This window comes from Nicotiana tabacum, chromosome 22 (assembly GCF_000715075.1).
Source record: "Nicotiana tabacum cultivar K326 chromosome 22, ASM71507v2, whole genome shotgun sequence".
Taxonomy (NCBI): domain Eukaryota; kingdom Viridiplantae; phylum Streptophyta; class Magnoliopsida; order Solanales; family Solanaceae; genus Nicotiana; species Nicotiana tabacum.
Genome location: NC_134101.1, coordinates 18813614 through 18885702, shown reverse-complemented (window position 1 = coordinate 18885702; position 72089 = coordinate 18813614). Strand labels below are relative to the sequence as shown.

Genomic DNA, 72089 nt, shown 5'->3' with positions numbered 1-72089 from the left:
TTATCCAATTTACTATACAATATGCCCAAGATTTTAACTCAATAAAATTTGCACATATAAGCCCGAGTATGTACTCGTCACCTCGCGTACACGGCTTTTCACATTTCACAAGTGGCACATAAGACTCGATACCTAAGGGGTAATTTCTCCACTCGAGGTTAGGCAAGACACTTACCTTTTTGAAGTTAGGCCGATATTCCAAAATAGCCTTCCTGGTTGAATTGACCTCTAGGCAGCTCAAATCTATCCAAATTAATTGTATAACTTCATTAAAATTCATCGGAAATAATTTCGGATAATAAAACGTCGACTTGAAAATTTATTCTAAAAAGTCAACAAAAGTCAATGCGGGGCCCGCCTCTCGGAACCCGGTGGAATTTTTATGAAATCCGAACACCCATTCCGATACGAATTCAACCATACCAATTTTATCAAATTCTGATAACGAATCGACCTCCAAATCTTCAATTTAAAGTCTATAAAATTTCTATCATTTTCAACCCAAAATACTAATTTAATGATAAAAATAACAATATATTCGGGTAATTTAACCAAATCTGAGTTAAGAACTCTTACCCCGATGTTTCCCTTGAAAATCTCCCGAAAATCGCCTCTCCCTGAGCTCCAAATCGTCAAAGATGGCCCATTTTCAGAACTTAAATTTGCTGCCCAGTCATTTCCTCTATGCGATCGCGAAGAACAAAAATTTTCCAGCCCTTTTTTACTCTATGCGATTGCGGCCATTCTCCCGCGATCGCGAAGAACAAATTCCCCAACAGCCTTGTCCAACTTCTTCCGGATAGCCTCTACTATAATGGTCATAACATTTTGTACAGAACTCCAAATAATTAATAATTTAACTTTCTGAAAACTACACACCAAGAGCTACAACTTTCGTGTTTTGGTGATCTCCCAATTCCTTATAGATATGGATATATAAGCTTCCAAAATCAGCCATATGCGACACAAATTTCTTCTTCGCGATTTCTAAACTCTTCCTGGATAGCCGGTAGTATATCAAACATAACTTTTGGTACACAAATCCAAATAATAATTGGTTTAATTTTCTAAAAGCTAGATACAAAGAGCTACAATTTTTATTTTTGGATCATCTCCAAATTGCTTATAGATTGCGAGATATAAGCTTCCAAAGTCGGGTTAGTGCAGCAGAAATTTCCTCTACGCGATCGCGAAAGGCCTTCCGCGATCGCGAATCATTGGCCATTTCCCCCCATTTTGTGCTTCGCGATCGTGGCCAATTCCACGCGATCATATAGCACACTGCTGTAACAAAAAACCAGTAGCTATAAATGGCCTAAAAATGGTCCGAAACCACCCCGAAACTCACCCGAGCCACTCTGGACCCCGTCCGAACATACCAACAAGTCTCAAAACATATTACTGACTTAGTCGAAACCTAGAATAACATCAAACAACGTTAAAACCACGAATCATACCCCAATTCAAGCTTAATGAACTTTGAAATTTTAAGTTTTCACAAACGACGCCGGGACCTATCAAATCAATCCGGAATGACTTCAAATTTTGCACACAAGTCATAAACAACATAACAAGGCTATTCAAATTTCTAGAATTGGATTCCGACCCCGATATCAAAAAGTCATCCCCCCCCCCGGTCAAACTTCGCAAAAATTCATCTTTCGCCATTTCAAGCCAAATTCCTCTACAGACCTCTAAATAATTTTCCGGACACGCTCCTAAGTCCATAATCACCACATAGAACTATTGACATCATCAAAATTCCATTCCGGAGTCGTTTGCTCAAAAGTCAAACTCTTCGGATAACTCTTTCCATTTAAGCTTCTAAATAAGTACGATTCTTTTAATTTAATTCTGAATCTTCAGTAAATCAAACTTCGCTACACCCGCGGGTCATAATATATATTGCGAAGTTGCTCGAGACCTTAAGTCACTGAACGAGGCGTTAATTCTTAAAACGACAAATCGGGTCATTACAGATCGGCTAGGCTCTCTCATTAGAGAATCAACCACAATCACTATCAATAACAATACCACCGTAATTTTAGCACGGAGTCCGATCACGACCCGATCGGCTAGGCTATCTCATTAGAGAATCAACCACAATCACTATCAATACCAATACCACCCTAATTTTAGCACGGAGTCTGATCACGACCCGATCGGCTAGGCTCTCTCATTAGAGAATCAATCACAATTACTATCAATATTAATACCACCATAATTTTAGCAAGGAGTCCGATCACGACCCGATCGGCTAGGCTGTCTTATTTGAAGACATCAACCAAAATTTGAAATTCAATTACAATTTTCAACACAATCACCACCATATGTGCGACATAGTGTCCGATCACGACTCGATCGGCTAGGTTGTCTTATTCGAGACATCAACCCTTTTATATCAATCAATCTTATCCCAATTAAGATGAATAATTTTATCACATAAATCTCATCTCAAATAAGGGAAATAATTCACAAAAATAACATAGGTGCAAATGTATTTACCTCATCATCTTTCATATTGTATAAATCTCTGTTAGTATTTTCAACCAATAACAACAATAATATTTCCTTAGCTCTTTTGGCCATTCACAAGATTTTTTATTCAAGGCACGGTAGCCATATTTTTTATTCCACACTTTTATTTCTTCCCTCTCATGTATCATCATCATAAATATCAATATACATATAATATTTCGAAAATCACAACTTTAAGTTCATTAGAATGAACAATTTAAGCACCATAGATTTCTTTCCGAAAAATGGAGTAAAATGATTGGCAATTGATGCGCAAGTTAAAATCATCAACAAATAATACACCATTTATTCTTGACATGTTTTTTCCCACAAAGGGAAATTCACAATTTCCACTCAAAAATATGCAAAGAACTCAAAACACATTGAAAATACTCACAAATCATAACGTTTGTTAAAACAGCCACATATGAGCATGACTTGATGTCACGACCCAGAATTTCCACCGTCGGGGCCGTGATGGTGCCTAATATTTCACTTGCTAGGCAAGCCAACATTAGAGAATCATTTAAACCAATTCTTATTCTATTCAGTAAATAACAGCAATTAGCTAAGATGAATTATAGTGAGTGCGAAATAATATAATGAAACTGCATTAATTACTACCACCCGAATCTGGAGTCACAATTCACGAGCATTCTAGAATTCACTACAAGAAATAGTCTGAAAGAAATACAACTATTTGGATGAAAGAAACAGTAAAACAGAAAGGATAGACGGGGACTTCAAGGTCTGTGAACGCGGACAGATCTACCTTGAGTCTTCGGATAGCGAATCCAACAGCTAAAATCCCGATCAACCCGAGCCGGTACCAAAATCTGCACAGGAAGTGCAGAGTGCAGTATCAATACAACCGACCCCGTGTACTAGTAAGTATCGAGCCTAACCTCGATAAAGTAGTGACGAGGCTAAGACAAGGCACCTACAAATCAACCTGTACAATTTAACAGTGTATATAGAAATAATAGTAATTAAGAGCTAAACAGGACATATCGGGAGGGGGAAACATGCTGGGGGAAATACGAGATAAAGAACGACAGCAAAATGATAACTGAAACAACCAATATACTATGAATCAACAGAAATAACGAATACAGTAAAGGAAAAATGCACGGTATCACCTTCGTGCTTTTACTCTTAATCTCACCATAAAATAATAGAAACGACACGGCATCACCCTTCGTGCATTAACTCTCATCTCATGGCACGACATCACCCTTTTACCCATTCACCCCGAGCCCAGATATATAATTGGTTTTGGAATCCGGCCTCAAATTGAGGTCTAAATCCCCAAATTTTTAAAATCCCTAGTTTCTACCCAAACCCCTAATTCTACCATGAAAACTCTAGATTTTAGGTTGAAAATTCATGAAATGTGATGGGTAATTGAAAGAAAATGGTTTAGAATCACTTACCAACACTTTGGGGAAGAAATTAACTCTTGAAAATCGCCTCTAGCCCGTTTGTTTTTATGGAAGTTGGGAAAATGGCTTATTCCCGTTCTTGATTCTATTTTATGCAGTGGGCGATAGTGTGCATCGCGTTCGCGAAGAGTATCGGGTGACAAGCCTTCACGTTCGCGATACCTTGCTCGCGTTTGCGATGGTAACTCCCCCTGGCCTTCTCATTCGCGAGACATGGCTCGTGTTCGCGATGAAGGAACGACCAACCCTCCCCCCAGGTCCCCAAGTGCTTCACGTTCGAAATGAGCCGGTTGCATTCACGAAGGGTAAATCCCCCATCACTTCGCATTCACGACCAGCCCTTCGCTTTCGCGAAGAAGAAATTTCAGCCTCACCAGTTTACTCTTCGCGTTCGCTAGAGTACCTTCACGAACGCGAAGAAGGACATGCCAGAACACCAGAATCTGCAGAAAACCAGATTTTTCTCAAGTCCAAAACATTCCGTGACCTATCCGAAACTCACCCGAGCCCTCGCGGCTCCAAACCACACATGCACATAAGTCTAAAAACATCATACGAAGTTGATTGCACGATCCAATCGCCAAAATAACACCTAGAACTATGAATTTAGCACCAAATCAAATGAAATTCTTAAAAATACCTTAAAATTTCTATTTTCTCAACTGGATGTCTGAATCACGTCAAACCAACTCCGTTTCTCACCAAATTTTACATATAAGTCATAAATATTATATTAGACCTATACCGAGCTCCGGAACCAAAATACGGACCTGGTATCAACAAGGCCAAACATCAACTAATTCTTAAAAATAATTAAATTTTCAGACTTTTAATTTTCATCAAAAATTCATAACTCGAGCTAGGGACCTCCGAATTCGATTCCAGGCATACTCCCAGGTCCCATAATTCGATACGGACACACTGGGATTGTCAAAATATAGATTTGGGCCCGTTTACCAAAAATATTGACCGAAGTCAACTAAAATCAACTTTTAAATCAAAAATTCTTATTTTCATCAATTTTCAACATAAAAGCTTTCCGGAAACACGCCCGGATTGCGCATGCAAATCTAGGAGGGTAAAAATGAGATTTTTAAGGCTTAAGAGCGCATAATCGAGTTCTAAAACATAAGATGACCTTTTGGGTCATCACATTCTCCATCTCTAAAATAACCGTTCGTCCTCGAACGAACATAGAAAAGTACCTGGGTTGGTGAAAATATGGGGATATCTACTCCTCATATCGGAATCGGACTCCCAAATAGCTGCCTCAACAGGCTGACCTCTCCACTGCACTCGAACTGAAGGGTAACTCTTTGATCTCAACTGGCAATCTTGTCGATCTATAATAGCTACCGGCTCATCCTCATAAGTCAAATCTTTGTACAATTGAACTGAGCTGAAATCTAACACATGGGACGGATCACCATGATATTTCCGAAGCATAGATACATGAAACACCCGATGAACCGCTGATAAACTAGGTGGTAATGCAAATATGTAGGCTACTTCCCCCGCCCTTTCAAGAATTTCAAAGGGTCCTATATACATAGGGCTCAACTTGCCCTTCTTTCTGAACCTCATTACACCTTTTATAGGTGAAACCTGAAGCAATACTCTTTCTCCAACCATGAATGCAATATCGCGAACTTTACGGTCGACATAACTTTTTTGCCTAGATTGAGCTGTGTGAAGTCGATCTTGAATAACCTTGACCTTATCCAAGGCATCCTGTATCAAATCGGTACCTAATAATCGAGCCTCTCCCGGTTCAAACCATCCAACTGGCGAACGCCATCGCCTTCCGTATAACGCCTCATATGGAGCCATCTGAATGCTCGACTGGTAGCTATTATCATAAGCAACCTCCTCAAGTGGCAAGAATTGATCCCAAGAACCTCCAAAGTCTGTAACACAAGCGTGAAACATATCTTCCAATATTTGAATAGTGCGTTCTGATTGTCCGTTTGTCTGTGGATGAAATGTTGTATTCAACTCAACCCGCATGTCCAACTCACGTTGTACGGTCCTCCAGAAGTGCAAAGTGAACTGCGTCCCTCGATCATAAATGATAGACATGGGCACACCGTGAAGGCGGACAATCTCACGAATGTAAATTTCAGCTAACCGCTCTGAAGAATAGGTAACTGCCGCTGGAATGAAATGTGATGACTTGGTCAACCTGTCCACAATGACCCAAACTGCGTCAAATTTTCTCTGAGACTGTGGGAGCCCAACAACAAAATTTATAGTGATACGCTCCCACTCCCATTCAGGAATTTCTATTTTCTGAAGCAAACCACCAAGTCTCTGATGCTCGTACTTAACTTGCTAACAATTCAGGCAACGAGCTACATATGCAACTATATCCTTCTTCATTCTCCTCCACCAATAATGTTGCCGTAAATCATGATACATTCTGGCGGTACCTGGATGAATAGAATACCTAGAACTGTGGGCCTCTTCCAGAATTAATTCATGAAGCTCATCCATATTAGGCACACAAATATGACCCTATATTTGCAGAACTCTATCCTCCCCCACAACAAATTGTTTGGCATCATCGTGTCGCATCATTTCCTTAAGGACAAGTAAATGAGGATCATCATACTGTCGCTCTCTAATGCGCTCATATAAAGAATACCGAGCGACTGTACAAGCTAGAACCCGACTGGGTTCTGAAACATCTAATCTCACAAACTGATTAGCCAAAGCCTGAACCTCTGCAGCTAACAGCCTCTCACCAACCAGATTATACGCATGGCTGCCTATACTCACAACCTTTCTACTCAAAGCATTGTCCCCCACATTGGCCTTTCCGGGGTGATACAAAAATGGTGATATTAAAGCCTTTCAACAACTCCAATCATCTTCTCTGCCTCAAATTGAGATCTTTTTATTTGAACAGATACTGTAGTCTACGATGATCAGTGAATACCTTACATGGCACACCGTAAAGATAGTGCCTCCAAATCTTTAGTACGTGAACAATGGCTGTCAGCTCTAGATCATGAACAAAGTAATTCTTCTCGTGAAACTTCAGCTGCCGTGAAGCATATGCAATAACCTTTCCACCCTGCATCAATACCGCACCCAAACCAATACGAGATGCGTCATAATATACTGTATTAGATTCTGAACCTGTGGGTAACACCAATACCGGTGCCGTAGTCAAAGCTGTCTTGAGCTTCTGGAAGTTCACCTCACACTCGTCTGACCACCTGAATGGGACACCCTTTTGGGTTAGTCTGGTCAATGGGCTTGCTATATATGAAAACCCTTACACGAACCGACGATATTAACCTGCTAAACCCAGGAAACTCCGGATCTCTGTAACTGAAGTAGGTCTAGGCCAATTTTGAACAACCTCAATCTTCTTAGGATCCACCTTTATGCTTTCTTCCAATACAACATGCCCCCAAAAGACAACTGAGCCTAACCAAAACTCACATTTTGAAAATTTGGCATATAACTGATTATTCTTCAAAGTCTGAAGCACACTCCGAAAATGTTGCCCATGCTCATCTCGACTGCTGAAGTAAATCAAGATATCATTAATGAATATAACCACAAAAGAACCCAAATAGGGCTTGAACTCCCGATTCATCAAATCCATAAGTGTTGCTGGGGCGTTGGTAAGCCTAATTGATATTACTAGGAATTTGTAATGCCCATACCGAGTCCGAAAAGCTGTTTTAGGGATATCAGATGCCCTAATCTTCAACTGACGGTAACCAGACCTCATAATTATTTACCCGAATTAACGAGTCACATTTAACACCACGTAGGAGGGAACCTATATCATAGGTTAAAACTTAATAATTACAACACGAATTTGGCAAGTATGCACAGAGAATTTCATACAAGAATTTTCAATTAGGCCTAACAAGCATGACTCCCTATTATTGCTATAGTACAACTTTAATTTCACAAGGGAGAACTTAAACACAAGAATTTTGCTCATAAGGATCTCGTCCTTATATAACTTCCACCGCAGCTCGTAGCCTGGTTTAAACATATCAATTTATATTAAAGTGTGAGGATCTCGTCCTCAGTTCCGAATCACAAGTAATATGCACATCGTTCCAAATAAAAATTTCCATTTTCTTCTTTAAAAAAAATTCGGTTACACCAAATCACAACGCATAATGAACCCCACACCAGTAGGGCACATAATTCACAATTTGTAATTAATTATCCGTAAATTACATCAAAACTTACCGAAATGGGTAACAGAAAGCCACATTTAGCCTCACAACTCTTATTAGTGACTAACATGGAATGATAGGCGTAGTTATCTTCATAGAACCTCCCAACAGGAGTAAATACATAAGTAGATTATAAAATCACGAAACTCACTCATAAGTGGAGCGCAATAGGAGGACTCGTTTTGGTACTCAGAACCGAATCAAGTTAAGGAAATTATTCCTTTATATTAAATCGAAATCGTACCTGTAACGACACCATCTGATGTAGCGACCTCCGCCATACCATAAAACAAATATAGCAACAGCTGGGTCTCCACCTCTAAGACGCCTTCTACCCGCCTGTCCTCCACCCTTAATTGATCGTGTGGGTGGTGTAGTAACTGCAATGGGGCACGTAGCCTAAGTGCTTTGATGAAATATATATCTCCCAAGTTTGGGATAATTTTCTCATGATGTGCCTGGTATCGCCGTATTCATAACAACCCCTTTGTGGGTTTGGCTTCTCATATTGAGTCAGTGCCAGATAACTAGAATAACCATTTGTAGGAACTCATGTCGGTGGTGCATTAAAAGAACTTACTGGAGCACCCCGGGTAATCCGATGTGCGGACTGGGCTGTCCGAGTCCCCGCCATAATGATTTATACCTGCATAATAGAAACCACTGAATCCCCCAGAACTTTGAGACATCTTGGTCCCATTATCTTGGCAATTTCTACCATTAGAAGAAATGAAGTATTAGCATGTAGCTCCCGAGTCGTACAAAATTTTACGATTATAATTGGGTCCTTCAATGAGTCTGTGGACTCGCTCTCTGGATGTAGGAAGCAAAGTAGGAATATGACGGGCTACCTTATTGAACTTGATGGCATATTATGACACCGTCATGGTGACCTGACGCAACCGTTCAAACACTATGCGCCACGCATTACGGAGAGTCCGGGAACAAACTTTTTCAAAAGCATTTATGAGAACTGAGCCAAGTGGGCGGTGTTGCATTGGCTGGTCTGCCCTCTTCATAGGCTTGCCACGGACACTTGTGGAGAATTATCTCTCCCAAGGCCAATTTCTTCTTTTGTTATGCTGACTTAACACTGTTGAGCTGACCCATTTCTTAACATACTCTTCGATTCTTCTTAGAGGTAACCCTTACCCCTATTTATACACAATGATCACAAAAGTAGAGATCCATACAGACAAATCTTGGCACAAACCACATAGTCCAGAATCTCGTCAACCATTGTACTTCCTCCGAAGCACCCCAAAATCCGCAACCATGGCGTCCATGCTGAGTAGACCTTCTGTGAATTTAAAGTTATTTCTCTAACTCCTTGGGTACTGAAGTATAGGATTATTAAGTAGGCGGACATATTGCAAATCCCAACCTTATCCTCTACAAAATTTCCGGCCTTAAACATGTGTAAATTTTTTGGGGAACCTTTCAGTACCTCATGTATACATTTCAGGCCAAAACTGATATAACACATGACCCCGCAATCATTCCATTGATAGTGGACTCCCCCACTCGACGCGAAGTTATAGTTCACCATGCCCGATGATCCATAATATTAACCTTCACAGCTTGTATAAATCAACCAGATGCCAAGGTCCGTTGTACCCCCCCTCCCCACATGATTCACTGGATGGTCTCTCAATGCGCCCGCATCTTCAGTGGAAAACACACGTTGAGGCAATGTTTGAGCATCTATGGCTTTCTCGTAGTCCATCTCCGGCATCACGAACCGTTGATGCACAACTGATACCGAGTGCGCAATGTCATATACGAGTGGATACAAAGGAATATGAGATATATGTTTCAAGCTAAATCAACGTCGCACGATAAGGAATGGAAAAAGTGATATTGTTCCTAAACTTCATAGCCTCTGAGAGATAAGTACAGATGTCTCCGTACCGATCCTTCAGACTCTACTAAGCTTTCTCGTGACTCGTGAGACCTATGTAACCTAGTGCTCTGATACCAACTTGTCACGACTCAGAATTCTCGCCGTCGGGACCGTGATGGTGCCTAACATTTCACTTGCTAGGCAAGCCAACGTTAGAGAATCATTTAAACCAATTCTTATTCTATTTAGTAAATAACAGCAATTAGCTAAGATAAATTATAGTGAGTGCGGGATAATATAAAGAAACTGTATTAATTAAGACCACCCGGATATGGAGTCACAATTCACGAGCATTCTAGAATTTACTACAAGAAATAGTCTGAAAGAAATACAACTATTTGGATAAAAAAAATAGTAAAACAGAAAGGATAGACGGGGACTTCAAGGTCTGTGAACACGGACAGATCTACCTTGAGTCTCTGGATAGCGAGTCCAATAGCTAAAATCCCGATCAACCTGAGCCGGTACTAAAATCTGCACAGGAAGTGCAGAGTACAGTATCAGTACAACTGACCCCATGTACTGGTAAGTATCGAGCCTAACCTTGATGAAGTAGTGACGAGGCTAAGGCAAGGCACCTACAAATCAACCTGTACAATTTAACAGTGTATATACAAATAACAGTAATGAAGAGCTAAACAGGACATATCGGGAGGGGGAAACATGCTGGGAAAATACGAGATAAAGAACTATAGTAGAATGATAACTGAAACAACCAATATACTATGACTCAACAGAAATAACGAATACAGTAAAGGAAAAATGCACGGCATCACCCTTCGTGCTTTTACTCTCAATCTCACCATAAAACAATAGAAACGACACGGCATCACCCTTCGTGAATTAACTCTCATCTTATGGCACGACATCACCCTTCGTGCATTAACACTCACAATATGGCATGGCATCACCCTTCATGCATTAACACTCACAATATGGCACGACATCACCCTTCGTGCATTAACACTCACAATATGGCACGGCATCACCCTTCGTGCATTAACACTCAGAATATGGCACGTCATCACCCTTCGTGTATTAACACTCTCCCTTACCATAATGCAATGCATAAATAATAACAGGGAGATAGAATAACAAGTACAAGCCTTACTTCAATATTTGGTTCCACAATATCAATCTCAACTTTGAAATAAATACTCAATTATCACCAGAGAATCTATAATCATGAAAGGAACGATAAATTTAACAACACCAGTCTAAACACGTAACAATTAGGCATATGAAAGAGACAATATAAGAAAAACGGGAGAAAATAGGGAAAACAGGTAAATTGGTGGTGCATAAGTACTCGTCACCTCACATATACGCCGCTCATATGAGTTTCACATAGCAAATAATCTGAGGTTCCTAATTCCCTTAAATCAGGGTTAGACACAACACTTACCTTGCTCCGAATGCTACTTAATTCTCAATCACAGCTTTTACTCTAGAATTCACCTCCAAACCACTCGTATCTATTCAAAATTGACTCAATAATATCAAATATTGCTAAAGGAATCAATTATATTGCATAAATTAAATTTTCCAAATTTACCTCCAAAAAGTCAAAAATCGATCCCGGGCCCGCTTGGTCAAAACCCGAGGTTCGGACAAAAATTCATTTACCCATTCACCCTCGAGCCCGGATATATAATTGGTTTTGGAATCCGACCTCAAATTGAGGTCTAAATCCCCAAATTTCCGAAATCCCTAGTTTCTACCCAAACCCCTAATTCTACCATGAAAACTCTAGATATTAGGTTGAAAATTCATGAAATGTAATGGGTAATTGAAAAAAAATGGTTTAGAATCACTTACCAACACTTTGGGGAAGAAATTAACTCTTGAAAATCGCCTCTAGCCCGTTTGTTTTTATGAAAGTTGCAAAAATGGCTTATTCCCGTTCTTGATTCTATTTTATGCACTGGGCGACATTGTGCATCGCGTTTGCAAGGCCACTATCGCGTTCGCAAAGAGTATCGGTTGACAAGCCTTCGCGTTCGCGATACCTTGCTCGCATTCGCGAAACATGGCTCGCGTTCGCGATGAGCCGGTCGCGTTCGCGAAGGGTAAATCCCCCATCACTTCGCGTTCACGACCAGGCCTTCGTATTCGCCGAAGAAGAAATTTCAGCCTCACCAGTTTACTCTTTGCGTTCGCGAGAGTACCTTCGCGAACACGAAGAAAGACATGCCAGAACACCAGAATCTGCAGAAAACTAGATTTTTCCCAAGTCCTAAACATCTCGTGGCCTATCCGAAACTCACCCGAGCCCTCGGGGCTTATAAACAAACATTCACATAAGTCTAAAAATATCATAAAAACTTGTTCGCGCGATCCAATCGCCAGAATAACACCTAGAACTATGAATTTAGCACCAAATCAAATGAAATTCTCAAAAATACTTTAAAATTTCTATTTTCTCAACTGGACGTCCGAATCACGTAAAACCAACTCTGTTTCTCACCAAATTTCACAAATAAGTCATAAATTTTATATTGGACCTATACCGGGCTCCGGAACCAAAATACGGTCCCAGTATCAATAAGGCCAAACATCAACCAATTCTCAAAAACAACTAAATTTACAGACTTAATTTTCATCAAAAATTCATTACTCGAGCTAGGGACCTCTGAATTCGATTCTGTGCATACGCCTAGGTCCCATAATTCGATACGGACACACCAAGATTGTCAAAATACAGATCCGGACCCGTTTATCAAAAATATTGATCGAAGTCAACTAAAATCAACTTTTAAGACAAAAAATCTTATTTTTATCAATTTTCAACATAAAAGCTTTCCAAAAATATGTCCGAACTGCGCACGCAAATCTAGGAGGGTAAAATGAGATTTTTAAGGCTTAAGAGCGCAGAATCGAGTTCTTAAATATAAGATGACTTTTGGGTCATCACACTTGAGTTTATAGGCTTTTAGGCAATTCTATTTTTGAAGTCAATTCGGAATAGTTGAATCAAGGCTCATTTCATAACCTTTTTCATATCATTTCATTTCATTGGCTCCATTGGCCACAAGTATAACTTTCACTTATATCAATCATTGCATTTCATACTTCTTTCGCATCTTTTAATTCCATTGGCACCATTGGCCGCAAGTATAACTTTCACTTATATCAATTATTGCATTTCATACTTCTTTCACATCTTTATAGGTTATCAACAGTAAGACATTTCCAATCAAGGCTTTAGGTACACATATGAGCAATTAAAAGTCTTAAGCATATTGAGTTTTCTCGCATAATTTGGAATCATAACCTTCAATTGAAACACAATTCAAATACATAGCATTTTAATACACATATTATTCTTGAACACATTCCCATAGGATAACATAATGTGTTAGGAACATTAGGAACATAGAATAAGGAACTTGAGACAACCATACTTGAAACTTATGAGAACATAATTGAATTCAATTCTAAGAGAGTAGTTTAGCCAACATACCTTGCTTTGAGCTTTCCTTAAATTACTACAACATTCCAGAAATTCTAGCAACCCCAAATCTATTTTGAGACATAACAAAATTGAACCATTATTAGGAAGATATTCATGATCTCAGCTCATCTGAGCATTTTATCAAATACTAGGTGTGCAAATTTGGCTACAAGATTCTTCTACAAGATTTTCTTCATTCCATAACCCAATCCTTACTTATTTGAGCTCAACAATCTTCCCACAAACCTTATTGGTACATATATGTATACATAATACTCTCACACCTAAGAATCATACTTCTCATGACCTACGTTTAATCAAAATCCCAAAATTTAGGGCTAGGGAGTAGAATCTTACCTATTAGATGAAGATCTTATGAAATCTTCAAGCCTTGAGCAAGAATTGATGAACAAAATAGCTAGGTCTTCTCTTTCTCTCTCTAAGATAGCTATCTCTTCTCTATACAAAATCACATTTTACCTTCTAAAATGACCCCTAAGGCCTTATATCAAAATTGGATCGGATATGAAAATTTCCAAAAATAACCCCCGAAATCAATTATGTGGTGCAATTATGCTATAGCATAATCATTTTGTGGGCAGCAGAATTGCAGCATAATCAATTATGTGATAGAATAATTGCAGCATAATTGTTTGTCCGTCTCTACTCCACTTTGCGATGCTTATGCGGTCCGCGAAACCGTTTTGCGGTCGCGAAATTGATCGCAGATCCAGCCTTTGGTAATTTGGTCATAACTTCTTGTAAGAGTGTCCAAATAATGAACAGTTTGAAGCGTTGGAAACTAGACACATAGACCTTTCTTTTGATAGGTAATACACAATATTACGCTTCATATCAAGATAGTTATGCTCGTTTGTAGTTAGGTCTTGTGCGAACTCACTCGAAACTTTATCCCATCATAAAATTTTCAACTTGCCTTAGCCTTGGGGCTCTTCTTAGATCATAAACCATTCTTAATGCACCTCATACTTATATTATCATGATCAATTGATGTCATTCATATAATAGTCCTTGTCTACACACAAAATAATATAATTAGCGCACATCAACTTTCTTAATAGCACTTAAGTACTTCGAAATTTTTCAGGATGTTACAGTTATGGGTAATGTTTATCTTGAAAACAAATTAGAATCCGGGCGCGTGGGCCTAGGGGTTGACTCTGTTGACTTTTTAAGCGGGGTTGGGATTTGTTATTAATTGTTAAATTATGAGTATTGGAGTATATATTTATTGGTTTGCACGTTGTTTGACCAGTTTTGGATCGATGGGCATCAGTTTGGGGTGTTAGAGAGGCGTTGGAGCCAGTTACGAAACTTTGGAGTGAGGTAAGTCTCCTATCTAATCTTGTAAGGGTGAATTTACCCCGTAGGTATTATACTTATTATATGCTACATGTTATGGGAGCTACACACGTATGAGGTGATGAGTTTCTGTGCGTATGCTAGAGTTCTTGATAATGTCCAGGTAGACTTAGATTCACGCCATGCTTTAATTGTACTAATTGAGTTATTCTTGCCTGTTTAATTACTTTAATTCGTATTATGACCTGAGACTAGACTCGCTATTTTAGATATTTGATGAGCTACTTGATTAGCCGTAAGAATTGTACTTCTCTTTCGGATTTCTCCCACGATGTGTGTATTCATCTGAAGGTTTCTCTTGAATTCCATAACTCACACGTATATTCGTAAGTGGGGTTTTATACCCGTAAAAGCTTCACACTCTTATGGGATCAGGTCGTTCACCTCGGCAGGATATTGTAACACTCTTATAGGATCGGGCTGTTCGCCTTGGTAGGATATTATAACACACACTTATGGGATCGGGTCATTCACCTCGGCAGGATACTGTAACACACTCTTATGGGATCTGGTCATTCGCCTTCGTAGGATATTGTAACACACTCTTATGGGATCGGGTCTTTCACCTCGGTAGGATATTGTAACACACTCTTATGGGATCGGGTCATTCGCCTCGGCAGTATCACGTATCACACTCTTATAGGATCGAGTCGTTCACCTAGGAAAAATTATATATCACACTCTTATAGGATCGGGTCGTTCGCCTCGGCAGTTTTATGAAATAGTCTTATGGGATCGGGCTGCTCACCTTTGCAAAATCGTGCAAAAAACTTGATAAGGAGTCTGCGTACTCATGAGTTTCCTGACTTGAGATGTGACCGTTGATTTGGTATTGACCATTACGTATTACATTTGATGAGGTATCTGATAATTGAGGACTTTTGTGTTCATTGTTCAGTTGTAGACAGTATCATTTGCCTATATATATACTCATTGTTTACTTACCATGTTTCATACTTGTCTACTTTGTTATATTTGATTTATTGAACCACTAGTAAGTGTCAATATCGACCCCTCGTCATTACCTTTTCGGGGTTAGGTTAGATACTTACTGGGTACACATTGATTTACGTAGTCATGCTGCACTTTTGCACTAAATGTTTAGGATCTGACAGGTTCATTTGGGCGCATAGGCGCAGTTGCGGAGGGGACTTTTTGGTGAATTGCATCCCATGCTACGATTCGCGACACACAAAGTTTCTATTATAATTATTTACTTTATCCTTTCTATCTTGTATTCCAGACAGATGTTGTATTGTTATTGTACTTCCTAGTAGATGCTCATGCACTTATGACACCGAGTTTTGGGGTGTTCTAGAATTTGTATATGGTTTGCGTTCTAGAATTTGTATATGGTTTGCTTTACATTGACACACTATTACTTCATATTGTAATTAAATTCTACGTATCTACGATTTTTTTATGCATTGATCTCTCTATCTAATAAGATTCAAGATTTTAAAAATAATAAAATGAATAATTCAGTTGGTAGTTCACCGTTGGCCTGCCTAACGGCAACGTTGGGCGCCATCACAACCTATATTGAGATTTGGGTCATGATAGTTTGGTATTAGAACACTAGGTTTACTTAGGTCTCATGAGTCATGAGCAAGTGGTGCTCCTTTAGAGGACCCCCGGGAGTATCTTGACAGCTGTCACGAGGTTCTGCGAAATATGGGTATAGTGGAGACCAATGGGGTCAATTTTGCTGCATTTCAGATGACTGGTTCCGCCAAGTAATAGTGGAGAGATTACATGTTGATCAGACCAGCTGGGTCGTCTGCTCTTACTTGGGACCAGCTCTCTGAGCTCTTCATAGAGTAGTTTCTGTCTATCACATTGAGAGAGGAGCATCGCTGTCAGTTTGAGCATCTCCGGCAGGGCAATATGACTATTACTCAGTATGAGATCCGTTTTGTGGATTTGGCCCGTCATGCCATTCTTCAGCTTCCCACCGAGAAAGAGAGGGTGAGGATGTTTATTGATGGACTTGCTCAGCCTATCAGATTGCAGATTGCTAAGGAGACTGGGAGTGATATTTCTTTTCAGGCGGCTGCTAATATCGCCAGACGAGTCAAAATAGTTCTTACTCAGGGAGGTCAGGGGTCTAACAAGAGGCCTCGTCATTCCGGTGAGTTCAGCGGTGCCTCATCTAGAGGCACGGGTACTTTTGGTAGAGGCCATCCTCCCAGGCCGTTTCATTCAGCGCTCCAGGCATCCCACGGTGCCTCAGGTGGTCGTGGCCCTCAGATGCATTATTCCGACCAGCTAGTCTACAGTGCACCACCAGCTCCTATTAGTGCACCTCCACTCCAGAGTTATCAGGGTGGTTATTCAGGTCGACAGGGTTAGCAGTCACAGCAGCCGAGGTTATGTTATACTTGTGGTGATCCGAGGCACATTGCTAGATTTTGCCCTCAGGCAACGGGCAGCTCACAGCAGCAGAGTTCTCATGCCATGGTTCCGGCACCAGTTGTTGCACCACCTGCTCAGCCAGTCAGAGGCAGGGGTCAAGCAGCCAGAGGTAGAGGCCAGACTGTTAGATGTGGAGGTCAGGCCGTTAGAGGTGGACACCAGCCAGTTAGAGGTTGTCCCAAGGACGTAGTTCAGGGTGGTGGGGCACAACCTCGGTGTTATGCCTTCCCAGCCAGGCATGAGGCTAAGTCATCTGACGATGTTATCACAAGTACTGTTTCAGTTTGCAGTAGAGATGCTTCAGTCCTATTTGATCTGAGATCTACTTACTCCTATGTGTCATCCTATTTTGCTTCCTATTTGGTTGTGCCCCGTGATTCTTTGAGTGCTCCTGTGTATGTGTCCACACCAGTGGGAGATGCTATTGTGGTAGATCGTGTTTATCGTTCGTGTGTGGTCACCATTGGGAGTCTTGAGACTTGTGTAGATCTTTTACTTCTTGACATGGTTGATTTTGCTGTCATACTGGGTATGGATTAGCTGTCACCTTATCATGCTATATGAGATTGTCACGCCAAGACGGTGACCTTAGCCTTGAAGAGGTTGCCTCGATTAGAGTGGAGAGGTAATCTTGGCCATTCTGCCAGCAGGGTTATCTCTTATGTGAAGGCTCAGCATATGGTCAAGAAGGGGTGTCTAGCTTATTTGGCTTATGTCCACGATTTTAGTGCAGAGGTTCCTTCCATAGATTAGGTGCCGGTTGTTCGTGAGTTTCCAAAAGTGTTTCCTACAGACCTGCCGGGGATGCCACCCGACAGGGATATTGATTTTTGCATTGATTTGGCTCTGGGCACTCAGCCTATTTCCATTCCGCCATATCGCATGGCCCCGCCAGAGTTGAAAGAATTGAAGGAGTAGTTGTAAGATTTGCTTGATAAGGGCTTTATTAGGCCTAGTGTCTCGCCCTGGGGAGCACCAGTGTTGTTTGTGAAGAAGAAAGATGGATCGATGAGGATGTGTATAGATTATCGGTAGTTGAACAAAGTCATGTCAAGAACAAGTATCCATTGCCGAGGATTGATGATTTATTTGATTAGCTTCAGGGAGCCAAGGTGTTTTCAAAAATTGATTTGAGATCTGGCTACCATCAGTTGAGGATTAGGGCATCCGATGTTCATAAGACAGCTTTTCAGACTCGGTATGGGCATTATGAGTTTCTAGTGATGTCATTTGGGCTGACAAATGCCCCAGCAACATTCATGGATTTGATGAACTGTGTGTTCAAACCCTACTTGGATTTCTTTGTAGTTGTGTTTATTGATGATATCTTGATCTACTCCCACAATCGAAAGGAGCATGAGCAGCACCTTCGGATCGTTCTTCAGACTCTGAAAGACAGCCAGTTATATGCTAAGTTCTCAAAATACGAGTTTTGGTTGAGTTCAGTTGCTTTCTTGGGTCACGTTGTATCAGCAGAGGGTATTCAGGTGGATCCTAAGAAGATTGAGGCAGTCCAAAACTGGCCTAGACCCACATCAGCTACAGAGATCCGTAGTTTCCTAGGTTTGGCGGGCTATTACCGTCGATTTGTGGAGGGGTTTTCATCCATAGCAGCCCCGTTGACCAGATTGACCCAGAAGGGTGCCCCGTTCAGGTGGTCAGACGAGTGTGAAGCGAGCTTTCAGAAGCTAGAGACAGCTTTGACTACGGCACCGGTATTGGTGTTACCCACAGGTTCAGGATCATATACAGTATATTGTGACGAATCTTGTATTGCTCTGGGTGCGTATTGATGCAGGGTGGCAAGGATATTTCATATGCTTCACGAAAGTTGAAGGTTCACAAGAAAAATTACCCTGTTCACGGCATGCCATGTGAGGTATTCGCTGATCATCATAACTTGCAGTATTTGTTCAAGAAGAAGGAACTCAATTTGAGGCAGAGAAAGTGGCTGGAGCTATTGAAAGACTATGATATCACCATATTGTATCATCCCGGGAAGGCCAATATGGTGGCCGATGCTTTGAGTAGAAAGTCAGTCAGTATGGGTAGCCTTGTATATATTCCAGTTGGTGAGAGACCGCTTGTATTGGATGTTCAGGCCTTGGCCAACCAGTTCATGAGATTAGATGTTTCTGAGCCCAGTTGTGTTCTAGCTTGTACAATTGCTCAGTCTTCTTTGTTTGAGCGCACCAGAGATGGGCAGGATGATGATCCTCATTTACTTGTCCTTAGAGACACAGTGCGACGCGATGGTGCCAAGCAGGTTACTGTTGGAGATGACAGAGTTTTGAGGATGCAGGGTCGTATTTGTGTGTCTAATGTGGATGGGCTTTCTGAGTTGATCCTTGAGGAGGCTCACAGTTCTCGGTATTCTACTCACCCAGGCGCTGCCAAGATGTATCAGGACCTGCGGCAGAATTATTAGTGGAGGAGGATGAAGAAAGATATAGTTGCTTACGTAGCTCGGTGCCTAAATTGTCAACAGGTAAAATATGAGCATCAGAGACCCGGTGGTTTGCTTCAGCAGATGGAGATTCCTGAGTGGAAGTGGGAGCGTATCACTATGGACTTTGTTGTTGGAATCCCACGGACTCATAGGAAGTTCGACGCTATATGGGTTATTGTGGATAGGCTGACTAAGTCAGCGCACTTCATTCCTGTGGCAGTTACCTATTTCTCGGAGCGGTTAACAGAGATTTATATTCGTGAAATCGTCCGACTTCATGGTGTGCCCATGTCTATCATTTCTGATCGAGTTACGCAGTTTACCTCGCACTTTTGAAGGGCAGTACAACATGAGTTAGGTACGCGGGTTGAGTTGAGCACAACATTCCATCCTCAGACGGACGGGCAGTCCAAGCCTACTATTCAGATCTTGGAGGATATGCTCCGCGCTTGTGTTATAGACTTCTGAGGATCGTGGGATCAGTTTTTTCCCCTTGCAGAGTTCGCCTACAACAACAGCTACCAGTCGAGCATTTAGATGGCTCCCTATGAGGCATTATATGGTAGGTGGTATTGGTCGCCGGTTGGGTGGTTCGAGCCGGGAGAGGCTCGGTTGTTGGGCACAGACTTAGTACAGGATGCCTTGGATAAGGTCAAGATTATTCAGGATCGACTTCGCACAGTTCAGTCCAGGAAGAAGAGTTATGCCGGCCGTAGAGTTCGTGATGTTGCATTCATGGTCAGAGAGAGAGTGTTACTTCGGGTATCACCCATGAAGGGTGTAATGAGGTTCGGAAAGAAAGGCAAGTTGAGCCCTAGGTATATCGGACCTTTTGAGATTCTGGAGAGAGTGGGAGAGGTGGCTTACAGGCTTGCGTTGCCACCTAGTTTAGCAGTTGTTCACCAGTATTCCATGTGTCCATGCTTCGAAAGTATCACGGTGATCCAGTTGGACAAGGATTTGACTTACGAGGAGGAGCCGGTGGCAATTCTAGCCAGGCAAGTTTGCCAGTTAAGATCAAAGAGTTACCCTTTGGTTCGAGAGCAGTGAAGATGTCAGCCTATTGAGACAGCTACTTGGGAGTCCGAGTCCGACATGCGGAGTAGATATCCCCACCTTTTCACCAGCCCAGGTACTTTTCTATGTCCGTTCGAGGACGAACTGTTATTTTAGAGGTGAAGATTGTGATGACCCAAAAGGTCATCTTATATTTTAGAACTCGAATCTGTGCTCTTAAGCCTTAAAAATTTCATTTCTACCCTTCTTGATTTGCGTGCGCAGTCCTGACAGGTTTTCGAAAAGCTTTTATGTTGAAAACTAATAAAAATAAGAATTTTTGCCTTAAAAGATGATTTAGTTGACTTCGATCAATATTTTTGGTAAACAGGCCCAGATATGTGTTTTGATGGTCCCTGTGGGTCCGTATCGTATTATGGGACCTGGGCGTATGCCCGGAATCAAATTCGGAGGTACCTAGCTCAAGTTATGAATTTTTGATGAAAATTAAAAGTTTCAAAATTAATTATTTTTAAGAATAGATTGATGTTTGGCATTGTTAGTACCGGGTCTTTATTTTAGTTTCGGAGCCCGGTACAGGTTCATTATGAAATTTGGTGAGAAACGGAGATGATTTGACGTGATTCGGACCTTCGGTTGAGAAAATAGTAATTTTAAAGTGTTCTTGAGAATTTCATGCGATTTGGTGCTAAATTCGGAGTTCTAGGTGTTATTTTGGCGATTTGATCATGCGAGCATGTCCGTATGATATTTTTAGACTTGTGTGCATATTTGGTTTGGATCCCCGAGGGCTCGGGTGTGTTTCGGATAGGCTACAAGGTGATTTGCACTTAGAAAATCTGAGATTTTTGCTGCAGCAGCTGTTCTAGTGTGCCCTTCTTCGCATTCGCGTAGGTAGTGTCGTGAACGCGAAAGGTAAAATGGGGGCAGGGGAAATTTCTTCTTCGCGAACGCGAAGCGTTGGTGGTGGTACCCTTCGCGAACGCGATAGTTTAAGGGACCTGGGGGAGGGGGGGGTCATGTTCTTCTACTCGAACGCGTCCACTGGGTCGCAAACGCGATAGGCCTCTCGCGAACGCGATGAAGGCCCGTCCAGTGACTTAAAACAGACTCTAAACACGGGTTTAAGCCATTTCTTCAACATTTTTCAAGAACCAAACGGGTAGAGGCGATTTTCAAGAGTCATTTCCTTCCCCAAAGTGTTGGTAAGTGATTCTAAACCATTTTCTTTCAATTACCCATTACATTTCTTGAATTATCAACCAAAAATCAAGAGTTTTCATGGTAAAATTAGGGGTTAGGGTAGAAACTAGGGATTTCAAAAATTTGGGGATTTAGACCTCAATTTGTGGTCGAATTCCAAAATGAATTATATATTCGGGCTCGGGGATGAATGGGTAAATGGATTTTGGTCCGAACCTCAGGTTTTGACCAAGCGGGCCCGAGGTCGATTTTTTGACTTTTTGGAGGAAAATTTGGGAAATTTAATTTATGCAATATAATTGATTCATTTAGCAATATTTGATATTATTGAGTCATTTTTGAACAGATACGAGTGGTTTGGAGGTGAATTCCAAAGGAAAAGCTGTGATTGAGAATTAAGTGGCCTTCAGAGCGAGGTAAGTGTCGTGTCTAACCCTGACTTGAGGGAATTAGGAACCTTAGATTACTTGCTAAGTGAAATTCATGTGAGCGGCGTATATGTGAGGTGGCGAGTATTTATGCGCCGCCAATTTACTTGTTTTTCATGTTTCTCTGTTTTTCTTATATTGTCTCATTCCTATGCCAAATTGCTACGTGTTATACTAGTGTTGTTTAATTTATCGTTCTTATCATGTTTACGAATTTTCTGGTGATAATTGAGTTTTTATTTCAAAGTTGAGATTGATATTATGGAACCAAATGTTGAAGTAAGGTTTGTACTTGTTATTCTATCTCCATGTTGTTATTTATGCATTATATTATGGTAAGGGAGAGTGTTAATGTATGAAGGGTGATGTCGTGCCATATTGTGAGTGTTAATGCACGAAGGGTGATATCGTGCCATGATATGAGAGTTAATGCACGAAGGGTGATGCCGTGCATTTTTCCTTACTGTATTCACTATTCCTGTTGATTCATGATATATTGACTGCTCTGGTGATCATTCTGTTGTAGTTCTTTATCTTGTATTCCCCTCAGTATGTTCACCTCCCGACATTTTCTGTTTAGTTCTTCATTTTTGTTATTTGCATATACACTGTTAAATTGTACAGGTTGATTTGTAGGTGCCTTGCCTTAGCCTCGTCACTACTTCGTCGAGGTTAGGCTCGACACTTACCAGTACATGGGGTCGGTTGTACTAATACTGCACTCTGCACTTTCTGTGCAGATTTTGATACCGGCTCGGGTTGATCGAGATTTTGTTATTGTTCCGCTGTCCGGAGACTCAAGGTAGATCTGTCAGCATTCACAGACCTTGAAGTCTCCGTCTATCTTTTCTGTTCTACTGTTTCTTTCATTCAGACAGTTGTATTTCTTTCTGACTATTACTTGAAGCAAATTCTAGAATGCTCGTGAATTGTGACTCCAGATCCGGGTGGTAGTAATTAAAACAGTTTTTATGATATTCCGCACTTATTATATTTTATCTTAGTTAATTATTGTTATTTACTGAATGGAAAAAAGGAATTGGTTTAATGATTCTCTAACGTTGGCTTGCCTGGCAAGTGAAATGTTAGGCGCCATCACGGTCCCGTCGGTGGGAAGTTTCGGGTCGTGACAATTTAACATCTAATTTCGGGATTTTGAGCTCATTTCTTCACTTTTATGTTCTTGGAGCTCATGTGGCGCGATTTAGGTGATTCTTGAAGATCATTTTCGCCATATATCATAAGGTAAGTTATTTCTACTCGTTTCGAGTTAAATACATGGGTTATATATAGATTTTAACATGGAATTTGATAGAAATTGTAGAAGTTTTGGAAGAAAACTTAAAAATGGTATTTTAGGATTTTGACCACAAAATTGGACATGGAATTAGGAATAAATTATATATTTGAGTTTGTGGTGTTATGGGTAATGTTTATCTTTAAAACAAATTGGAATCCGGGCGCGTGAGCCAATGGGTTGACTTTGTTGACTTTTCGAGCAGAGTTGAGAATTGTTAAATTATGAGTATTTGAGTATATTTTTATTGGTTTGCATGTTATTTGACTACTTTCGGATCAATGGGCATCGGTTTGGGGTGTTAGAGAGGCGTTGGAGCCGATTATTGAACTTCGGAGCGGGGTAAGTCTCATATCTAATCTTGTGAGGGGGAATTTACCCCGTAGGTGTTATACTTATTACATGCTACATGTTATGGGAGCTACGCATGTATAAGGTGATGAGTGTCCGTGCGAATGCCAGAGTTCCTGATTATGTCCGGGTAGACTTAGATTCACGCCATGCTTTAATTGTACTAATAGAGTTATTTTTGTATGTTTAATTAATTTAATTCGCATTATGACCTGAGACTAGACTCGTTATTTTAGATATTTGACGAGCTACTTGATTAGTTGTAAGAATTGTACTTCTCTTTCGAATTTATCCCACGTTATGTGTATTCATTGGAAGGTTTCTCTTGAATTCCATAACTTACACGTATATTCGTGAGTGGGGTCATAGACCCGTAAAAACTTCACACTCTTATGGGATCAGGCTGTTCGCCTCGGCAAGATATTATAACACACTCTTATAGGATCGAGTCGTTCGTCTCGGCAGAAAATTATAACACACTCTTATGGGATCGGGTTCGCCTCGGTAAGATACCGTAACACACTCTTATGGGATCAGACCGTTCGTCTCGGCGGGATATTATAACACACTCATATGGGATCGGGTCGTTCGCCTCGGCAAGATACTGTAACACACTCTTATGGGATCAGGCTGTTCACCTCGACAGTTTTATGTATCGTATTCTTATGTGATCGGGTCGTTCGCCTCGGCAGAATTATGTATCACTCTTATGGGATCGGGTAATTCATCTCGGTAGTTCTATGAAACACTCTTATGGGATCGGGTCGCTCGTCTCGGCAGAATCGTGCGAAATACTTGATAAGCAGTCCGTTTACTCATGAGTTTCCTGACTTGAAATATGACCGTTGATTTGGTATTGACCATTACGTATTTCATTTGAGGAGGTATCCGATAATTGAGGACTTTTGTGTTCATTGTTCAGTTGTAGACCATATTAATTGCCTATATTTGTACTCATTGTTTACTTTCCATCTTTCATACTTGTGTGCTTTGTTATTATTGATTTATTGAACCACTAGTAAGTGTCAATGTTGACCCCCCGTCACTACCTCTTCGGGGTTAGGCTAGATATACTTACTGAGTATGCATTGATTTATGTAGTCATACTGCACTTCTACACTAAATATGCAGAATCTGACAGGTTCATTTTGGTGGTCATTTGGGCGCGTAGGCGCAACTGCGGAGGGGACTTTATGGTGAGCTGCATTCCATGCTACGATTCGCAGCACACAGAGTTTTCATCATAATTATTTAGTTTATCCTGTCTATCTTGTATTCCAGACAGATGTTGTATTGTTATTGTACTTCCTAGTAGATGCTCTTGCACTTGTGACACTAGGTTTTGGGGTGTTTTAGAATTTGTTTATAGTTTGCTTTACATTGACACACTATTACTTTATATTGTAATTAAATTGTACGTATCTATAATTTTTTATGCATTGATCTCTCTATCTAATAAGATTCATGATTTTAAGAATAATAAAATGAATAATTCAGTTGGTAGTTCACCGTTGGCCTGCCTAACGGCGACGTTAGGCACCATCACGACCTATATTGAGATTTAGGTCGTGACATCATGGAACATCAAGCAACATTGCCAATTCCATATCAATGTCCATCAAACATTATAGATCAATTAAAACGAAGCTATATAGGAGCTTACAAATATTAGTATGATAATTTATAATTAGCTACTAAGAGGCCTAGTTCAAATAAAACTCTTCCTAGAAGGTGGCTGCGTAGATTAGGTGCTCTTTAATAGATTTGTATTTGTATGTGAAATTTGAAACTTCTATTAATAAAATAAACGGCTTTAGCCTTGAATGTTTTTTATGAATTGTCTTACTTAGTTACTTTATGGCTTGAGATTATATTAAATAAATTACAAGTCTATTATAATTACTAAAATATTTTGTTACAAGTTTTTTGTTTTAATACTTTATAATTTTTTACTTAGTTTCTTTATGATTTATTAAGTTTTAAGTTTATTTAAAAAAGTCAAAAAACTAGCCATTGCGAACTTTAAAAACTTAGTCATCGTCGACTTTAAAAAAAAATAACTGTTGCTATCTATAAAAAAAGTCATTGCCAGTTTTACTGCTTAAATATTTAAATGATTATTTTTAAAAAAGCCCATTTAGGGCTCACGTCCCGTCCCATCCCGTTTGTTAGTGGGACGGGAGGGGCCTACCGGATCGTCCCGTTTATTCCCTCCCATTTAAGGCTCGTCCTGTCATTGTCCCGATAAAATTCTGTCCTGTTCCATCCTGATAATTTATCCCATCTCGTCTCATCCCGTTGGATAGCCATAGTATTACATCTTTCGTTAAAAGTTGGTAGTATCAATACCCTTATCGTAATCAAAAGTGCTCGTTTTTACCCTCCATTACCCCCTAGATGATAGAAAAATACTTTTGATATCTCAAAAAAGAAATATTCCAAAACTATGTCTAGATTCATTTTCTTACTATTATACTAATGATTCATTATTATAGTAATTATTTTAAATATATTTGTAACAGAAAATTAGTTTAATTTTGTAGTCAATTGGGACAAAATTAATTTGGCTATTGAATGAGACTTGAACGTTACTTTTGGTTACAACCGTTTGGCATATTGAGTAGCCTTAATCTTAATGGCTATAAAGTTTCTTAACGTCTATTACATTAAGCCTTAATGGCTTAAATCTTCATCAGATGTTCAATTTTTTTTGGGACTATTTATATATATTTCTTGTGATCATTTTGATGTATGAATAAAGTCTAAGAACAAAGTAAAAGCTTTTCTACTATTGTGTTGGTTATCTTTGTTAATCTTTGTTGTTTCTGCTCCTACTTTATACTAGAAGAGCTTGTTGAATCCTGGGAATACGCCTAATTTTATTTATCATGGTGTGGGCGAAATATCCTTTAGGACAGTGTCCTTGACATGCCTCAAGCTACATCTTATTCTCCATACTTCAATATTTTTACAACAATCTTAAGGATATTTTCACGTTGTTATTATGGAGAATAACGCTGCTAATGTTGCTGTTGATACTACTACACCCGTTGCACCAACTGTTTCTGTTACAATTCCATCACCAATTACCTATGCCAAATATTTTTCTGATGTTTCGAAAATTGAGATTTTTGGTGGAGATAATTTTAAGCGTTAGCAGCGGGAACACGTGTATTCTATTTTGGATATGCATGGAGTTACTTTCGCACTTACTGATCCTAAGCCAACTAAAGCATCTTCTATTCAGATGGGTCAATGGATTCATGCTAATAAGGTATGGAGACATACTATAATTTCTACTATTTCTAATGAATTGTTCGATTTCTACGTTTCTTACAAGGCGGCAAAAGAAATTTGGGAGTCAATGATAACAAAGTACACTGCTGAATACGCTACCAAACAAAAATTCGTGATTGGAAAATTACTACAAGTGGGAGATGAGGATAAGGACATAACTGCACAAATCAACGAATATCACAAGCTGATTGAAGATCTCAAATCTGAAGATATCTCTGTGTCCGAATAGTTTGTTGCTGGTATGCTTATTGAAAAACTTCCCAAATCTTGGAGTGACTACAAATAACAATTGAAATACAGACACAAACAGTTGTTGCTGAAGGACTTGGTCAAGCACATTATAATTGAAAATACCAACCGTAAGCAAGTTGTTGCTGACAAAGGAAAGGAGATTGCTACAAGAGCCAACCTTGTGGAGGACAACAAGTGGCTAAACAAATCAAACAACATGTACGATAAAAAAAATGGTTATAAGCCCAAAACCAACAATCAAACCTTCAAGAAAAAAGGCAACTGCTGCTTTGCGCAATTATCTACAAGAATGTAGATGTTTGGCAAAGAAAAATTATCCTTTGGACTTGCTTTGTTCAGGTCTCTGTAGTCAACACAAACTCTAATTTTTCCATCCTTCTTTGGCACATGCACAACATTTTCCACCCAGGTGGTGTGTCGGACAGCTCTGACCACATTGACGCTTAGTTGCTTCATTATTTCCTCTTTGATTTTGTCACTCATGTCCGTTTTAAATTTTCGTTGCTTCTGTTGGACTGGTAGAAAATCAGGATTCGTGGGAAGCTTATGGACCACTAGATCAGCACTTAAACCCGGCATATCATCATAATACCAAGCAAACACATCTTTGTATTCAAATAAAAGTTGAAACAACAAATCTCTAGCTTTTTGTTCAGTGTGAATGCTTATCTTTGTTTCTCTAACTTCTTCCCGACTTCCGATATTAATTGGCTTAGTTTCATTGAGGTTGGGCTTAGGCATATTTTTAAATTGTTCCAACTCTCTTTTTATTTCCTCAACAGCCTCATCTTCATCATACTAAGATGTGATAAATGAGTGATAACGGTAAATCAAATTATGACAGGACGATGGAGTGTATACTCATGTGAAGGGAAGAAAAAAGGAGACGGGCCTTGAAACAATAAAAGGGCATAAGCCATAAAGTCATATCCTCATTTCGAGAAATAAGTTGGTGACTCCAACGTAATTACCAAAAGGATAAGTTAGACCCCAGAGTAATAAAAATCTCTATGGGCTAGTGAACAAAATAAACTGAATATGAATTAGAGACCGAAGGATTTGATAATAGTTGGCATTGTGAGAATTTCAGAGACCGCGTTCCGCCAATAATAGAATGGACAACAGAAGAACAACATTTAAAGGCCATTCAGGAAGACTCTTCCCTAAAGCAAGCATTGTTAGTAGAGTTAAGCTTAAGGGACTACGTATGCCAATTACACTATATGTCACCCTCGCGAGATTGTGTAGCAAATCTGGCCACCATGCTGCTCAATGTCGGAAAAGGACTGGGAATGACAATCCCGCTAAGGCTAAAGTAAATTTAACTGAAGCCAAAGCAGATGGCATAATTGTTGCAGTTGTTTCCCAAGTGAACCTTGTGGCCAATGTGAAAGATTGGGTGTTAGATTCTGGTGTCCCTAGGCACATATGTGCTAACAAAAAAGACTTTGTGTCTTACACCCAAGTTGAGGAAGGAGAAGAGGTTGTATATCTTGGTGACTCAAGGACTACTCCAGTTCTTGGAAAAGGCAAAGTTCTTCTCAAAATCACATCTGAAAAAATACTGGCATTGAATGATGTGTTGCATGTTCCTAGTATCCAAGTCAATTTGGTCTCTGTGGGATTATTAGAAAAAGTGGAGGTGAAGGTTTCTTTTGAATTTGATAAGGTCGTGTTGACCAATAATAATAATTTTGTTGGCAAGGGTTATTATAGCCATGGCTTGTTTGTACTTAATGTTATGAATGAAAATACTAGTTCTTCTGCTTACTTGATTGATTCTTTTAATTTATGGCATGCTAGATTAGGACATGTTAGTTTATCTTATATTAAGAAAATGGATTCTGAAGGTCTTATTTCAAATATTGATAAGTGTGAAGTTGGTCCCGAAGCTAAACAAACTGAAAAATCATGTGCTTCTGTGTTTAGAGAATCTGAATTGTTAAGTTTAATCCATACCGATTTAGGAGACTTGAAACAAACTATGACTAGAGGAGAAAAAAATATTATGTGACATTTGTAGACGATTTTTCTAGATATACAAAAGTTTATCTGTTGAGAAATAAAGATGAAGCTTTTGATAAGTTTTTAATTTATAAATCTGAAGTAGAAAATTAATTAGATAAGAAAATTAAAAGAGTTAGATCCGACAGAGGTGGTGAATTTATTTTGTTGAATGACTATTGTGAGAAAGAAGGCATAATTCACGAGATAACTCTGCCATATTCTCCACAATCAAATGGTGTAGCGGAAAGAAAAAATAGGACATTAAAGAAAATAATGAATAGTATGCTTGTTAGTTCTGGTGCCCCGGATAATCTTTGGGGTGAAGCCATTTTATTTGCTTGTCATTTACAAAATAGGATTCCCTATAAGAAAACGGGTAAAACTCCCTATGAGTTGTATAAATGGTATCCTCCTAATTTGGAATATTTGAAAGTGTGGGGGTGCCTTGCCAAAGTTATGTTACCCGATCCTACAACAACAACAATAACAACATCCCAGTAAAATCTCATTAATGGGGTCTGTGGAGGGTAGTGTGTACGCAGACCTTACCCTTACCCCGAAGGAGTAGAGAGGTTATTTCCGAAAGACCCTCGGCTCAAGAAAACAAAAAGACAAAAGGACAAAAAGAGACAATATTAGTATCACCATATCAATCATAGGAAAAATAGGAATACCATGAAATCCAGAAGAGAGATGCAAAGCAAAAGTGATAGCTAGTAAATAGGACCTGTACTAAAAAGCGAAATAGTAAGATACAACATTGCCACTAGCTATCTTAGACAAAAACCCTACCTGTCTAGTCCCACAATGGTACGAAGTAAGGCAAGAATCAACTACCTCCTAACCTACAACCCTAATACTCGACCTCCACATCTTCCTATCAAGTGTAATGTTTCGGAAATCTGGAGCCTCGTCATATCCTGCCTGATCACATTTCCCCAATACCTCTTAGGCCGCCCTCTACCTCTTCTCGTGCCCTCCACAACCAGCCGCTCGCACCTCTGTACCAGAGCATCTGGGCTTCTCCTCTGAACATGCTCGAACCATCTAAGCCTCGCTTCCCGCATCTTGTCATCAATGAGGGCCACGTGCACCTTCTCCCGAATATCATCATTCCTAATCTTATTTATCCTAGTGTGCCCGCACATCCACCTCAACATTCTCATTTCTGCTACTTTTATTATTTGGATATGTGAGTTCTTAACGGGACAACACCCAGCCCCACACATCATGGCCGGTCTAACCACCGCTTTATAGAACTTACCTTTGAGTATCAGTGGCACTCTCTTGTCACACAGGACTCCAGATGCTAACCTCCACTTCATCCATCCTACCCCAATACAGTGTGTGACATCCTCGTCGATCTCCCCTCCCCCTGGATAACCGAACCAAGGTACTTGAAGCTGTCTCTACTCGGGATGACCTATGATTCAAGCCTCACATCCACGTGCACTTCCCCCGGCTCAGCGCTGAACTTACACTCCACGTATTCCATCTTCGTCCTGCTCAGCTTGAAACCCTTAGACTCAAGAGCCTGTCTCCAAACCTCCAGCCTCTCGTTAACACTGGCTCGCGACTCATCAATCAGAACTATGTCATCAGCGAATAGCATGCACCATGGCACCCCCCCTGAATATGGTGTGTTAACGAGTCTATCACTAGGGCGAATAAGAACGGACTGAGCACAGAACCTTGATATAACCCCATTACAACCGAAAAATGCTCAGAGTCACCTCCTACTGTCCTAACCCGAGTCTTAGCCCCATCATACATGTCCTTAATCGCCATAATGTAGGGAACCGATACACTTTTTGCCTCCAGGCATCTCGAGAGAACTTCTCTAGAAACTTTGTCATACGCTTTCTCTAGGTTAATAAACACCTTGCGCGGATCCTTCTTCCTCTCTCTGTACAGTTCCACCAACCTCCTAACAAGGTGTATAGCTTCTGTAGTCGAACGACCCGGCATGAACCCGAAATGGTTGTCGGATACAGACAATGCCATCCTCACCCTCGCTTCAACCACCCTCTCCCATACTTTCATGGTATGACTCAGTAATTTGATACCCCTATAATTGTTACAACTATGGATATCACTTTTGTTCTTATACAATGAAACCACAGCACTCCACCTTCACTCATTCGGCATCCTCTTCACCTTAAAAATAACATTAAACAACCCAGTCAACCACTCCAAACCTGCTCTCCCCACACACTTCCAAAATTCCACAGGAATCTCGTCTGGACCGGTCGCTCTACCCCTACTCATCTTACGCATAGCTCTCACGACCTCCTCAACCTCGATACGCCTGCAGTATCCAAAGTCACGATGAGTCTCGGAATGCTCTAATTCACCTAGCACAATATCCCGATCCCCTTCTTCATTCAGAAGTCTATGAAAGTAAGTCTGACATCTCCTTTTAATCTGGGCATCTTCCATCAATACTCTACCATCTTCATCCTTGATGCATCTCACTTGGTCCAAATCCCAAGCCTTCCTCTCTGTCAACTTGGCCAGTCGGAATAACTTCTTCTCCCCTCATTTTTTCTCCAGTTCCTCGTACATACAACTATAAGCTGCAGTCTTAGACTCCGTGACCGCCAACTTAGACTCATTCCTAGCTGCCTTATACCTCTCCATGCACGCTCGCCTCTCCTCCTCACCTATACGTCCCACTAACTTCAGGTACACCGCCTTCTTCGCTTCCACTTTACATTGGACCACTTTATTCCACCACTAGTCTCCTTTGTGCCTACCTGAGATGACCGTCGAGACCTCCTAACACCTCTCTCGCATCCTCCCTAATACAGTTTGTTGCCGCTGACCACATAGTGCTCGCGTCACCACTGCTCCTCCAAGCTCCCATAGCCGACAATCGCCCCTCCAACTCTTGGGCTTTATCCGTAGTTAAGGCTCCCCACCTGATTCTCGGTCTTCCTCAAGTAGACTTTTTCGTCCTCTTTAACATAATACCAACGTCCTGTTACACCCCATATTTTCATACATGAAAGTACGCCATAAGTAAATTGATATAAGCTCGAAAATAAGATATTACATTCCGCATTTTCGTACGTTAAAGTTTCGTCTTTAGTTAATCGACGTAGACTCGGGGATGGTATTATCTCGAGGTTATACGCATCTATACTATTTATAACGAGCGATAAGTAAGTGCCGTAAAGGATAAATGGTAAACGAATCAAAGAAAATGAGTTTCGTTGAAGGTTGTCGATTTGGGATAAAATACGGTCCTAGCTACAATACCCAGCATTTATGGACTAATGCCATACAAGGTACCCCACGACCACGATAGTAGGATACGTAAAGTGTATTAAAAGTGAGTAGTATTTTAAGTAATTTGAGATAATTCTTGATTATATGGATAATTGGGTAATTATAAATTTTTAGTGAAAGATTAACTAAATAATTAAGCTAATTAAGTAATTAAAGTTATGGATAACTTTAAAGGACCTAAATGTGGCAGCAAATTCCCTAGAAAATAATGGCTCTTAGTTCATTAAGGTTAGGTGGCATAGTTAGGAAGCCTTTAGGCAACACTTAGCCACAAAGTGGGCCCCATATGCTTACAAATTTAAGAGACTTTCTTCCCTTATCAAGATGGGATACAAGATTGCTAAGTTACGGATGAGGGCTCAAATTTTGTGTTTAAAACTTCATAATATGTCAAGAACAAAGACACCTCTTTTCTTATGATTTAAATACAAAGACTTGTAAGCAAGGTGGTAAGCACAAAACCTTTCATTTCTATTATTTGAATACAAAAGACTTTATATCAGAACTTAGCAACACTTCACTTCATAACGGAATGTTAGCAATTCTTACAATTCAAGTTCCTACAAAGACATTAATAACGAGATTTCTTCAACCAAATACAACGAAGAATTATTAGAAGCTTAACAACGTAAAAATTTTGCGGTTCTAAAAGAGTACGGTGCAACCTTTTTCAAGAATATTATACGGATTTTTCCTACTCCAGGTATGTTAAGGCTACCCCTTCTTTCTTTTGGCATGATCTATACGACACAAAAGAAACGAGCAAATGCACAATTTCCATAAATGACTCTACTCATAGAAATACTAGAGATGTCTATATTCTTGATTCCCCATGTGAATTATTATTATATCTTGTGTTCATGGGTCTCAGAAAAATATGTATTTGATAAAGTTTATCCGAAAGGCATATTGATTTTTATGGTATTTTGAGAAAATCTTATTAACGTATTTCTTATGCATTGCATGCATTTATACATGTACATTGACCCATGACCAGATGACATTATATATACGTATATATGTATATTATATTTACATGGGATATGGGAAAAAGGATACGGTATTATATACGCACCACCACCTGATCAGCTGGTATACGTTGATGATTTTTCCCACAGTGGCTGAGATGATATGATGGGATGCCCTCAAAGGCCTGATGATGTTATGAAATATGTACCTATGCACGACATGACATTCATACGCATATGCATGATACTATGAGTATTTCATGATTTACAGAGTTATCCAGACTTACAAGTTGAGTCATTTACTCTATATTTCTCCCAGGTCTGTTATGTACTTATTTATGTGCCTTACATACTCGGTACATTATTCGTACTGATGTCCCTTTTGCCTGGGGACACTGCGTTTCATGCCAGCAGGTCCCGATAGACAGGTCGAGAGTCCTCCAAGTAGGCTATCAGCTCAGCGGAGGATGTTGGTGCGCTCCATTTACTCCGGAGTTTCTTGTTTGGTCAGTATAATTTACACGCATATTGTTTGATATGGCGGGGCCCTGTCTCGACCTTTATGTACTCTTAGAGGTTTGTAGACAGATGTCATGTATACGAATGCTTGTATGGCCTTGTCGGTCTATGTTTTGAGTATATGAAAGATCATACAGACCTTATCGGCCCGTATGTCATATGCATAAGTTTGGATTACATGTTGGGTCGTCCAATGTCGAGTATTTTCCCTATGTTTTATTCTATTTATCTCACGGCAACCTCTCTGGCTCATTTACCTATGGTAGTACGATACGAAAGATACGCTACGTAGGTACTCGGTTGAGTAAGGTACCGGGTGCCCGTCGCTGCCCATCGGTTTGGGTCATGACACGTCCATTACCAAGAGCCTATGTTGCGTCGCGAGTATCTCACCCGGAATCACCTTACAATCCTTGCACATCCCTCTGTCACACCTCGTAAGGAGGAGATAATCAATCTGAGTCTTCGCCACTGCATTTTGAAAAGTAACCAAATGCCCCTCCCTCTTCGGAAAGCTAGAGTTCGCAATCACCAATCCAAATGCCTTAGCGAAGTACAACATCGATGTACCTCCTCCGTTCCTCTCCCCAAAATCGAAGCCTCCATGCACCTTGCCATAACCACCTGCGCTCGACCCAATATGCCCATTGAAATCCCCTCCTATGAATAGCTTCTCAGCAAGCGGAACCTGGCATACAATCTCATATAACCCCTCCCATAAGCGTCGTTTAACCTCCTCATCGAGGACCACATGCGGCGCATATGTGCTAATGACGTTTAGGGTGCACTCTCCAACCACCAACTTAATAATCATCAATATATCATTCACTCATCTAACCTCAACCACAGACTCTCTAAGTTCTCTATCCACCAAGATGCCCACTCAATTCTTACCTTTCTGGACTCCTGAGTACCAAAGTTTATACCCTTCTGTGTCTTTCGCCCTCGACCCTACCCACCTTGTCTCCTGGACACACGCTATATTGACCCTCCTCTTCTGGAGGATCTTCGCCAACTCTATGGACTTACCGGTCAATGTACCTACGTTCCATGACCTAATTCTCAACCTACAGACACCCTTGTTCCCTTTACCTCCCTTGCCTCATGCCCCACCCCCCGTTCCCCTGGAGGACATGACCTCACTCGACCATCCCAGACCACAACCAATATATCTACGGCAGAGTAAGGGGAATCACTATCATACGCAAGGCAACAGACTAAACCAGAAGAAGACAAGTTGCAACTACAGGCACACTAATACGGTGAATAAACTAATACGAACTAAGATGGCATCAATTTAACTAACACAACAAAGGGAAACTGAAAAACGGGAGGTACCAACTCCCGCGAGTAAAACCTTGTAATTGTCTTGGATAAAAGGCAACTGACCCAATATTAACAAATAGCAAATTCTAAGCAAGAACAATAGAACCTGAAGTCACAACGAGTATCGAGAAAGGTGTTGTCCACAACAGTTATGTTTTGGAAGTTCCCGCCCGCTTCGCCCGAGGCTCGCTGGAAAATTATCTCAGCCTCCGCCGCCCCTAAGCTAGGTCAGTGCACCAGAAAATAGGGGAACGAGGTGGAAGAGACGAGGTATAGGGGAGAGAAAAAAAAGAAGAAGAAGAAAAGTGAAATATAAAGGGGGGGGGGGAGATCTGAAAAGCAAGAGGAGGGGGGAGAAGCAGACAAGAAAGAAACAGAAGTAAAGAGGAAGAAGAAGAAAGCAGGAGAGAGAAAGAGAGGAAAAAAAGACAAGGGATGGGGTGGGTGGTGGTGGGGTGGGGGGGTCTTACCTGGTCCGGAGGTCCGGTGAAAGGGACGTTAGAGAGATCAGAGAGAGACGTTAGGAAATATTTGATTGTATCTAAAACATAGGATTTAAAATATTTGATTGTATGTTTATTGGGTATGCTGAAAGTAGTACATCATATAGATTTTTAGTAGTCAAAAGTGATGTGCTTGAACACAATACTATTGTTGAAACAAAAAATGTTAAATTTTTTAAAAATATTTTTCCTTTAAAATTTGAGAATATTTATGATGCTCCTATTATTCCAAGTGACAATATTTCACATCTTCCAATTATTCAAAATGATTTTGAAAGTGAGGACTTAAGAAGAAGCAAAAGACCAAGGAAAGAAAAATCTTTTAGTAATGATTTTTATACTTATCCTGTGGATAATGATCCTTTAACATATTCTGAAGCTATTTCTTCGTCTGATGCCTCATTTTGGAAAGAAGCTATTGATGTAGAAATAAATTCAATTTTACAAAATAAAACATAGATTTTAGTTGATTTACCTCCGGGAACTAAACCCATTGGCTGTAAATAGATTTTTAAAAAGAAACTCATTCCGGATGGTTCCATTGATAAATACAAAGCTAGACTTGTTGCAAAAGGTTTTACTCAAAAGCAAAATATTGATTATTTTGATACTTATGGCCCCGTAACTAGAATTTCCTCAATTCGTATTTTACTTGCATTGGCTTCTATTTATAACCTTTTTATTCACCAAATGGATGTTAAAACTGTATTTTTAAATGGCGATTTAGTTCTAGCCTTGATTTGGTACATAAAATCAATTTTTTCTGTCTTCTAATTTTGACATGAAAGACATGGGAGAGGCTATCATTGTTTTAGGAATGAAAATTATAAGAGATGACAATAGCTTGATGTTGACTCAAGAACATTATATTGAAAGAATTCTTAAAAAATTTGACATTTTTGATATGGTACCTGTAAGCACTCCTTATGATGCTAGTAGTCAATTAAAAAATAATAAGGGAGATGTAGATCAAAATAAATATGCTCAAATTATTGGTAGCCTAATGTATTTGATGAATTTCACTATACCTGATATAGCATATGTTATGTGTAGATTGAGTAGATATACCCAAAACCCGAGTCATAATCATTGGAATGCATTAGTAAGAGTATTGAAATATTTGAGAGGTACCATGAACTATGGTATCAAATATAGTAGATTTTCCACTGTATTAGAAGGATATATTGATGCTAACTGGATCTCTGATTCAGATGAGATAAAATTCACTAGTGGTTATATGTTCACCCTTGGAGGGGGTGTTGTGGCATGGAAATCAGCTAAACAAACTATAATAGCTAGATCTACCATGAAATCTGAGTTTGTAGTATTGGAATTGGCTGGCAATGAGGCTGAGTGGTTAAAGAACCTTTTGGCAAGTATTTCACTGGGAGTAAAACCGACACCTTCTGTGTCATCGATGCATTGTGATTGCCAAGCTGCAATAGCCATTGCTAAAAATAAATCCTTTAATGGGAAGAATAGACATATCCGATTGAGACATAATGTGATAAAGCAGCTGCTGAAAGATTGAATTATTTTCACAGATTATGTGAAGTCAGAAGTGAATTTGGCCGATCCTCTGACTAAACCTTTGGGAAGAAAATTAATATCTGAAACATCGAGGGAAATGGGACTATTGCCAGTTTGAGTTATATCAACAATGATGGTAACCCAACCTATGTGATTGAAAATCCCATGAAGTAGGTTTATATGGGTAATAACAAGTCATTAGTTGATGTTTATATGGATAATAACAAGTCATTAGTTGATAAAATGTGCACTATTAGATTTTGTCCCTTCCTATGGTGTGTATATAGTGCAATACTGCAAGGAATGAGAGGTTGAGTTATTAAAGTCTTAATCTAATCCATAGCCTAATTTTAGGTGGTGTATTGCGCTGCAGAATACACTTGATGGATGGACCTATATGAGTGTGGAGTGGGGTCGCTCCTATGAAATTTATGGCAAAAAATTTCTATAGCACTCATGAAACTAGGCGCGCGCATGGCCTATTAGCGCAAAATCGCGATAAACAACAAAATGTGTGTGGGTGTAATGTGATAGATAAGACACTAAACTTACAAAAGAATTCTTGGTTCATAGAAGTTTTAAACTTCACCAATTATTCTGTAAGTTTAATCTTATTTTATCTAGGTCTTGTTCATAGTCCAAGAGACACGAGATTAGACGCATTATGCTCATTTGTAAAAATCCAGCAAATTATTTTATTATTTCATTATTTTTTAATATTCTTTTTGAGATATGTGGGGGATTGATAGAAAAATACTTTTGATATCTCAAAAAAGAAATATTCCAAAACTATGTCTAGATTCATTTTCTTACTATTATATTAATGAGTCATTATTATAGTAATTATTTTAAATATATTTGTAACAGAAAATTAGTTTAATTTTGTAGTCAATTGGGACAAAATTAATTTGGCTATTGAATGAGATTTGAACGTTACTATTGGTTACAACCGTTTGGCATATTGAGTAGCCTTAATCTCAATGGCTATAAAGTTTCTTATCGTCTGTTACATTAAGCCTTAATGGTTTAAATCTTCATCGGATGTTCAAATCTTTTTTGGACTATTTATATATATTGCTTTGTGATCATTTTGATGTATGAAAAAAGTCTGAGAACAAAGTAAAAGTTTTTCTACTATTGTGTTGGGTTATCTTTGTTAATCTTTATTGTTTCTACTCATAGTTTATACTAGAACTTTAGAAGAGCTTTTTAAATCTCGGAAAATACGCCTAATTTTATTTATCATAGTGTGTGCGAAATATTCTTAAGGACAACGTCGTTTACACGCCTCAAGCTACCTCTTATTCTCCTTACTTCAATATTTTTACAACACAGGTCACCATCTTATTTGGCCAACAACCAAAAATAACCAAAAGCATCCACCTACTATCTCCACCAAACTTAACCTCCGTCTTTTTAACCCAGATCTCATCAGTCTTCAGCTACGCCACCACCAATGAACAGACAAACCACCTTCAAATAAAAATAAAGAAGAGAAAGAGTAGTAGGGAGCCTTTAAATTAAATATTGAATTTAAAGTTTGTTTTAAATAAACTGAAAAAAATAAAACTCCATATTTATAGGTTACAAGCTCGAATCTAATTAGAGAAATCTGAAATTCTTGGTTCTAAATATTGTTTATTGCCGTTTGAGCTTAACTTCTTTGTAAGACACTAAATTTTGGTGTTGCCGTTGAAAATCGAATTTAAACTGGGTTTAGATTAAATCAATATTTAAAATTTGTGTTCAATACCTTAATTTAGTTGGTTAAGATTTGGATTGCAATTTATTGGATACAAATCTCGTTTGATAATAAATTCAAACCAATTAGATGATAGGAGTAACAATGAAATTGAGATTTAATAGAAAGATAATATATAATTAGGACAGAAAAGACTATATAGGTACAGAGTACAAAAATAATGAATATGGCTAAATAAGGTAGACTTATGAGTAAGAGTTCTAATAAAGTTGAGGGTGGGGGAGGGGATTTGGGGATCTAGTAAAAAGAAGGGAGAGGGGATTAATTTGGGACAGGTGGGTAAAAAAGTTTAGTTGGATTTAATTATACTGAAAAATGACTTTATTAGTCGAGAGGGGTATTTTTTTTTTTTAACCCTTTTCCGTTTTTTGTATTGTCCCGTTTCAAATTATATAACTTGTTCTTCCTAGTTTACTTCAAAAGAACGACATCTTTTTCCTGATAAGTAGATTTTTAAATTGATCATTTTGTTTTATTCTTAATGAAACTTCGTTGCTGGAACTTATAAGTAATATTTTTGGGATTGTCAATTATATATAATAATATTTTTTTCGAGTTTGTGAATATTTAATCGTTATGTATGATGTCATCACTTGTGAATTTGGACACGTCTAACTCCATTAATACCGCTTGGAGATTGTTATTCTCATTTCTTACTTTTAGCTAATTAAAAACATTGTACGTGCAATTTTCACTTATTAGCGTTTGTTGATTAATTTCAACTTGAAATATTTTTTGAAGTTGGTATTTATTTGAGTTTTTTCAAGCAAAGCTTGCAAAAACAATCTTTGAAGTTCAAGTTTTTAAATTTGTACTTTGATAGTACGTTTATGAAGTATTCAGATCTTCAATTTTCAGAACTTCTTTTCAAATAAACTATTCCTACTCAACTTTTAACTTTCATAATTTTTTTTCAACTTCAGCTTCTAAATATTTTTCTGAGATTTACCTTCCTGAGATTTTTAAAAAGCGATTCTAAGTTATCCTTAGTTTCGGTGGCGTAGTCACATACATTGAAAAGTGGTCAATTTAATACTCTTCATCAAAAAATTATACCATGTATATAGAAATTTATATTATGTATATAGGTCAAAAATTATATTTTATATGTGTATTTTAAATTATTTTAGTTTAGAATTTAAATAAATAACTTTGGAGAAAGTATGATTAGTAAGTGGGAGTAACTTTATTTTCTTTTATTACGATAATAACACATATATAGTAATAGAATCTGAGATATAGTCAATCATTTATTTTATTTCATTATTAAGATAGTCTGATTACTTAGAAGTACTCTGAGATATATATAAATAAAGCAAATATATGAAACCATTTCTGCTAGAAGAGAATTTTGCTTTCTTTCGTGTTACTGTTAATAATTGCAGAGAAAGTGGTGGTTAATCTCTGTTGGAAACCAAGGAGAATCCAACATCATTTCTTGAAGCAAGGGATTAGGGGGTCCTAAATACCATTTCCTCTTGGGTAATCTCAAAGAAATTGCAAGTTTCAAACCTTCAACTCAGATCTTTCCTTTTTCCCATGACATTTTTCCTAGAGTTTTCTCCTTCTATCATCACTGGAAGAAAATCTATGGTAAGTTTACATTCTATGCACGTAGGTTATGAAACAAATGTTTGCAAAATAAGGTCATTTATTAGATAATTATAGGTAAATTTTATGATAAATATTATTAATTAATTTCTATTATAGTAAAAATGGTAACTAAGACGCTATAACAATTTAACACGCATTAATAGTGTTAAAAAAACAATCTCTACATTTTCAGTACATATCGGCTATCACGTGTGAAACGACATACATTTTGAAAGTGAAAATATTTACACTTTCAGGTTACAAAATTTAAATTTAATTGTATTAGCTTTGCCAGTTTATATTAGCCTATTAAAGGAACTCTATTTTATTACACGCTAATGTCTTTGAGATTGTCATGTAGTATCTAATTAAGTTCTAATAATTTTTGGTTGTCTATAACGACTCATTAACTGCAGGTGCGATATTTCTTGTGTGGTTTGGCCCAACAGCTCGTGTCACCATCTCTGATCCAGCTCTTATTAGGGATATCTTCCTTCTAAAATCAGACTGCTTTGAGAAAACTGAAACATCTTCATTTGTCAAGAAGCTTGAAGGCGATGGTTTGTTGAATCTCAAAGGACAAAAATGGGCTTAATTACCACAGAAAGATATTAACTCAAACATTTTACACACAAAATCTTAAGGCAAGTCAGTGAATATATATATACAGTTTTTCATCTCTCCCTTTCTTACTTACTACTTTTACAGTTTTTGTCCTCTCTTTCTTTTCAAAATGAGTTTAACTTTTATACACCAACACGTTTGCCCTATTTGGAAGTATGACTAGTTTACAAAAGGTGGTAAAAATTCATCATTTTATGACTGCATTTATTATTTATTTTTCCTATTCCATATCTTAAACAGCTAATGATTCCTATGATGGGGAGGAGCATGAGCGATATGTTGGCCAAATGGTCGAAAATGTCGAACGGTGGCAAGGTGGAAATTGAAGTTTCAGAATGGTTCCAGACCTTGTCAGAAGATGTTATTACGCATATGGTGTTTGGAAACAACTATGAAGATGGGAGAGCCATTTTCGAGTTGCAAGCTCGGCAATTGATTTATGCTACTGAATCTTTTCAGCGAGTTTTAATCCCCGGATACAGGTAATTCCTCACAAATTTAACTTAGTGTAAAATTTAAATTAGTGAAAGAATTTGGTACGTAGTGATCCTTGTTGAGGTTTTTGTTATTTAAGATGAAATAGTCTTAAAATGAGGGTGAATGGGAAATGGAGGGAAAAATGAAATTTTTGAGTAAAATTTTAAGTTTCCCCCTCTTGACAATGAGACATTATCCCATATTGGAAGATGAAAAGATTTTTGGTGGGTATATATGTAATTGCTCTTCTTGTAGCTCTTAAAGAGTTAAGAAGAAAGCAAGCCTCGCGCCGTCGTCGTCGCTCGCTCTGCTCCGGCTCCGGCTCCGGCTCCGGCTCCGGCTCCGGCTCCGGCTCCGGCTCCATGAAAGGTGGAATGATCGATTGATTGATTGATTAATTTTTTGGACCAAATTTATTTGTTAATAGTAAATATTCCATGGAGGGTGGAGGGTCGTTCATCTTCAAAGCTGACTGCTATAAATATGTGCAGCAGCTGTTGAAGAAAAAAATACCAAACTGAAAACGCTCAACTTTGGCTATACATTGCACTCCTTCCTCTCAGCATTTCCATACGATTTTCTGAGTTTCTACTCCTTTGTTCTGCATTGTTTTAACTTCAAACAAAGCAACTGTAAGTGTGATTTGCTACCGAACTTTGTGTTCGCTGAAACACTGGGGTTTGAAGTACCGCTACACCAGTGTGTGATTCGTTCTATCCTGGGAGGAAATAATCCATAACCTTGGGTACTAGGAGGGGATTAAATTCCTTAAGGAAACACTGTGAATTCAGTGGGCTCGAATTAATTACTGTTTCATTACGATAACTTATATTTTCCAGAATTATTATTTACAAATACAGCAATATTGGCGGGACTAATAATCTTAAGAAATTTAATATTTATTTCTGTATTTGTGTTATTCTTATTATTCTGCAAACTAAAACCTTTGTGATTTTGTGTACTCCCGTTTTGGAGAGTAAAGCCTTCGTGGCGTTTTGTTGGAGATTAAAATCTACGTGATTTTTACTCCAATTTGAAAACGTTTATTAAACGTTTGTTTGTGTCATTCTTTTACATAAAAAATGACGACTGAAAGCAAAAACCAAGATGTTTCGACGGTGACTGCCAACGCATCGATAAGCCGAACACCGGCGTTGGCACCGGCAGAAAAACTCGAAAAATTTTCCGGGATTGATTTCAAGCGCTGGCAGCAGAAGATGTTCTTGTACTTAACTACGTTATGTCTATAGAAGTTCATCAAGGAAGATGTTCCTGATCTGCCAGATAAAACTCCAGAGAATGAACGCTTTATCGTGATTGAAGCGTGGAAGCATTCTGATTTTTTATGCAAGAATTATATTCTTAGCGGACTGGATGATAATCTGTATAATGTATACAGTGGCGTGGAGACGTCAAAAGAATTGTGGAATGCGCTTGAAAAGAAATATAAAACTGAAGATGTCGGGATGAAGAAATTCGTTGCCGCAAAATTTTTGGACTACAAAATGGTAGATAGCAAGTCTGTTATTACTCAAGTCCAGGAATTGCAAGTGATTATTCATGATCTACTTGCTGAAGGTCTTGTCATCAATGAAGCATTCCAAGTAGCAGCAATGATTGAGAAGTTGCCTATGTTGTGGAAGGACTTCAAAAATTATTTGAAACACAAACGAAAGAAAATATCCCTTGAAGATCTCATTGTTCGGTTGAGAATCGAAGAGAACAATAAAGCTGCTGAAAGGAGAGGCCGTGAAAATTCAACAATAATGGGAGCAAATATTGTTGAAGATAACAAAAAGAGGAAGAAGGCTTCTGTTCCGAAATACAACCCAAGCAAGAAGCGGTTCAGTGGAAACTGCTACAACTGTGAGAAAATCGAACACAAATCTACGGAGTGTCGTGCTCCGAAGAAAGACAAGAAAATGAGTCAAGCAAACATGGTAGTAAAGCATGATGATGTTGATAACTTGTGTGCCATGCTTTCTGAATGTAACTTGGTAAGAAATCCTAAACAGTGGTGGTTTGATTCTGGAGCCACTCGCCATGTTTGTGCAGTTAGAGAAGCTTTTGCTACTTATGCTCCTGCTGGACCCGGAGAGACAGTTTATATGGGAAATGCTTCAACAGCAAAAGTTGAAGGATATGGGAAGATATTTCTGAAAATGACTTCTGGCAAGGTCATGACTTTGAACAATATCCTTCATGTTCCCGAAATGAGAAAGAATTTAGTCTCTTCTGGACTTCTTGTTAAGCACGGTTTTAAATGTATTTTTGTGTCCGACAAGGTTGTCATAAGTAAGAATGAAATATTTGTACGAAAAGGTTACCTCACCGAGGGCCTTTTCAATTTGAATTTAATGGTTGTGGAAAACAATAATAATATTTCAGCTTCTTCTTACTTACTTGAGTCAAATAATTTATGGCATGTACGTTTGGGTCATGTCAATTATAAAACCTTGCGGAAAATGATTAACTTGGAAGTACAGCCTAAGTTTGAATGCGAAAAATCAAAATGTCAAACATGTGTGGAATCTAAGTATGTTAAATATCCTTATAAGTCAGTTGAAAGGAATTCAAATCCTTTAGACTTAATTCACACAGATATTTGTGATATGAAGTCAATACTATCTCGCGGTGGAAAGAAGTATTTCATAACTTTTATTGACGATGGTACTCGATATTGCTATGTTTACTTACTGAATAGTAAAGATGAAGCAATAGACGCATTCAGGCAATACAAAAATGAAATTGAAACGCAACTTAACAAGAAAGTAAAAATGATAAGAAGTGATAGGGGTGGTGAATATGAATCTCCTTTTGAAGAAATATGTTTAGAATATGGAATTATTCATCAAACAACAGCCCCTTACACGCCCCAATCTAATGAGATTGCGGAAAGAAAGAATCGCACATTAAAGGAGATGATGAACGCGTTGTTGATAAGTTCTGGTTTGCCACAGAACTTGTGGGGGGAAGCCATTCTTACGGCTAATCGAATATTAAATCGAGTGCCCCATAGCAAAACACAATCCATTCCATATGAAAGATGGAAAGGAAGGAAGCCCAACTTGAATTATTTTAAAGTGTGGGGGTGTTTGGCAAAAGTGTAAGTTCCTAAACCCAAAAGGGTAAAGATAGGACCGAAAATCGTTGATTGTATTTTCATAGGATATGCGATAAATAGTAAAGCATATCGATTTCTGGTTCATAAATCAAAAAATCCCGACATTCATAATAATACTGTTATAGAATCAGATAATGCTGAGCTCTTTGAAAATATATATCCGTATAAAAAGGAATGTGAGTCGTTTGGTGAAGGATCTAAACGACCTCGGAAAAAAATAAAAGAAAGTATATGTAATCAGGAGGATCCAAAACGTAGTAAACATCAAAGAACGTCTACTTCATTTGGACCAGATTTTGTGACTTTCTTATTGGAGAATGAGCCTCAAACATTTAAAGAAGCTATGACTTCTTCCGAATCATTGTTTTGGAAAGAGGCAGTCAATAGTGAAATAGAATTCATATTGAATAACCATACATGGGAATTGGTTGATCTTCCTCCTGGAAATAAAACTTTGGGTTCTAAATGGATTTTTAAGAGAAAAATCAAAGATGATGGCACTATTGATAAATTCAAGGCAAGACTCGTAGTCAAAGGGTATAGACAACGAGAAGGTCTAGACTACTTTGATACATACTCTCCAGTTACAATAATTACGTCCATATGGATGTTAGTAGCATTAGCTGCAGTGTATGGTCTTGAAATTCATCAAATGGATGTTAAGACGGCCTTCTTAAATGGAGAGTTGGAGGAAGAAATTTACATGGAACAACCTGAAGGGTTTGTGATTCCAGGTAAAGAAAAGAAGGTATGTAGACTTGTTAAGTCTCTTTACGGACTAAAACAAGCACCCAAACAATGGCATGCGAAATTTGACCAAACAATGTTGTCAAATGGTTTTAAGATAAATGAATGTGATAAATGTATGTACATTAAAAATGTTCCAAATCACATAGTCATTGTTTGCGTATATGTGGATGATATGCTGATAATGAGTAATGACATTGCCAACATAAATGCTACTAAGCATATGCTCAATAGCAAGTTTGATATGAAAGACTTGGGAGTTGCTGATTTAATTCTGGGAATTAAGATCCATAAGACTCCTCAAGGTCTGGCATTGTCACAATCTCATTATATTAAGACAGTACTTGAAAAATTCAAGCACTTGAGCTTTAAAGTTGCAAAGACTCCAATTGACGTGAATCTTGCATTAGAAAAGAATAAAGGCCAAAGCATATCACAATTGGATTATGCTCGTGTGTTGGGATGCTTAATGTATATCATGAATTGTACACGACCAGATATAGCTTGTGTTATAAGTAAACTGAGTCGATATACGAGCAATCCAGGCCAATCTCATTGGATGGCAATGAAACGAGTTTTGTGATATTTAGAACATACCCAGAACTTTGACTTGCACTACAGTAAATTCTCTGCGGTGATTGAGGGATACTGTGATGCAAATTGGATCACCGGTTGAACTGATTCTAAGTCCACGAGTGGATATGTATTCACTATTGGTGGAGGAGCGGTATCTTGGAAGTCGTCCAAACAAACATGTATTGCACACTCTACAATGGAGGCTGAATTCATAGCCTTAGATAAAGCCGGTGAAGAAGTTGAATGGCTTTGGAATTTCTTGGAAGACATTCCATTTTGGCCCAAACCGTTGGCACCAATATGCATACATTGTGATAGTCAAGCGGCAATTGGAAGGGCTGGGAGCGTTATGTATAACGGTAAATCTCGTCATATACGACGAAGACATAAAACCATTAGGCAATTACTCTCTAGAGGAATTATCACGATTGACTATGTAAAGTCAAGTGATAATGTGTCGGATCCACTTACAAAAGGCCTAACTAGAGAGGTAGTTGAGAAATCATCAAGGGGAATGGGGCTATGGCCGAGAACAAGTCATTGTGGCGGTAACTCTACCTAGAAGACTGGAGATCCCAAGATCTAGGTTCAAGGAGATCAAACAAAGTCATTAATGACGGTTCAACATTGTCAAATAAAATTTTAGTCTGTTCTCGTGATGAGACAATGTTCAGTACCAAGGATAAAGCATTAAGGCTTTTTAATGATTTCTAAATTTGATACGGGGTATATCAAATAGTGTATCTACAGGATGACACGTTTAGGAATCACCTATGTAAGTGTGAAGTGTTAGCCGCTTCAAGGAGAACTTTGTAATACCAGTTTTCTACGCACTTATGAAACCAGGCGGTGTTCATGGCTGAAACGAACACAACAATGAGAACCAAAGACGGTTAAGGGTTGATTATATGACTTATGGTTGTCTAGGTATACACCAAAGATCGACGGAAAGATATCAAATCTACCGATTGACCGAGTATATCCGACATAAGTTCACTACGGAAAGTTCAAAGGGAAACCTACTTATCCAGATGCGATTAATCTTTACTTGCAAATCACACAGTTTTTCCATGCATACTTCCGTGATATAGCCATTCCCCATTTATGTGGGGGATTGTTGAGGTTTTTGTTATTTAAGATGAAATAGTCTTAAAATAAGGGTGAATGAAAAATGGAGGGAAAATGAAATTTTTGAGTAAAATTTTAAGTTTTCCCCTCTTGACAATGAGACATTGTCCCATATTGAAAGAGAAAAAGATTTTTGGTGGGTATATATATAATTGCTCTTCTTGTAGCTCTTAAAGAGTTAAGAAGAAAGCAAGCCTCGCGCCGTCGCCGTCGTCGCTCGCTCTGCTCGGCTCGGCTTCGGCTTCGGCTTCGGCTTCGGCTTCAGATTTGGATTTAGATTTGGTCAAATGATCGATTGATTGATTAATTTTTTGGACCAAATTTATTTGTTAATAGTAAATATTAACGTAAGATTATCCGTATTTGTAACGGATATGTTCCAATCCGTGTATTGACCACCAGCTGCAATAGCAGCCGCCTAATGCTCTTCCCACCATGGCCAAGTGCTTGCTCCACAAACAAGCTAGTGCATGCTCCACCATGGAGGGTGGAGGGTCGTTCATCTTCAAAGCTGACTGCTATAAATATGTGCAGCAGCTGTTGAAGAAAAACACCACCTAACTGAAAACGCTCAACTTTGGCTATACATTGCACTCCTTCCTCTCAGCATTTTCATACGATTTTCTGAGTTTCTACTCCTTTGTTCTGCATTGTTTTAACTTCAAACAAAGCAAATGTAAGTGTGATTTGCTACCGAACTTTGTGTTCGCTGAAACACTGGGGTTTGAAGTACCGCTACACCAGTGTGTGATTCGTTCTATCCTGGGAGGAAATAATCCATAACCTTGGGTACTAGGAGGGGATTAAATTCCTTAAGGAAACACTGTGAATTCAGTGGGCTCGAATTAATTACTGTTTCATTATGATAACTTATATTTCCCAGAATTATTATTTACAAATACAGTAATATTGGCGGGACTAACAATCCTGTCGCAAAATCGCAATCTTAATATTTATATAACTCAAACTAAAAAGAATGTGTATGTATACTATTCCAGGTTTTTGCCTACTAAAAAGAATAGAATTTCTTGGAGATTGGATAAAGATGTGAGAAAATCTTTGATGAACCTCATTGAGCAAAGGAGAAAAAGTTTGGACTGTGATAAGGTGCAATCATCAGACGAAGGTCCTAATGATTTGTTGGAAGTAATGATCAAAGCTAGCTAGAGAGAAACAAGTGAATATACAAACAGTTCAGCTTCAAATCCTTGTTCGTCTTCGATTATTCAAGTTCATGACATTGTTGAGGAATGTAAGACTATGCTTTTTGCTCACAAATATACAACGTCTTGTTATAAATTCTATATTGCTGTAATAAATAATTAAACTTTCTGAAAAAATAAAACAGAAAGTTAGTAATACTTGTTTAACGAAATAGATTCTGAAAAACAAAAAAAAAACAGTATAGGAATAAATCGAGCCCACTGAATACACAGTGTGTCCTTAAGGAAATTATTCCCCTCAAGTACCCGAGGTGCTGGAATATATCCTCCCACGATAGAACGATTTAACTCACCAGTGTATTGGTACCAAAAACTCTGATGAACTGCGAACCACTCAATGGTCATAAAACACACTGAAAAATATTGTGCAGAAGAAGAGGAAGAAGAAGAAGAAGAAGAAGCTCAGAAAAGTTCGTAAGGAAAGATTCTGGGATTCAAACTCTATTTATAGAGTTGCTGGCAATGTCAACCTTTCAGAAACAGCCATGGCTGTTGGAAAAGGGGTGTTTGAAATATTGCGGGAAAGGAATTTTGTCCAAAAAGATTAATCAATCAATCGATCTTTGACCAAATCCAAATCCGAATCAGAAGCCGTAGTCGTAGCCATAGCCGTAGCCGAAGCCAAAACCGAAGCCGAGCCGAGTGAGCGACGACGACGACGGCGCGAAGCTTGCCTTTTTCTTAACTCTTTAAGATCTAGAAGAAGAGCAATTATATATATACCCATCAAAAGCCTTTTCTTCCTCCGATATGGGACAATGTCCCTTTTCCAAGGGAAACTCAAATATTTTATTTTCCCTCCATTTCTCATCCATCCTCTTTAAGCTACACAAGCTTAAAATCCCAACAATCCCCCACATGAATGGGGAATGGCTATAAAATAAAGGAATGCACAGACGCGTGTGTATCAAGAATTAATTGCATCTGGATAAGTAGGTTTCCCTTTGAACTTTCCGTAGTGAACTTATATCGGATATACTCGGTCAATCGGTAGATTTGATATCTTTGAACCGTCGAGCTTTGTTATATACCTAGACAACATAAGTCACACAATCAATCCTTAACCATCTATGGTTCTCACGGTTGTGTTCGTTTCAGCCATGAACACCGCTTGGTTTCATGAGTGCTTAGAGAATGGGTCTTTACTTTCATTCCCCTTGAAGCGGCTTACACTTCACACTCACATAGGTGATTTCTAAACGTGTAATCCTATAGACACACTATCTGGTCATATCCTGCCAGACTTAGCAAATCATTAAAAACCCTTTAAGCTTTGTTGACTCATCAAAAAGCCTTAATGCTTTACCTTGATTTCTGAACATTGTTTTCATCACGAGAATGGGTCGAGTTATTTGACAATGTTGAACCGTCATTCATAACTTTGTTTGATCTCTTTGAACCTAGCTCGTGGGATCTCCAGTCTGCTAGGTAGAGTTACCGTCATGATGACTTGTCCTAGACCTTAACCCCATTCCCTTTGATGATCTTTCAACTGCCTCTCTAGATAGGCCTTTTGTAAGTGGATCCGACACGTTATCTCTTGACTTTATGTAGTCAATTATGATAACACCACTAGAGAGTAGTTGTCTAACGGTATTGTGTCTCCGTCGTATATGATGAGATTTTCCGTTATACATAATGCTCCCTGCCCTGCCTATTGCCGCTTGACTATCACAATGTATACAAATAGGTGCCAAAGGTTTGGGCCAAAATGGAATATCTTCCAAGAAATTCCAGAGCCATTCAGCTTCTTCACCGGCCTTATCTAAAGCTATGAATTCAAATTCCATTGTAGAACGGGCGATGCACGTTTGTTTGGATGGTTTCCAAGACACTGCTCTACCCCCAATTATGAAAACATATCCACTCGTGGATTTAACTTCAGATGATCCAGTGATCCAATTTGCATCACTATATCCCTCGATCACGGAGGGATATTTGTTATAATGCAAAGCGTAATTTTGGGTATATTTGAGATACCCCAAAACTCGTTTCATTGCCATCCAATGTATGTGATTGGGATTACTTGTAAACCGACTCAGTTTACTAATAGCACATGCTATATCTGGTCATGTACAATTCGTGATATACATCAAACTTTCCAATACTCTTGCATAATCCAATTATGAGTCACTTTCACCTTCATTCTTTTGAAGTGCATAACTCACGTCAATTGGAGTCTTGGCAATTTTGAAATCCAAATACTTGAACTTGTCAAGTACCTTTTCAATATAGTGAGACTGTGATAATGCTAGACCTTGTGGAGTCTTGTGAATTCTGATTCCTAAGATCACATCAGCAACTCCTAAGTCTTTCATATCGAATTTGCTAGCCAACATGCATTTAGTAGCATTTATACCTGCCATGTTTTTGCTCATTATCAACATGTCATCAACATATAAACAAACAATGACTTCATGACCTGGAGTGTTTTTAATGTAAACACATTTGTCGCACTCGTTGATTTTAAACCCACTTGCCAACATTGTTTGGTCAAATTTGGCATGCCATTGTTTGGGTGCTTGTTTAAGTCCATAAAGTGACTTAACAAGTTTGCACACTTTCTTTTCTTTACCAGTTACCACAAAACCCTCAGGTTGTTCCATGTAAATCTCTTCCTCTAATTCTCCATTTAAGAAAGTTGTTTTAACATCCATTTGATGGATTTCAAGACCATACATGGCCGCTAGTGCCACTAACACCCTAATAGATGTTATCCTCGTTACTGGCGAGTAAGTGTCAAAGTAATCAAGGCCTTCCTTTTGTCTATAACCTTTGACAACAAGTCTTGCCTTATATTTGTCAATAGTGCCATCAGCTTTCACTTTTCGTTTAAAGATCCATTTCGAACCTAAAGGCTTATTTCCTGGAGGAAGATCTACCAATTCCCATGTATGGTTATCCAAAATTGATTGAATCTCACTATTGACTGCCTCTTTCCAAAACGCTAAATCAGAAGATGACATAGCTGCTTTAAAAGTTTGAGGCTCATTTTCAAGCAAGAATGTCACAAAATCTAGTCCAAAGGAAGTAGATGTTCTTTGACGTTTACTACGCCTTGGATCTTTTATACTTGGAGTATTTTCCTTTGGTTCTTCCCGAGGTCGTTTAGGTCTTTCACTTAACAACTCACATTCAGTTTTATACAGATAGATGCTTTCAAAGAATTCAGCATTATCTGATTCCATTACCGTATTAACGTGAATTTCAGAATTATTGGATTTATGAACCAAAAACCGACATGCTTTACTGTTTGTAGCATATCCAATGAAAACGCAATCAACAGTTTTTGGTCCGATTTTAACCCTTTTAGGTAAAGGAATTTGTACCTTTGCTAGACAACCCCACACTTTGAAATATTTCAAGTTGGGTTTTCTTCCTTTCCATTTTTCATATGGAATAGATTGTGTTTTGCTGTGGGGTACTCTGTTGAGTATTCGGTTAGCTGTAAGGATAGCTTCGCCCCACAAACTCTGCGGTAATCCGGAACTTATTAATAAAGAATTTATCATTTCCTTTAATGTCCGATTTTTCCTTTTCGCAATTCCATTGGATTGAGGTGTGTAAGGTGCAGTAGTTTGATGGATAATTCCATATTTCGAACATATTTCTGCAAAAGAAAATTCATATTCTCCACCCCTATCACTTCTAATCATTTTGATCTTTTTATTAAATTAATTCTCCACGTCATTCTTGTATTGCTTAAATACTTCAATTGCTTCATCCTTACTATTAATCAAATAAACATAATAATATCGAGTGCAGTCGTCAATAAAAGTAATAAAATACTTTTTCTCACCTCGAGATGGTGTCGACTTCATATCACAAATGTCAGTATGAATTAAGTCTAAAGGATTTAAATTCCTTTCAATAGACTTATAAGGATGTTTTACAAATTTAGACTCAACACATATTTGACATTTTGATTTATTACACTCGAATTTAGGCAACATTTCTAAATTAATTAACTTCCGCAAGGTTTTGTAATTGACATGTCCTAAACGAATATGCCATAAATCATTTGACTCCAATAAATAAGAAGAAGCTGCAATTTTATTCATACTGTCAACAACCATTACATTTAGTTTGAAGAGACCCTCTGTGAGGTAGCCCTTTCCAACATACATTTCATTCTTGCTTACAACATCTTTATCAGAAACAAATACACATTTGAATCCGTTCTTAACAAGCAAAGAAGTAGAAATTAAATTCTTCCTAATAGTAGGAACATGAAGAACATTGTTGAGCGTTAACACCTTGCCGGAAGTCATCTTCAGGAATATCTTCCCATAACCTTCAATCTTGGCTGTTGCAGTATTTGCCATGGAAAGCTCTTCTTCGGGACCAGCAGTAGAGTAAGTCGCAAATGCTTCCTTGACAGCACAAACATGTCGAGTGGCTCCAGAGTCAATCCACCACTCCTTCGAATTTCCAACTAGGTTGCATTCCGAAAGAATTGCACACAGATCATCAATGTCATAATTCTTCTCCACTATGTTGGCATGTCCCTTCTTCTTATACTTTTTCGGGAGACGACAATCAGGGGCTTTGTGACCGGTTTTTCCACAATTGTAGCAGCTGCCCTTGAATTTCTTTTTGTTCTGCTCCTTAGTCTGTCCAGAAGACCTCTTTCTCTTTTTTACTTTTTGGAGCAGTCTCCTCAACGATATTAGCTCCCATGATCGTTGAATTTTCACGAGACTTCTTCTCGGCTATTTTGTTGTCTTCCTCAATCTTGAGACGAATCACAAGATCTTCCAACTTCATTTTTTTGCGCTTGTGCTTAAGATAGTTATTGAAATCTCTCCACGAATGAGGCAATTTTTCAATCATTGCAGCCACTTGAAATGCTTCATTTACGACCATACCTTCAGCAATAAGGTCATGAAAAATAAGTTGAAGCTCCTGAACTTGGGTTCCAACAGTTTTACTGTCTATCATTTTATAGTCTAGAAACTTGGCAACCACGAACTTCTTCAAGCATGCATCTTCAGTCTTGTACTTCTTCTCAAGTACATCCCATAATTCTTTCGAAGTATTCATCGCACTGTACACATTGTACAAGTCATCCTCTAAAGCGCTTAAGATATAACCTTTGCAAAGAAAATCTGCCTGCTTCTACGCCTCAACAATGATGAATTTCTCGTTGTCTGGCATGTCCGCAGCATGCACTGGAGGTTCTTCACTAGTGAATTTCTACATACCAAGTGTGGTAAGCCAGAAGAACACCCTTTGCTGCCATCCTTTGAAGTTGGCTCCGGAAAATTCCCCGATTTCTCTGCCGGTGGAACAGCAGTCTGGCTTGACGAGGCTATCGTCGTTGCCGCAATAGTCGTAGAAGAATTTTCGTTATCAATTGTCATTTCTCACTGTAAACAACAGAAGAGTTCAATTAATGGCAAAATCAGAACAGTAAACAATACAGTTATTAACAAAAACAGTATGTATAATAAATAAAACTGAAGTTTTTATATACTGTTTCACAGAAAAATGATGAAGTTTTTATGTTTTTCAAATCGTTTTACGAATTTCAATACTCTGATGAAGTTTTTTATATCTTCAAATCAGAATAGTAAAATTCAGAAGGAGTAAAAAATCACACAGGTTTTAGTCTCCACAAACAAAATACAGAATATAAAAAAAATTAATTTCCTTAAGAATGTTATAAATTCTGTATTGCTGTAATAAACAATTAAACTTTCTGAAAAAACAAAACAGAAAGTTAGTAATACTTGTTAACGAAATAGATTCTGAAAAATAAAAAAAAATAGTATAGTAATAAATCGAGCCCACTGAATACACAGTGTGTCTTTAAGAAAATTATTCCCCTCAAGTACCCGAGGTGCTGGAATATATCCTCCCAGGATAGAACGATTTAACTCACCAGTGTATTGGTACCAAAAACTCTGATGAACTGTGAACCACTCAATGATCGTAAAACACACTGGAAAATATTGTGCAGAAGAAGAAGAAGAAGAAGAAGAAGAAGAAGAAGAAGAAGAAGCTCAGAAAATTTCGTAAGGAAAGATTCTGGGATTCAAACTCTATTTATAGAGTTGCTGGCAATGTTTCTGAAAAGGTTTGCAACCTTTCAGAAACAGCCATGGCTGTTGGAAAAGGGGTGTTTGAAATATTGCGGAAAAAATATATTTAAAATAATCCGGGAAAGAAAACGGGCCTGGCCGAACCGGGTCGCGGGTCATGGGTTATTCTGGATTGAATTTTTCGTTAATTATTTAATTAATTAATTAAATAATTGAAAGGAATTTTGTCCAAAAAGATTAATCAATCACTTCCGAAGCCGAAGCCAAGCGAGCGACGACGACGACGGCGCGAGACTTGCCTTTTTCTTAACTCTTTAAGAGCTAGAAGAAGAGCAATTATATATATACTCATCAAAAGCCTTTTCTTCCTCCGATATGGGACAATGTCCCTTTCCCAAGGGAAACTCAAATATTTTATTTTCCCTCTATTTCTCATTCACCCTCTTTAAGCTACACAAGCTTAAAATCCCAACAGTGAATTGATGTGAGAACAAACGTAAACAAGAACAATAAGGGCAACATATCCAATGAAATCTCATATTTGAAGCTTGGGGAGAATAGCGTGCACGTAATACCCCACCTAAGGACGATATTGCAAAGCTGAAGACGGTAAGCGTAAAGTTTTAATTACAGCTTCACTTTTGTTTATTTACAATAGCAATGCATAATGATCAAATGATTTAGTTAACTTGTTATCACTCACAGTACAAATGAATGTTTGCACAATTAATAAAAAATTAGTATGTTATAAAAATTATTTGTCTTATTTTTCTAGTCATTTGTATAAAAAAAATACCCTTTTCTTAAGTATTTAACGTACATACGTCAAGAGTGGAGAGAATTTGTGTATTATTGATTTAATTTTTAACAGGTAGCTGCTAGCAGATAACTTGGCCCCTTTTTTTGGGGGGTAACCAACTGGTATTCAGTATCCATTGATCCAACTAATTCGAATGTGTTGTAAGGTTCCTATATTTTAGCTAGGTGATTAGTCCTTTTTTTTTTATAGATCGATGATTAATTTTTTAAGTGATCTTATCGTATAAAATTATTTTACATTGTCAGTATATAAAAGTTCACTCGTAATTGTGGTTGAACTTTGTTATGGATGCAGCTTGGGATGATCGTGAATGAATACCTCTGGCTATATCCACCTATTGTGGCAACAATCCGACGGGCCAAAATCGACACAAAATTAAGAAGCTTGAAGTTGCCTCAAGGGACAGAGCTACTCATACCTATTGTAGCAATGCATCACGATTCAACATTATGGGGAGATGATGTCAATGAATTTAGTCCAGCAAGATTTGCTCAAGCAGCGAAAAACCCCATGGCATTCATGCCTTTTGGTTTAGGCGCCCGCCATTGCATTGGACAAAATTTAGCTGTCCTACAAACTAAATTAGCAATAGACATGATCTTGAAACGCTTCTCCTTTTACCTTGCTCCAACTTATCAACTTGCTCCTACTGTGTCCACAATATGGAGCTCCAATTATCTTCAAGAAATTGCAGTACCAGACATAAAATTTAGCATCTAAATGCGAATACATCAAATAGTTTTCCATATTACAGATTTCATGTCCCCAATTCAAACCCCTTTAAATTTCTTCTTCTACCAAAACAAAAACTTAGCACTGATTAAGATATCTTTGATTTTAAAAAATTTCATCTCCAACTAGCTGTTTTCCTATATGTTAGAAATATAATGTGCCCTAGATCCAATATGTCATGTAATGTTTCTAAAAATATAATTGGCAATTATTATTGTTTTATTTATTAGTGACAATTTATTTTAGTTATTATCATACTTATATTCCAATATATATATATATATAAATTAATACCGTTTTCTTTGACTTGGAGATCGTCAAAGTAATCAACAAGTTAATTATTTTATACTTTAATTCCAAACACACCTACACTAGGGCAATAGTGGAATGAATGTTGGTATGATTCATTAATATATGGAAATCCAAAGTGGTAATGGAGTAAACTGTCATATATAAATTAATACAATGACTGAATTAATATCTTGGCAGAGCATTTTAAATGAACGAAGAAATTTGTTTCTTAAATCATTCGACTTTGTTGTAAGTGGTATGAAAACATAGTTGGTAGATACCCAGGGTTAATAAGAGTTGTAATGATAAAGGGAACATTATATTATTTTGCTTGTTATGTTAATTAAATATTTGAAATATTCGAAAATGATGAAAAAAGGTGACATAATAGATTTTTATAAGATCTATCACAAATACTTACTTGCATCTATGCATGTTCAAAGTAATAAGTGCGTGACATATTGCTATGTAGTAAGATTCTTCACTTAACTTATATCTTAATCGTACCATTCGATCATAATAAATTAATATAATTTGGTGTCTTTATCAAATAATATTCTTTTTCAGAATGCTATGGTACTTGAAGTTCAACTATTTTCAGCATTTTGACCAACAAAAAAAAAACTATTTTATCTATATAGAATAGAAGAAGCAAAGTCATATTATTGTGCCAAGTGTCAAAATATAAATTAAACATGTGTTCAATTTTAGGACAAATCACCAACTAATTCGGAGGTTCAAAAATAATTTAAAATAGAAATTTAAATATATGCTAATGCAATTGTACATCTGATTCTCATGTTTGATTTGAGGTTTTTTTTATTTGTTAAAAGAAGTTCAGGTTTAAAACTTCCATGTTTGTTCTGTTGTTTTTTTTTAATTTGTTAAAAGAAGTTCACAACGTTTAAAACTTTCACATGTTTGTTGTTCGGGTTTTTCTTTAATTTGTTTATAGAAGTTCACAAACTTTAAAACTTCTAATTTAGTATACGTCTACTTCGACTTTCACGTTTGTTGGTATGCTTTTCTTAATTTGTTAAGCCAGAAAATTTTTTAAAAAAATTACTTTGATCCACGTCTGGAGTTGACTCCCATGTTTGGAATTGGCCGTTTTGCAATATAAATAGATTTCACAAATAAACAGGAAGAAACATTTTTTTTAAATCACGATCATCTTCCCAAACGTGGGCATCCTAACCTAACTCCATAAATTATTCACTTTCTCCATAACTACATCAACAGTTTTATGCGGCTCCTTTTAATTCCTTTTTCATTCTCTTTTTTGCGTTGGTCAGAATACAAAACTTTGCAAATATGGCTACAAAACTTCATGACATCAGACAAATTTCAAGCAACTCCATGCAATGAAATTTAAAAGTTAGAGTAGTTCAAATATGGGAAATTTCGGATCGCTACAAGCCTGAAATACCTTATTCGATAGGGTTGGTAATACAAGATGCAAAGGTAACATATTTATAATTACTTTTACTTTTTTCTTCCTCTTCTCTACTGCTATGGTTCATAAGTTTTCCAAAATTTTCAAATAAATGAAAATTTCTACGTGAAACTATTTGCGTAGTACCCTTATTTCTCTTTCTATTTCTAACGTTGTTTTCCCATTTGCTTATTAGTTTCCAGCAATCCTCAAATAGATGAAACTACCTACTTGAATTGATTATGTGGTGTAGTCTTATTTCTATTTTTGTTTATGAACATCTGATTGGTAATTGTTTACTAATTTCCAGCAAAAGCAAATTATTACCAATATATTACATCTTATATAATCCATCTCAGAAACAAAATATGATGTTCCTCCTGAAACTGCTGCAAATTCTAACAATATGCATATATTCTACCAAAGGAAGTTACAATGTTTGTTGACAATTGTTTAATCTCTATAACTACTGCAAATTTCTAAAAATATGCGCATTATGCCTAAAAAATTTACAATGTTTGTTGACAATTATTTATTAATTTCAAGCACTAACAATTTATACCAATCTAATACACCCTAACAATTAATATAATTTTCTAGTGTGATCGTATACATGTCTCAATCGGGAAGTATGTTACTAAGTTCGTTAGGAATAAGATACAGGAACTCGGCTTATATCGCATGACCTACTTTCTTGTCAGACCAAATAATTTGAAATTAAAGACTACGACATACAATTTGAGGCTAACATTAACGCAAAGGACAATAGTTGAGGAAACTATTGATGCTTCAAATTCATGTAAACCACTATTAAATATTTTATTTTTTCATTAATCTTATTATTAATTTCATGTAGCTAAACTAAACTTTAACATTTTATTGTATTTAATTATTTCATATTTTCTGTTATTTCATAAGCTGACCTAACAAGGCAAAGTTGATTATTTGGGATGAGGCACCCATGATGCATAGATATTGTTTTGAACCTCTTGATAAAAGTTTAAGAGATATTCTTAGATTTAGAGATGCATCCAATTTAGACCGACCATTTGGAGGTAAAACAATTGTTCGTGGTGGTGACTTCGGAAAAATATTACTTGTCATTCCAAAAGGTACTAGGCAAGATATTATTAATGCATCTCTCAATTCTTCTTATTTGTGGCCTCACTGTCAACTCTTAAAGTTAACAAAGAATATGAGATTGCAAGGTAATGAAATAGGGACACATCTAGATGAGTTGAGAGTTTTTTCAGATTGGATTTTGGCAATTGGCGATGGTATAGTTGGTACTTCTGTTGATGGCTATGAAAAAGTCCAAATACCAGATGATCTTTTGATAAAACAATCTGTTGATCCAATATCTGTAATTGTAGAAAGTACATATCCCGATTTCAACAATCGTTGCAGTAATATAGGATACCTCCAACAAAGAGCCATTCTTGCTCCAACCCTTGATACAGTGGAATCGATCAACGAATGTATGATTTCACTTAATGAAAGTTCTGAGAAATCATATTTGAGTTCCGATACAATCTGCAACTCTGACCATACTTGTTCAGCATTGGAACATGTACACACACCAGAATTCTTAAATACTATTAAATGTTCAGGAGTTCCAAATCACCCTTTTACTCTAAAGGTTGGTATTCCAGTGATGTTATTAAGAAATATTGACCAGTCAGCAGGATTATATAATGGAACAAGGTTGATCATAACCAAACTTGGAAATCAAGTTATTGAAGCCAAGGTTTTATCAGGACAGATGGCTGGACAGAAAGTATTTATTCTAAAAATGACACTGACTATATCTGATGCTAGAATTCCATTTAAGTTCCAGCGAAGACAATTTTCAATCGTTGTATCTTTTGCCATGACAATCAACAAAAGTCAAGTACAGTCATTGTCTCGCGTGAGATTATTTTTGAAGAAACTTGTGTTTACACACATACAGTTTATATGTTGCTCTTTCCCGGGTGACAACTAGAAAAGGATTAAAAATATTGGTTTATGATGACAATGGGCAAATAAGTATTGAAGCTACAAATGTAGTATTTAAAGAAGTTTTTCGAAATTTAATTTGATACTCGAAAGATAATCAATATCTTTTTTGAGGTTTAAGTACTACTTTTCTTGCTGAGATTCATGAACCAACTGGGAAATTGGCTGCTGAGATGATTCCTCAAACATGGAATATGTACGATTTAGTTTTTGGTAATTTTTAAATCTTTTTCTGTTACACTATTCTAGATATATAAAATAATATTTCATGAAATATTGCACATACAAATTGTTCAGCAAATGCCATTACATGGATTAACTGTAGTTGTTACATCACATTGATGAAGAATTATTGAATGTCATGTGCGCAAGTGGTTTGAATGTGGTAATTCATCAACTGGATAATGTGACATTCTATCAATTGTGATATATTTTGACTGGATAAAATAAAATTATGGCGGTTTTCATATACTGCTAATCGATCTACTCAATTTTTTTATGTCTTTTATTGGAGTGATACAACATGACTGCTTCTCAATAGCTTACTGCTACGTGTTGTATTTTCTACTACTTTATTATTTGATTATGCTCTTTCTTACTTTAACAACAAAAGTATGATCAAAGTCACCATTCTGTTAATGATGCATTCTCCATTTAGTGCTCGAATTGTTAACGTGATCTCACGACTGAAAAAACTTAATGACATACGGAATGTAAGTGTCTTACACTTCCTTTTCATTATTATTATTATTATTCTCACTCTTCAAGTAATTAATTTATAAAGTAAAATTTCCCTGATATAAAGAAGTTTGGCTTTAGTTCCAGCTCAATAGTTCCAAGAGACAAGTGAATTGGCTGTCAGACAACTCAAAGAGTTGAAGAATGTAGGAACTAATGACGGTTCCTCAACAATAGTGTCGTCACCCTTTCTATCCATAGACCTAGCTACTCATGCTGCTTATTCCTCTGTCCAGGGCCTCAGAAAAATTCTTTTGAGTGAGTAACATGGCATGTATGAATGTTATGCTGTTCTTTGTGCACATTAGAATAGTGGTGGACACGAAGCAATTTTCACAATTACTGAATCTGTAAGTTCAAAGACTGCGTTATTAAAGCATGAGGTTGATTTTGTATTGGGTAAATTAAATACTAAAATCGCTACAGATGGAATATTTAGCACTCTTAAAGATGTCAATAAGCATCCAATATTTAGACATGAAGCAGACGAAACGATTGGTTCTTGTAGCACACCCAAACATAGATCTTAAATTACTACAATTTATGTGTTGTATTTTAAATGGTTTTGATGTCGAAGGTCCATTTCTCTCCAGACTCCAGGTATGAGAATTAGAATTTACTACTAATTCTGCGCCTATATATGGATAAACCTTAAACTCAATTCAATGATTTATGTTGTTGCATTGGAATTTTATTTTGTGTACTTCACATACTTTTCACCTTTGATTAAATGTGAGACTTCAAGTAGATAGTCGTTATCTTGACGCAGATGAAAGTTTTCGACCTTGAAAGCAAAGTTATCAGTCTATACATTTCAGCTAACTGGTATCTACCATGTACAAAATTTACAGACATGTTGATCAATGTATACCAGCAATTTAAAAATCACAGCAATCCTGATTTTGAAATCGTCTTTATTTCTTCTGATGAAAACTTGGATGCATTTAACACTTATTGATCTTTTTTGTATTAAATTTAAAACCTTAATTTCCAAATTTGGTATTTGTCATCAGAATTTGGCTTTGATTGGTGTTTGAAAGGTTTTTACGGATTTGTCATTTTTAGTAAGGGATTCGGTATCTTATTGTAATATATAGTGAAGTTTGTGAATGATAAAAAAATGAAAAGTACGAGCTTGTGAAAGATATAGGATAAGTGAATGTTTGTGTGACAAGGCTTATGAGGCACAAGGAGACCAGAGAGCTTGTGGCTATGAAATACATTGAGAGAGGACACAAGGTTTGCATTATTATTGTCATCAAATCAATTAATTGAACTAAGCATCTTCCAATTGATATAAATTTCTTATGCTCGTTATCTTACTATTATTGTTGTTGCATATTTTTCTAATTATCAATTAAACATGTATGCAATTAGCAATATCATGTAATATTCTATGAAGTTGAGATGTCACCTTTTATTGTAGATTGATGAGAATGTAGCAAGGGAGATTATTAATCACAAATCACTTCGACATCCAAACATAATTCGATTCAAGGAAGCAAGTTTGTGCGCTTATGTTTTATTATTCTGCAATCCCTTATTGATAATATTGGTTTGTTTTGAAAATGGCAAGAAAAACTAAGGAATAACTGGCCTAATTGTTGTGCATTTGTTTTTGTGAGATACATGTGTTAGTGACTCCCACTCATCTTGACATTGTTATTGAATATGCAGCTGGTGGAGAACTGTTTGAGCGCATTTGCAATGCAGGAAGGTTTACCGAAAATGAGATATATTTTTAAATTTTAACTTTGTTAGTAATCAGTCTCACATAGACTACCATATAAAAGAATTCTGAAGGATAAAGAAATGGTAATGATCTATGTGATTTTAAAAGGTCACATTTTTGTGATTTTAAGAGCCTTGGTTTACTATCTTCAATGTTTCTCTCATCTGGTTTCTTGCTGTTGTCATTTCAAGCCAGGTACTTTTTCCAACAGCTTATTTCAGGAGTCCACTACTGTCACAAAATGGTGAGAAACTTACAAGAATTTACCTAAAAAAAAAAATTCTTTATGTATGAACGTATGAACATAAATTTAGATACATCTTAGGCCCGAACTTATGTGTGTAAGTTTTATTCCAAATGCCAGTTTTTTAGTTTAAAGGAGCTTAATCTTCATCAAGCTTTTACTGCCTCTGCAGCAAATATGCCATACAGATTTGAAACTGGAGAATACCCTTCTTGATGGAAGTCCAGCTCCACACTTGAAGATATGTGATTTTGGATACTCAAATGTTAATGATATTCTGGTGATTTGTATATATAGACTTATTATCCCCCTTAGAAAGGCTCATAGTTTCCGTCCTGCAATTGCAGTCAGCCCTGTTGCATTCGAGGCCAAAATCAATTGTTGGTACTCCAGCTTATATTGCTCCTGAGGTCCTATCCAGAAGAGAATATGATGGCAAGGTATCTGTGTAATTACTTATGTGATCTTTTACATTTGGTGGAGGGGCATTATGCAAATGATTGTTGTCTGGCATCTATTTGTGTGCAACTGCATTTGCATCCATATGGAGCAATCTATAACATATGGTCTTTATTTTCTATTTAGTGTATATGCTTACTTTTGTTAAAGATCTAACTGATGAGATCTCTTATGGTCATGGACGCTTACACTTGATAAGTACTGATACTCAATTCTGATACCTCTGATGCCTGATGACTTGCGCTTCTTGAAGATTGTGACAAGGATATTGAACCTATTGTTTCGCAAAGTTGAGAAGTTGTTGTTACCCTGCTTGAGTTCGAGAAATCAGGCAATTCATTTGACATTCTCTTCATGCCGATACCCAGATTGTGAAACTGTACCATGTCACCAGTTTGATGCGACATTTAAGATAATTGTGTGTTTTCGACCAAAGTGATTTTGTTCCTTAAGAAGCTTCGGAATTTCTCACACCTTAATACTATTACTTCTCATTTCTCAGGCAGAATTGTGGTTACTATACAAAGGTGTACTCCCAATTGATAACTTAGTTGGTGGGAGCATCCATCGTAACTACGATTTACTCCTCCTGCATAGGCTTTATATTGTGGGAGTTAACTAATTAATGGGTTACTTGATTGATCAGATTAATGTCTTATAATAAAAATGACCAATCATTTAAGGTTGCATTTCTTACGAATATTGTCCTCACTAGATATTTACAACAAGATATTCCTTCATGAATTGAATGTATGAATACCCAATGTTTTTATATATTTATAAAATAATATCATTTGCACATTATGTCTACTGTATTTTTTAAATAATATTTTCTTATAAAAATTATATTTAATATTTTCGCACAACGCGCGGGTACGAATACTTAGTAATACATAGAAATGTAAATTGTGTAAGGGTTAGGTTAGTAAAAATTTGAAATTTGACGAAACAAGCTATCCACTCTCCGTGGGGAGAAATTGTCGCACGAGCGAGTCAACCCTTGGGCCTCGGGCCTGTGCCACCCTTACGCGCTCTCTCTCATTCCCATTTCATTTCATTTTCTACGCCCAAAAAGCTTCTAAAAAAGCACCATAACGAGAAAGAGTGTGATAAAGGAACTCTTGATCTCATCCATAAGGAGCCACACCTGATCTGAGAGACTGAGATTGAATTGAAACCCTAACTCTTGAAGAAAACCATGTGGAGAAGACTTTCTACCCAGTGTCGGACTCTAAGCCAACTCCGATCTACCCCTAAATCCAATCGGTTTTCCGCCGCCGCCGCCACCTCCTTATCGCCGTCTCCGGCGGATTTCCGGCCCGCGGTTCCTTTCTCCTCTCGCCACTTCAGTACTGCTTCTGGTAACGCTAATTTCATCAGATCTTAAGCATTTACACACACATATATGCGTTTATTTATATATATATGTATTGTATATTTGATTTGTTTTTGTTGTGAATTCATTGTTGTGTGGAGCAGAAAATGTTGTTAAGAAGAGCGTGGAGGATGTAATGCCAATTGCGACCGGTCACGAGCGCGAAGAGCTTGAAGCTGAGCTTCAAGTGAGTGATTTTTAATCGTTTTGGATTTTGATGTTATATGTTTGCTTCTACTAATAGTCTAATTGAAATATATTGATTTAAGCATACTTGTGAGTTGTGACTGTAACTTATACTTGATATGTGTGTTTGTTTCGTGCTTAGGGAAAGGAACTTCTCGACATTAACTTTCCTGAAGGTCCTTTTGGCACAAAGGTCAGTGTGCATATTCTTTTTGTGTATAAATTGGCAAAACGTGGTTGTTGCTTCTTGTTTTTGTTACCTTTGTTGTCAGTTAATGAAGTTTTTATCTTATCCGATGGGTATCATTGTATTAGATAAAGCCAGTAGTTTGCATTTGTAATGATACTTAGCTCTTCCTATCAAGGATAATGTGCATCACTCATGAGTCATGAATAGGTATTGTTGGAATAGCCGTTTGTTTAGGTATTTGACTGAGTTTCTCTATATACTGATATGTATGAGTACGGTTTCTATTAGGTCATATTGAGTATAACTAAACTGAAGTTTCGTCCAGCATTCAGTATTGCTTTTTTAGGGTGTATACATTACAAGTGTCTGAAAGAAGATGCCCATGTTCCCCTTGTAAAGATTCCAATTTCTGTTCCTTCACATATATCTAGTTCTGAAATGTTCATATATTTTCTATAGCCACTGCGACTTTCTTAAGTAAAGTACTCCCTCTGTTCCATTATACGTGGCACCATTTATTTTCTATTCCATTAAAAAAAGAATGACGCATTTCTATTTTTGAAAACAATTTACCTTTAAACTTCCTATTTTACCCTTAATGGCATGCCTTTATAGCAACAAAAATCTCATGGCATGTTTAAGACCACAAATTTCAAAAGTTTTTTTCCTTTCTTAAACTCCATACCTAGCCAAATTATGCCTCAAATTGAAACGGAGGAGTAATAAATTGTAGGTAGGTGCTGCTTTCCCTCTTTCAAGTGCAACGGTGAGCATTTGATCCATAATATTTAGCAAGACCTTTATTACTGTTTTGAACTTAGATAAGTAGTAAATGTTAAACATGATGCTGTATTTCGTATAAGGAGGGGAGGGGCATCAAAGCTAGTTCTTGCCCCATGTTTTCTGGCACTAGTGAAGTAGAAGTAGATGAGCTTCACCTCCCCTCTTATGTGCAATTTTGAAAGGGTTGAAAAAGATGAGTGAGGACTGTGAACTCTCTGTGCTTTCACTTTCTAACCGAATGGCAAATCGAAACGTGTTCCACACTTCAACAGTTCAACTTCTTCTCCTTCTATTCTTGCTTCAAGCGACCATGATCAAATTTAGATAAGAATAAATCTGTTTAATTGCAGTGCAGTGCAGTGCTGCTTACTTCTTTGTCTTTGTGTTTGCTGTGGAATACTGAATAGTCAATACTATCTCCTTCTATGGATCACTCTCAGTAATCTAATGATGTGCCAGCTGTTTGTTGGCAGGTGAGCTAATGGCTAGTGTTATTATCACTCAAATATTGCCCCTAGTTCACGTGCTTATGTTCTTTTTGCTTTGCTCTTTCACAAGATATATTGCTATTAAGCTGGACGCAATATTGTCAGTTTCTGTAATTAGCTTGTACATGGAAACAAAAAGTGATCATTTTGGATGGCATCTTCCATTAACACTTGTACATGGCTATAAATTATGGTCAGCTTAGATGGGTTGTATCTTGAAAGCAATGGGTTTCGTAGTATTTAACCTTTCATCATCATTTTTTATTCATAAGGCATAACCATTCACCTACAAGAAAGACATGTACATGTGTGAATAAGTGCACATGCATACAAGTATGTAAACTTGCGCAGCTTAACATTTTCTTTGCTATGAGAAGCTTAAACAGATCAGTTCAAATTCTCAGACTGTTACAAAGTCTTCCTTTCTGCCTGAGGATGGGTACTTCGACTAGATCTTTCAGAATTCACTAGGAACTTGTCAAACATTGAAATACTCATGTCAAACTCATACCTCAATCGAATTCTTCACATGTCTTTCAGTACTCCAATGTTTAACTTGTTTTGTGTGAGTTGGCTAAAATCTTTGTTATATTTTTTGTGTCACATTTTAAAACGCACAAATGTAATTATCATGTCGCCCTTGGGCTTTGGTCTAGTAGCAAGAGCGCGGCAAATGATGTGTGGGTTAGGTACACGTTGTGAGTTCGAACTTTGCCGCAGAGGGGTTTAAGTGGAGAAAGGGTAGAGAGGCGACCCATTATCCACCGAGTTTCAAACCGTCTCTCAGGAATTTCTCGATATAAAAAAGTGTAATTATCGTCGTGTTGTCAACAATGAGGTCTGCGAATGTAAAACATTGTGTGCCTATGAGTCCTCAAACAGGTCTAATTTGGACGTGCACTGCTATTGCTTCTTATGTATGGTTTCTGGATAATGAATTATTTCTCAACAAAAATAAAAGGATTATGCGTAAATAGATTGTTTAGATTGATAAACTACTACTGTTGTAAGTTTTCGTTCCAATTAGATATGTAGGAGTATGATCAAATAATTGAATATGTTTAAATGTAGGAAGCACCAGCTGTTGTTAAATCCTACTATGACAGAAGAATTGTAGGATGTCCAGGAGGTGAAGGCGGTAAGTCTCCGTAACAGATTCAGAGAAAAAAAAAGTCTCCATTACAGATTTTTCCTTATAGCCAGTTCACTCAATCTTCTGAGTCTTTTTCTAATTTAACAGAAGATGAGCATGATGTTGTTTGGTTCTGGCTCGAGAAGGGCAAGCCACATGAATGCCCAGTATGCACACAGTATTTTGTGGTAAGTACAAAATTTCTATCTTGGGCCATATTATTAAGTTCTAGGCTGTTAGGGAATTTGTAGATACATGAATTCATATCCGTCTGTATGTGAAAGGCAGCTGCTTTCGTTAATCAGCTGAAATTTCAAATTCCTTCCAGCAATAGGGGTGACATTTTGCATCTTCTTTTTTTCAAATATTGAGAGGGGTAGGTGGGAGGAAGGGAGGGAATCTGAGCTGTAAAGTTCTACTTCTAGCCAACAATTGTCCAAGTATGGTGATGGTATGCTATGTCTCAGCATCAATAATGCCAGTCAAAATAATGAGCTGATCCATGCTGACTTTAATTTCTTAAGCTTGTACTCGTAATGAAGCTCATACTGGGAATGATTTAATTCTATGCAGTTGGAGGTGGTTGGACCTGGAGGACCTCCGGATGGACATGGTGATGACGATGATCATCACTGATAGTGGTTTGCAATTTTTCTGCCGGAATAAATCTAGTTGAGATGATGAGAGATTTAGTTGCTCTACAAACTCGGGATTCAAAAGTTTTGTGGTTTTGTTTGCTTTTTGTGGATCAGTTGTTCTTATGGCTGCTGTGGCAGTGAAGTTGAATAGTTTTGCTTTTAGAATTTAATCTTAGACTTGACATACCCTTGGAATTACACACCCAGTTTCTCCGGATGCCGAGTTCAATAATCAATAGCCACATATTGGATTTTTTGTAATTCTTCCTTTTTGTTCGTTGAAGTGCTTATGTTGGCATAACTTGGACTTGAACCAAATGGTTTTTTGTCACTACCCAACTGCCGCAACATGCTTTCATAACGCTTACTTTATAAATTGGTAAACTGGTAAAGCGACAACAGGTGGCTCCTCGCTCATATGACTCGCAAAAGATGATGTGAAATGGAGATGTTACCCCTATTGTGCAGCTTCATGTTCCGTCGTACAAAATCATAAATATACGAGCCTTTTTCATCTTACCAGTGAGTACTTAACTTCATACTGAAGGTTAGGAAATGTAATCTGAGCTTATAAAATTGTGAATTGAGCTGCTACAAGTCCCCTCTCTGTTATAAATTGGACTAAGCCCAACCCAGAGAGCTGACTCAGCTTGTCCTAACCGAATAACCGAGTAGAGTAAGCATCACAGGGGTCGGGCTTCAGTCCAAATTAAGCAACTTGACATTTCAGCCAAGGTTTAATCAAATTTGGTCTGAATAAAGATATTTTATACTAGCATTTTTTTTTCTTTAATAGAATGATGAATACAGAAATGTCTACTATTTGGGGTTCATAAATTCTGAGTAGACTAACTAAATGTATTACATAAATTAAAAGTATCTCGCATATGAAAAGAGTTAAGCGCAAAATAACACACGACTTTATCTTAGCTTCTTAGCACCCCTTGCAAAGTCACATTTGCACTCGTTCAAAAAGACAAAAATAGAAAACTGCGTGTGACAGTCAGGCAACATTCCTTCTATTTTTGACAGAACCAATTTTATAACCTATCACTGCACACGTATGATGTACCCAAACAGCTTTCTATTGAAGAAAAAAAGAAGAAAATAATGTGGTGCTTTGAACAAGAATGTTGCTCAAGCGGAAAGCACTCAAAACCTCCAACCCGAAGATCTTGGTTCTATTCACCAAGGGGGTAAAAATGGAAAGTTTTTGGTAAGAGGTAAAAAATAAAAAAACCGTGTGTACGCATTGGTGGAGCCACTTATAACTAAGAGGTGCCAATTGATACTCATTCCCCAGAAAATTACACTGTGTTGTTACATATTAATTTTTGTTTTATGCATATATATTATATGCTAACACTTTTTAATGAAAATACTAGCTCCGCCATTAAGTGTACGTATTACCTTGATACCTGCCCAAGTTTTGCTTCGCAGAGGTTCAAGCATGGAATAACAAACAACTATCTAACTCCAAATTATAGAATAAGGAAAAACGGAATATTAAGTGAAGTATATTATTGAGATGGACATGGAAAGAACTATGAAAAAAAATCGAATAAATAAGACAATAGAGGGGATTGGAAGTTTTTCCTTTTCTGGTACAAAATGAATATTTTCCTAAGTTAAAACACCTTTTTAATTATTTCCTTAACCAAGGACAAGTTCTTTTCATTTTTAGGTTCGAAGGTTAAAGAAGAAGCAATATTCTATGATGCTTGACTCATAAGGATTGATTATCTTGTAATGGTAGCTCAGAAAAGAAAAGTACTTAAAATAGTGCTCATAGTGTGAGAGGAATAAAATGGAATTCATTCTCAATTCCTCATTATAAAACAGAGAGAGAATTTTTTACCAATTATGGACAAACACCCAAGAATATTGCTAGCTGTTTTATATGCGCTTCTATTGGTTTATTTTGAGTTTAAAACAGTAAAAAAGCAGAAAATCAGAATTAGATCCAAAGTTTTAACTAGTGAGTGTCACACCTCCTTTTTTTCGAGGGGTAGAGAGTTTTTTTCCAATTGAAGTGACATTATTCAAAATGAGATTATTTATTGAATTCAGAGTCGCAACTCGGAATTATTTATTTACGGTGTTCCGAGTCACCATTTATTTTAAAATCCCAAATCAAGGAAGTTTGACTCTGTTTAAAAGTCTGCGAATACAGAAGACCGGGTAAGGAATTCTGTTAACTCGGGAGAAGGTGTTAGGCATTCCCGAGTTTCGTAGTTTTAGCACGGTCGCTTTTAATTAAACTTGGCTTAATAAATTATTTAATTACGTATTTTTAGAACCTATGTATATTTTACCTTTTACCGCTTTTAATTATGGCATTTATGGATTTAATCTTTGAAACGGATTACATATGGGTAAGTCTGTTTTATTTGAGGCGCTAAAATCATGTCACGCGTACGTGTACACAATTAGTCACGCTTGCTTTATTAATTTAGGATTGTTTGGCCGAAGTTGCGCGAACGCATACCTCGATTTAATTTTGGAAATCGTAATTATGTCACGCGAACGTGTACATAATCACAATACTAATTTAAGCTGCGCCTAAAAGCGTTTCTACGAGTGTTCATTTTTAAAATCGTAATCGTGTCACGCGAACGTGTACATAATCACAACAATTTGATTAAATGCGTGCCTAAAAGAAACCTTTCTACGGATATTTATGAACTGTTAATTCATCTAGTTTTGGGGCTGTTTGTAGAAAAAATCCAAAGAGATGGAAATAGAAGTCCACCTCACATGCTAAATAATTAAACAACCTATTGCCAATAATAATTGGCGTCTATCTTTGGATACATGCGTGGATTGGGTCAAAGCAGGCTGATTTTTTATTCATAACAACGAGAAAAAAAATAAAAATAAAATAAAAATATCATGTCTCACAATTCTAGTAGTCTCGAAAGGAAGGAAAGCATGAATTAAAGGGAGGCCCAAAAGGTCCAAAACCATAACAAGGATTAAATAGCAAGGCCTGTAATTGATCACGTTAAAAGAGCCCAAATTTATAAATTCTGGAGGTCTAACATTAATTTCCAAATCCAAACAAAACATGTAAATAAAAATGAATATGGTTCATGATTTGTCATGCGATTACATCAAATAACAATAGACAATTGAAATTACAAGGTTGATTAATCGAAACTAATGATGCCTTCTTTTACAACTTTCCAAGAAGAAAGAAAAAATGACTTAAGCTAGTGACTTTTCAATCTCCTTGTTGATCTTGATTTACAATGAGATAGCCACTGGGCTACCCTCATAAATCACTTGACCATAAGCAGTAGCTAAACACACAAATGCAAACGAGATTAGTCTAACTGTTGAATAATTTCTGAGTTTAACCAAAGAACAATTTCACTTTAAACTCAAAAGATCAAAACAAACTAATTCTTACTAATCAGCCCCCTGCAAACACTATTTCAAACATGAACCACCTATTTCCAGTAAATAAGTCATTATTTATGGTACAATCAATTAGACATGGAGGTATTTTGAACCTCAAAGAACCTTTAAGCTAGATCAATGACCTATCTATGACATTATGCTTGAACCATGAGTAAACTAAAAAGATAACATGTAATTGAAATGATTCATGAGCAACAGTAGGATCAACAAAGTTAGACTTTCTTATTTCAAGTCATTCAAACCCTTTTTAGAACAATTCATAAAGAAGGTAAAACATCAAGTAAGCACAACGACCATCTAAAATTCACAGATTTCAAGCTTAATTTTATTGTGCTAAGTTCAGAATCGTACAAAGTTTATCAATGTG

General features: G+C 37.5%; 1 protein-coding gene and 1 pseudogene across 1 annotated transcript; both read left to right on the top strand.

The window, feature by feature from the left end:
• The first annotated feature begins 37362 nt into the window (after nt 1–37362).
• Nucleotides 37363–56584, top strand: LOC142175732 (cytochrome P450 734A1-like; annotated as a pseudogene).
• A 7902-nt stretch (nt 56585–64486) lies between these two features.
• Nucleotides 64487–68560, top strand: LOC107776274 (putative cytochrome c oxidase subunit 5b-like). Its single transcript, XM_016596151.2, has 6 exons — nt 64487–64868; nt 64987–65069; nt 65211–65261; nt 67601–67667; nt 67770–67849; nt 68235–68560. Exons 1-6 carry the CDS (start codon nt 64706–64708, stop codon nt 68295–68297), a joined length of 507 nt encoding a protein of 168 aa, XP_016451637.1. The 5' UTR covers nt 64487–64705; the 3' UTR covers nt 68298–68560.
• Nucleotides 68561–72089: the final 3529 nt, after the last annotated feature.

What these genes read in the sequence shown, in the direction of transcription:
- LOC107776274 (XM_016596151.2), top strand. Translation starts at nt 64,706, where the DNA reads ATGTGGAGAAGACTTTCTACCCAGTGTCGGACTCTAAGCCAACTCCGA. An exon ending in AGCTTGAAGCTGAGCTTCAA is followed by an intron (nt 65,070 to 65,210) that starts GTGAGTGATTTT and finishes TTTCGTGCTTAG; the next exon opens with GGAAAGGAACTTCTCGACAT. An exon ending in ATGTCCAGGAGGTGAAGGCG is followed by an intron (nt 67,668 to 67,769) that starts GTAAGTCTCCGT and finishes CTAATTTAACAG; the next exon opens with AAGATGAGCATGATGTTGTT.